Source organism: Crinia signifera, chromosome 9 (assembly GCF_055691185.1).
Source record: "Crinia signifera chromosome 9, ASM5569118v1, whole genome shotgun sequence".
NCBI classification, from domain to species: domain Eukaryota; kingdom Metazoa; phylum Chordata; class Amphibia; order Anura; family Myobatrachidae; genus Crinia; species Crinia signifera.
Genome location: NC_139225.1, coordinates 40679133 through 40751221, shown reverse-complemented (window position 1 = coordinate 40751221; position 72089 = coordinate 40679133). Strand labels below are relative to the sequence as shown.

Sequence of the window (72089 nt, the reverse complement as noted above, 5' to 3'; positions counted from 1 at the left end):
AGTAAAATAATGAGTAATCATTTTGACCAATGGAAACACAGATTTAGTGATAGACGTAAACTATATCCTATCGTTAACAGCCAGCGGCGGTATAGCCAGTCAACTCCTAGAAAGAAAGAGGCGTTGCTGTGACTGACAGCGGCATTCACCAGTGATCGGTTAGATCCTCTGAATGGGCAAGACCTTCCCTCTCCGCAAAAGTGCTTACGTACAGACGCGATAAAGAGGCAGATTCTGGAAGCCGTTACGCTGCGTAGGTTTCTTGCCGCCCCACTTACGCAATTTACGTATTGCGGCCTATTCCACATCGTCGGTGGGGCTAATGGCTACGCCAGCCAAGAAGAGGAAGACCAATTTCTCAGAGCAGGAGGTGGAGATCATCATGGACGAGATGGAGAAGCAGAAGCACATCTTAATTAACCACTACAATGCTGGGGTGCCACTGCTGATCAAAAGCAATGCCTGGTATGACATCCTGAAGCGTGTAAATGCCATTAGCACGTGCCACCGTGAGCTGGCAGAGGTGAAGAAAAAGTGGTCTGACCTAAAGACCGAGGTGCGCAGGAAGATGTCACAGGCACGCGCTACAGTCGAAGGCGAGGGCGATTTGGGCACATCACCCATCATGCTCACACCGCTACAACAGCGCATTTGCAATTTATTGGGCGAAAGTGCAATCCTCAGCCTGCCTGTCCAAGAATGCCCAGCGGAGATACCCACCCAAGTGTCCATCGGTTCCCCTGACACTGTGATGCTGTCACAAAGTGAGTGGGCCTAGTCCGTTAACATGCCAAGCTTGAGCGCCAACGGCTTTTAAATGCAATGAACAAATGCAACTGAATAATAATACATTCAAAATTTATATTAATAAATGAAGGACTGAAAAATAACAAATAATAAAGCCAAATAAGAATAGTTTTACCATTTCGAGATGGCAGAATAAAGTATTTTAGGGCAGATTCAAATGTTTAGCCGTTTAGTTTAAAATAGCGTAAGTACATTTTACACTGAATTTCTAGTAACAATATAGTGCATGAGTTTCACTTCTGGCCCTCGGCCCATCAGTCTGTGTGTGATCAAGAAACCGGCCACAGTCACCCAAACATCATTCCAAATTGTCAAATGTTTATTAATGGCAAATTAATTCCAGAACAAGAGCTTTATTTCTTTATGCAACTTTTATATATGCAAACCATGCATCTAAAACATTTTAGTCTCCACAGTGAAAATATAGTTTGGCCGGTGAACCCCATTTGACAAAGTTATAGGCAGAAAAGTTTCACAATAGTCTACCTTTCTATTTTCCTTTAAAATTAACTTGAATGGCTCTGTCTGATGGAAACCTTGTTCAAATGCTTAGAATATAAATTGCACAATTATTAATAAGGTTATACTTCAGGGTATCTTTCTTAGGGGGGAATTAAACCCGGGATTCCGACTGTTGGAACGTCCAGACAGTCGAAATCCGGGCCATTTTCCTTTGATCCGACTGTAAGTCGACCGTCGGAAATCAATGTTCCGGCTGTCAAGTGAAGGACTGCTAAGGAAGATACAAGCATACGGGACTGGAATGTATTTTTCTACATCCCATCTGTTCACACTGAAGATGAGATGTCAATTTATAAGCTAACTTTTTTCTTTCTTTCAGTCCCTGCAGAAACAACCTATCACGCCTTGGATGAAAACGTAGTGGAGTATTGCACAACCGAGGCTCCCACGATTGTAAAGTCTGAGGCCTCCGTCGAAATGAACTCTCCTGCTGAAGTCACAGGGAAACCTCAGGAACTGAAGAACCGAATTGCTCTAAACTCCGCTCGACTCCTGCAGGAACAGAAAGTGACTAACCTGCATGTAAAGGAGATTGCTCAGCACCTTGAGCAGCAGAATGACATCTTGCAGATGATCTGCCGGTCACAGGAGCTCCAGGCCAGCGCTCAGGAGCGTCAGGCACAAGCCATGGAGGGCACTCAGGCAGCACTGAGTGCCCTTATTCAGGTACTGCGGCCCATGATCAAAGATGTTCGCAAATTCCTACAAAACCAGATCGTTGACTCGACAGTGGCCAATGAGGCTGGTGACCCAGGAAGTCAGAATGGACAATCAAACAGTATCAACCAGTGATTGGAAATGACAATCAAATACCAAGTAGATTTATATCACAATAATGTGATCCAGGAATGGAACACCCTTTTTATAGAAATGATGATGAACGTAAGTTATCTAGCAACTGCTGAAGATAAATCTGGAAGTTTTTGTGTTTTTAAGGTTTTTGGAAAACAGGACTAAATGCATGTCAAACATGCCATTATTGGTCCACCGCTTGTTTCTTTATCATGTAAGGATTGAAGTATTGGTTTGTTGGTTGAACTGAGATACTTGTAGGGACTTGTAATAGGCAGATCTGGGACTCAATAACCAGAAGATGCGCACATTTCAAGTTTGTACATGGAGCGGAAAACATTAATTAGTTCTTGAACTTTATTCCTTAGATCTCACCACCACCCCCCCCCCCCCCCCCTCCTGTAAACCCAGCTTTGTGAAAGTGCTATTCATCAGTGGTTTAACACTGTGCTGTTTTTTATAATAAAATAATTCAGCTATTTTTTGTAGTACGTCTTTTTATTTATTAATGTTAATCCATGCCAATAGGCCTATGGGACCGATTCAGACTTGCCCCGAGTAAAAGTCTATAAGTTTTATGTTCCATCAGGTCCGATGAGCGGTACCGTGTGCATCGGACCTGCTGGCCATCCGACCACCTGACCTGAGACCTCCTGGTGGTGGGCCTGGCGGTGAGCAGGGTTGCATGCAATCCATCAAAACAAATGGTGATGGATCGAATGCGTCCCTTTGGCTCACGGGGTATCTGCTGGCCATACACTGCAGCAGTGTATGGCCACCTTTACTTGCTGCCGAATTGGGGGTGGACACTGACACCATGTGATGTCATCGGATCGCATCTTATGGTGCCCATGTGCTTTTTTCCCAGCACCCGATGGGCTGGCGTGCGGAGGTAGTCACCGGCGGGTGGCAGAATTTGATAAAATATTTCAAAACACTGAGGGGCTGAGTGAATTCTCTTTCAGACCATTAGAGGGCCGCCCAGTCTTTTGAATTTTTTTTCTTTTTTTAAATTATGCCACCCCAGCTGACTAGTGCCGCAGATCAGCATACTCCCCATAGAATCCTTTATGTCCATCCATTTTATCGCTCTCAAAGGCCTACAAAATAGTACACAAAATAAATGTTAATGTTTCATGGTTTTTACTAAAAAAAAATGTATAGCTGCCCGGTTACAATCAGGTATGTTTTTTTCCTCTGACCTCCAAATGACGTGTCAAGAGCTATACTCCAGAGATCCAATAATTTCACAATTTCGACAGTTGAAATACTGATAATCAGAGAAAGGACACTGGCCAAAAAATCACTGGATCTGGAAAACCATTAATTGTGATTGCTGATGTATGGGGCCCATTACTCTGCGCCGTGATAGCCCTGCAGAGATCCGAGCCTCTGCTGGTGTCAGCAGCCCTCCCTCACAATGGCCTACGGTTTTTCGTGGCATTCATAGAAAACACTGGGGTGTCATCCACAAACGTTGGCCGGCTGTCAATCACACAGCAGTTGGCCTGCGTTCAGAGGCTGCCGCTGGCTGTGGCCACACAGAGGGCGTAAGCACACACACTGCAAACTTCGTAAAATGGGCCTGACTCTGGTTGACTCGGTAAGCTGTGAAGATCGCAGCTTACAAAGTCCCAGAGTGTCGTGTGTGTGTGTCCCCATCAGCATGAAAACACATCTCCTTGCTTGTGCCTGCAGCAGGAGAAATAATGCGATGGTAGGGGACCATCGAATGATTTCTTCTGGGCTCGCATATATAAGTCAGTGGAGACTGACTTATATTTGCGTGCTCCAGGACGAAGACACCAGTGACGTCAGCTGCCCTACCCCAGCACAATGCGTCCTGCCCGCATTTTCATGGGAACGCCCACCATTTGCATGGGAACACCCATTTCCCAGCACCACCACCACCCTGCCCAAACGTTGCCTGTCCTGGACGGCAAAGGCGTCCTCACAGAAGCCCTGCACATGGGGGGGATCAATCTAGGATCAGAAGCAATATGTAATTAATTCGTGAGCGGCTTGCAAATGGATATGCAGCTATTCACTGGCCTACAATATTTTCACAAGCGGTGCTAAGCATTTTGCGATCTTGCACAGAGCGAGATTTCACTCTGGAGGCGCAGTGTATACCTGATCGTTGGGCACCAAAAATTAGCAACCACGTGATCAGGTCTGAGAAACAGGCCCTATGTGTGTGTGAGCAGCACTGCTACTGTGGTCACCATGTGTGAGTGCCATTACTACTGGAGGCATACTGTATATAAGTGCTGCTGCAACTGGGGGCATTCTGTATTTAAATAGCACTACTACTGGGGCATACTGTATATTAGTGGGTCCGTGGCCATACTTGCCTACTTGGGTTCGGTGGTATCCGGAGGGTTGCCCACCTTTCTGGGGGCCCGGGAAGGGGACCCAATTTTTAGGAGCCTCCCGTCCATTCCGCGAGGATAGGCCACCCTGACTGTGGCCCCTTCCCCCCTTCACAATGTCTGATGTTTTGTTGATGTCTTTCTATTTATTCCCCCTCCCTCATCCTCCTTCCCTCCACACCCATAGCCTTGTATACTGTATACTGCTTCCTTGTGGCCATGCCCCCGCTGTGCAATGCTGGTATTTCAGGCATTGCATAGTGGGGGGGCTACAATGATGCAATTCGCTTCCCAAGCAACCCCCCGCCGAGGGAGACGGCCCACATTTCGGGAGGCTTGCCCCCATTTCCAGGAGGGTAGGCAACCCTGGCGTATTGTGGCTCCACTAGGAAGCTTGTTTGCACGCCTGCACACCAAATATTTTCCACGTTTTTTCAGAAAGAACCCCAATTTTCGTATATAGGTAGGAGGGGGTGCTGTTCCCAGCAGTCAGGTTTACAATGTTAGGGACAAAAAGAGAAAAAGGACTGCTTTCGGGGGAACGCACTAAAAGAATCGAGTCATAAAATATAGCTTTTAATTAGTTATGATTAATAATCCCATAATAGACTTATTTGGGAATACAGCGAAAAATTAGAGGTTAAAATATATTAGGACATACAAACATGTACACACTATGTGCTCAAAAAGTAGGAAATGTAGTGTTTTTTAAAAAATACACTTGAATCCTGCCTGAAAAATGCCTGTCAAGTTAGTAGCCAGTGATGTAGTGTTATGCACAAAGAGATACCCTTATATGTGGGTTTTGCTGCTATTAGTATGTAAGGTTTTCCTTTTACTACCACTTATGTGAGTACCCCATTAGTACTTCATCATATTCCCTGAAGTAGGGTCACAGAAATAATGATTAAACTGTTCCTGTCTGACACCTTTATTGGTGGACAGTCCCTTGGTGCCACCTACTGGTGGTTAACCATAACAGTTTTCAATATAATAGTTTGCTGTGATTGTCTTATTGCTTATCTTTTGGTGCCACCTACTGGTGGTTAACCAAAATTAGTTGGGCTTTGTCTCAGACTTGATTTTTACAGTGGTCTGCTGATTTAATTGGGGCTCACAAGGAAAACATAAAAAGGAAAAAGAAGTTTTATTGTTTCTCATATTGACATACTTTTGGAGCAAATAACCAAAATGTAAGTGGTTGGATGGTATAGGATTTCACAATGTCTTGGGGTTTCTCAGATTGTGTTTGGAGCGCTCAGGTAGCCATTTCATGCTAAAGAATGGGATTTGAATTATCCCCTATTAATCAATTCTATAGCCACAAACAACCTATGTGAGGTTGTTTCTACCTGCTTCACCTTGGGTGTTACCTTCAACACCTAGGTGGTCTTGTAGCGCCCTATTAAGCTAACATCACAATTATCAACACTTTAGGCTAACAGGCATATCAGACAGTAGGTACTAGCCAACGCAAGCGTTTCGCTGGTTTTTCAGCTTTTTCAAGGCCAACCCGATAGTCCCAGCTGATCAATATTTATTTATATCCTCCCACCAATGCAGAGCCCGCGTTGGTGTCACATGCGTATGTGATCCAATCGCAGCTCTGTCTCTACATCTGTTTGTAATTACGTAGGTGCTGTCATTGCTCCCCCGTCAGGCCACGTGATCGGGTACCCGCGTCACCTGGTCGGCGTCCTGTACCAGGTGACCCGCGTCCCGCATCACGTGATCCGGGCGTTCAGTGAGGCTCCGTGATCCTCCTTCGTCTCCCTGATATTGCGTCATGTACATACGATCACATGGTCTCCCATGTGACCGCCTTTCGGCCAATCATAGTGGTCCTGGTTCCGTACCCGGAAGTGGATTTGTGAATTTCTTCATAGCCCCAGCCCCGGAATCAGCATGATATATAATGTATGATATAAATATGAATATCATATCTTGAATATTTATTTATCATGTTACATGTTGGTACCTTAGGTTTGGGCTGTTCCCTTGGTCTCTTGGTGGGTTTCACGTGATTTCTTTTCGTGGCATATGGCCGTTTTCAGACTATGTCATATCGTCTATTCATTGCTCTTCAATTGAATTCTATTTAATTGTCTGACTAATGTAATCATGGTGAATAATAATAAAGAAATAAAATGAAATGAAGTGTAATGTGATAATGATAATTAATGATAGATGAGTGCTACTCTGTGCACAGTTACTGGAATTTTGGGGGTGTACCTGCGCACTGAGTGTTCCCTGGTCGGACTAGCTGCAAAACACTTGTGTATAGTCTGACTCAAACTATACTAAAAGTAGTAATCATAAAAAATCGTGGAAATTAGTGCTGCGCTTTGCCCTAGATAAATGATAACTGACACAGTGGTGTATATTGAAAAGGAAGGAAATATTTACTTGGTGATTTTTAGTATCAAACAAAAAATATATAATAATAATGATGAAAAATAAACAGTTAAAATCATTCAATTTGCGGTGAAATGGTGGTGATTAGAACTAACGTCTGCAGCACTGGTCTAATGAACAAATGCTAATCCTGGGCAGAACTAAGCAGATGTCCCACAAAAAAAAAAAAAAACTTGCGCACTGGGCTTGCTGCCCGTTATGCCAAGGTGAGTGTGGGTATGCAGACAGTTTGTTCAGTCTTTATGCAATTGGAACAGTCACAAATTAAAGTTGTTGGGCTGCACAAGTTGCAGGCAAAAAGTCTCTGTCTGAGTGCGGCGTCCCGCTGCTCAGGCACAATAATGGCTTCGGGTACCCCTTTAAACACTTGCCACGAAGTTGTACGGTATAGGTTTTCGGAGGTAGTGTACTGTGGTGCAGCCTAGGGTGTGCCAGTGTGCGATGTGTCTGTGCTACGTGTTACCGCCGCACGCGTGTGGAGCCCACAGCGTGTAGCGGTCCCGGTGTAGCCGACGTGTGCACTTGAGCGGGTGGCAGGATTACCTCGCTTCAGCCGATGGTGTCGGTATCCGCGTGGTATCCCGCCGTCCGACTGGGAGCCCTCCTGCCTCGCGAGCAGTTCCTATCTCCTACTTACCCTTACTTCCTCAGGTGCCGCGTCCTTGGTTACAGCGTTGCTGCAGAGTCTTCCTTGGATTGCGTCACGGGGTGTGCCGGGCGTGTGTTCGTAGGGGGACCTGATGTAGGTAATGTCAAGCCGTCAGGCCACGTGATCGGGTACCCGCGTCACCTGGTCGGCGTCCTGTACCAGGTGACCCGCGTCCCGCATCACGTGATCCGGGCGTTCAGTGAGGCTCCGTGATCCTCCTTCGTCTCCCTGATATTGCGTCATGTACATACGATCACATGGTCTCCCATGTGACCGCCTTTCGGCCAATCATAGTGGTCCTGGTTCCGTACCCGGAAGTGGATTTGTGAATTTCTTCATAGCCCCAGCCCCGGAATCAGCATGATATATAATGTATGATATAAATATGAATATCATATCTTGAATATTTATTTATCATGTTACATGTTGGTACCTTAGGTTTGGGCTGTTCCCTTGGTCTCTTGGTGGGTTTCACGTGATTTCTTTTCGTGGCATATGGCCGTTTTCAGACTATGTCATATCGTCTATTCATTGCTCTTCAATTGAATTATATTTAATTGTCTGACTAATGTAATCATGGTGAATAATAATAAAGAAATAAAATGAAATGAAGTGTAATGTGATAATGATAATTAATGATAGATGAGTGCTACTCTGTGCACAGTGTCTAATGTGTATACACTGTATGTGTATATATATACAGTCAAGAATAACAGTGAATTATAATATATTTAAATAGAAAGGAGAGGGGGGGGGAGGGAAATATTGGTGATGAAAAAACACTGCAAAGTGATGAAAACTATATTTGTAAGAAAAATTGCATTTGTGGTGTGTGCCGGAGGGGGAAATTGGAGGAAAAGACAAAAGAAAGTATGTTTGGATATAAATGCCAGGGTAGTGGTATCATATTGAATACCAATTTAGTGTTGGGTGTGAATTCTCTACTGGTGGTAAAATGTGAAGATACGTGGGTAAGGCATATTATTGGTCCCATTAAGTTATTGGTTCAGTCATGGTGTCAGAATTGACCTTTGTGATCATAAATGCTCCTTATTGGGCCTATTATAGAGTAATGTTGGTATCCTATGGGTGGCATAGATTCCTTATATTAAGGGCCATGAATAGACAGAGTTCTCTTATTCAGAAAGTGTGAATAGGCAAAACAGGGATCCCACAGAGGAGCAGGGGGGAGGGAAGAAATTGGGCATACATGGGCATCCAGAAAAATGAGAGAAAAAGGAAGTAGAAAGAAGAATAGAATATTTAGGTTTTTTATTTGATTTTCGTCGTCATGTTGTTATCTTTCATCATCTTCTTTTTTTATATATTTACAGGGTTTTTCAGGAGTCGGAGCCCATTGCTTGATGGTAAGTATGTTTTCTTTCTTATGGGCGATTGTTTGCATGATTTGTTAGCTAGTTGACGGGTATAGTAGAGAAAATATGGAAACGATTTTTTTGATCATACAGGATCCATATGACAGATGTAGGGCAGGGAGAGAAAATTTAAACATATTGGTGCCAGTATATTCTGTTATGTCTCAAATTGTCGCATCAGAGAAAGGGTGCATAACTGTTTGCCTCATTTAGTCCCTTCGGAAAAAGGCTGTCCAGAAGAAAGATCATTTTGGTCTCGAAGCGTAGGAGCTGTTTGTCTAAATCTCCGCCCCGTATGCCTAGCTGGATGTGTCTCATTCCAAAGGCCTTGAGACCCTTGGGATCTCCATTATGTTCTCGTAAGAAATGCCTGGCAACTGAGGTGAGGTTTTTGAATTTTTGAGAATCTGTACGAGCATTCCTTATGCTCCCTACGTGCTCCAAGATACGAGTTTTTAACGGCCTAGATGTTTTTCCCACATATATCTTTCCACATGGGCACTCCAGATGGTATACGGTGCCAACAGTGGTACAAGTTATTAGACTTTGAATTTTCCACGTTTTCAGATTTTTGTCAGTGAAGTCTTCTTTGGGAATCATGTATTTGCAGGCTTTGCAATGACCACAACTCTTGGAGCCTTTTTTGTTAAATCTGGGTTCGCATATCTTAGGTAGATGGCTCTGAACCAGATGATCTTTTATATTGCGTGACCTCCTCCAGCATGTTTGTATTCTGGGTGGTAGGATAGCATTGAGGTCTTTATCTACCTTCAAGATGTCCCAGTGTTTCTGGAGAATATTATTAATTTCTTTCCAGTACACGTTGAAGGTACCGACAAAACGGATAGAGTCAGTGTTGTCCTTTTTCCTCGGTTTCAGGAGGGTTTCACGGGGAAGGGCTTCAACTTGTCTTGTTGCCTTCTTCACCAGTCTGTTACTGTACCCTCTCCTTTTGAAACGATCCTGCAACTCTCTTTCACGTATTTGAAAGGTTTCTGGGTCCGAGACATTGCGTTTTATTCTCATCAATTCTCCTTTGGGGATGGCTCTGATGGTGGCGGGCAGATGAGAGCTCTCTGAATGAAGGATGCTATTTGTCGCAGTTTTTTTGCGATAGAGATCAGTTGAGATGGTACCTTCTTCGTTGATCCGGACTTTCAAATCTAAGAAGCTGATCTCTCTCTGACTCATTTCAGAGGTAAGTTTTAGGTTCAATTGGTTATTATTGAGGATGGCTAGGAATTTTTTCAGATGCCCCAAATCACCCTCCCACAGGAAGAGGACATCATCGATGTACCTGAAGTACATAAGAATGTTTTCGGTATATTCCTCCATAGCCTCATGGAACACCACTTCCTTCTCCCACCACCCCAGGTAGAGGTTAGCGTATGTGGGCGCACACGACGTCCCCATCGCTGTCCCTCTAACCTGGAGGTAGTGGGACTCCTGGCATACAAAGAAGTTGCGAGTGAGTATGAATTCTAGCAGCTCAAGAACGAATTCGTTAAAATCAGAGCGGGTTCCCATGTTTACAAAGTATCGAGCTGCCTGTACACCCAGCTCATGATTGATGCTGGTGTACAGGCTCTCTACATCACAGGACACCAGCCATACTCCAGGATTGACCGAGATGTTCTGCAGTCTATTTAACACGTCCGTAGTGTCTTTGACATAGGACGGTAATGCAGTTACGTGTTCTCTCAGATGTTGATCTACGTAAACGCTTGCCTTTTCTGTCAGGCTCCCCATTCCTGACAGAATTGGTCTTCCTGGAGGTTTCTTTTCATTTTTATGTATCTTAGGGAGCAGATACAGGGTGGGGGTCTTAGGTTTTTCCATTTTGAGGAATTCGAAGTCGTTTTTCGAGATAATGTTGTTGGTATAGGCTGTTTGCACGATCTTGTTGTATTGTGAGGTAAAGATATTACTCGGATTGAATATTAACCTTTTATAGCAGGTGGTATCATTTATATGTTTGTCCAATTCTTCCAGATACATAGATCTTGGCCATAGGACTATATTGCCACCTTTATCTGATGCTTTTACAATCACATCATTCCATTTGGCTATCTCGGACAAAGCAGATCTTTCTTGTTTGCTAATGTTATCTCTTAAACCTCTTTTCCTCTTCATGAGGTCATCTAGATCCTGGGATACCAATTCTTGGTAGATCTGTGCAGCTGGACAGATTTGACTGTCTGGAAAGAAAGTAGATTTCTTTTTTATCTTTTTGTTATTAGGGATTGGGTTAAGGGGTGTCTCCGGTTCGATTTCATTTTCAAGGTCCTCCAACATTTGTATGGCTAATTGATCTTGTTCATTAAGGGAAGCCTGTCCCATTTCATCATTGTTACCAAATGAAGACTTTCTGCCAAAAAAATTCTTTAACAGAATTTTTCTCATAAAGAGTTGGAGGTCCTTCTCACATTCGAACCGGTCAAAGTCAGATGCTGGGGAGAACGAGAGGCCCTTGCTTAGAATTTTTTCCTGATCTTCAGTAAGTATTCTGTCCGTCAGGTTGATGATATGCAAGGAATCCACCTCATCTCCTCCTATTGCTTCTGTTGTTATGTTTAATTTTGATACCTCCTCCTCTCCCTTGGATCCCCTTTCCAGTCCAAAGTGTCTCTTTTTCGTCTTCGACTTCCTCTTCCCCCTCCTGATCTTTCTCCCTGTTCTTGTCTGGCCTGATTTTGTCCTAAAAAAATCCTCCTGTGATCCCACTGGGAGGATTGATTATCTGACATGTCCCCATCTGACGTTTCTATTTCAGAGCTGCTGAGGTTCGGTGTGTTAGTATTGTTTCTGGGCTGGCGAGGTTTGGTGTTCCACCTAAAAACTTGATTTAGGGAGTAATCTGTCTTGTCCCTTTGAAACTTTCTCCGTTTCCTTTCAATTATTTCCTGTTCAAAGGTCTCAATCTCCTTACGGTATTTCTCATATCTCTTCAAAAATGCTTCATTACTTTCAAAATTTTTGAGCCTTTCTCCCAGTTGGGTGATTTCCTGAGTCATTTGAGATAATACAATATCATCATGTTTCATTAGAATTCGTATCAGGTCTCTTGAGCAATTGGACAGCACTGTCTCCCATTCTTTTTTCAATTCCCCGTTCGCCAATTCAAAGGCGGGGAACACTTTGGGTCTAAGGCCCCTAGGGATGAGATTGTTTTTTAAATAGCTATCGAAAGTGCTTCTATTCCAAGAGGTCTTACTCTGCCTCATAAGGGCTGTTTTTAGAGTAAACAGATCATCGGACCATCCTCCCAAAGAGGTGTCCGTTATGTCTTCATTTTTCAATTTATCTCTTCTTTCTGCCAAGTCTCTGGTGAGACTGAATTGAGACATTGTGGTATAGTTTGATCAATTAAGCGTAAGTGGTAGTAAAAGGAAAACCTTACATACTAATAGCAGAAAAACCCACATATAAGGGTATCTCTTTGTGCATAACACTACATCACTGGCTACTAACTTGACAGGCACTTTTCAGGCAGGATTCAAGTGTATTTTTTAAAAAAACACTACATTTCCTACTTTTTGAGCACATAGGCCCTTATTCTGATCGGTGCGGCCCGATCATAAATATGCGGTGATGTCCGTCTTGGCGAATCCCCGCCTTCCATACGGATCGCCACCTCCGTCCGTACGCGGATATGTGGCGATCCGCATGAAATTGGACGGGGATACGCCTCCTCCGTCTTGGGAGCTGCCCCTGCATTCGATGGTCGCCGAACATCGAATGCAGGGCCGCACGCTCCACCAGGTCCCGCAACACAAGACCACACGGACACTTGTCCGTGTGAAAACATGTATGGGGGCGGGCAGCTGACATCCGGCGATGTCAGATGCCCGCCCCGTACCCACGCGTCACGGCCTCATTACCATGCATACGCCCCGCGTTTGCATGGGAACGCCCATGAAACGGGGGGCGTATGCATAGGGTAATGAGGATAAGTAGCCCCTCATGCCCCTCTACGCCCCCTGTGCGGCGTATAAAGAATCCGTGCGGGGAAATCGCCTGCACATGCGCAGAGTGACCTCTGCACATGCGCAGACGATCAACATCGGCGGTCCGTCCGCATGCGGGAATATCCGCACCGATCAGAATAAGGGCCATAGTGTGTACATGTTTGTATGTCCTAATATATTTTAACCTCTAATTTTTCGCTGTATTCCCAAATAAGTCTATTATGGGATTATTAATCATAACTAATTAAAAGCTATATTTTATGACTCGATTCTTTTAGTGCGTTCCCCCGAAAGCAGTCCTTTTTCTCTTTTTGTCCCTAACAGGGTAGGCAACCCTGCAGAGAGGTTGGTCAGACCACTAGGGATCTTCTTTATGAACTTTATCTACCCCTGGTGCAGCCCAATCATAAAATTATCTGGAAACCTCAGTTTATGCATCATGTACTTTTTAGCCTAATACAGATTTTATAAGTATAGTGGACTGTATTTAATGTGCTATTTCAGACTATTCTGCTGTGCTGCACAAGGGGGCGACAAAATTTCAATTAACTGATAATAGGACAAAGCTTACAGCACATTGGCCCTTATTCTGATTGAGTCAGATGGCTCCGAATGCGGACGGACAGCCGATGGTTGGTGTTTGCGCATGTGCAGAGGCGTATCTGCATGTGCGCATGTGCAGAGGCGTAACGCCTCACACGTCCGAACACTGCGTGAGATCCGTGCAGAAAATGCTCGTACGGAACCGTCCGAACAGGGGTGGAGAAAGAGGGTCGAGAAGGGCTGATTTTGCTCATTACCATATGCATACGCCCCGCGTTTCATGGGCGTTCCCATGAAATCGCTGGGCGTACGTATGGTAATCCGGCCGTAACGCACGTGTAGGGGGCGGACAGCTGACATAGCCGGATGTCAGCTACCTGCCCATATCCCTGCTTTTGCACCGAGAAATGCCGAGTAGTCTGGAGCACTCGGTGCTGCCTGACCACTCAGTCCAGCATTCGATGTTCGGCGACCATCGAATGATGGGGGCAGTTCTCACAGATGGAGGAGGTGCTCACATGAAAAATCCACTTGCGGTGCGTACGGTCGGCGTCTTACCGCATTCGGACGGTGTGAGTGATCCGTACAGAAGGCGGGGCTAAGAACACTCGGTTCCTGTCCGAAAATACGCATCCGTCCGATTCAACTAGAATAATGGCCATTGAGACAGATGATCAGTAAAGGTCACAGGGTGTGGTATAGGGTTCCGACAGTCGGGATCCCGACAGTCATTCGCCCGACGTCGGGATCACTGGCCGGACACAGACAGCATAGCGAGCGCAACAAAGCCCCTTTCGGGCTCGCTGCGTCTCGCCATGCTGCGAGCACGGTGGCTCGCTGTGCTCACCACCTATTCTGTTCTTCCTCTATGGGGTCGTGGACCCCACGAGGGAGAATAGCCGGTGGCCGTCGGAAACCCGTCTGTCGGAGCCCAAGGTCACACACACACACTCCAAAAGTGTAAGGGCACACTGCAGATGCTTATTTCCTGCGTGGTGTTCCTCCTTTTACCTGAGTGTGCCTAGATTTTCAGATGCATCTATATGGGTCAAGATGGCTGCATTTGTATGGCGCCATAGCAGAGACTAAAGTATTTCAGGGCACGGATGGATGGTGTAATAGTTAGCATTACTACCTCACAGCACTGAAATCATGGGTTCAATTCCCACCATGGCCCTAACTGTGCGGAGTTTGTATATTCTCCCTGTGCTTACGTGGGTTTCATCCGGGTACTCCAATTTCCCCTCACAATCCAAAAATATACTGGTAAGTTAATTGTCTTCCAACAAAATTAACCCTAGACTGAATGTGTGTGCATGTACATGTGGTAGGGAACAGCTACCACTGGGGCAGGGACTGATGGGAATGTTCAAATATTCTCTGTAAAGCACTGCGGAATATGTGTGCGCAATATAAATAACTGTTAATAAATAAATGCATTTCAGGGGGAAAAGGAAAATATGAAACAAATCAAGACCTTATAAAGGTGCCAATACACGGTACAATTATTGTATGCAAATTGGACTAGATTGCATCTCATTGCATTGCAAAACGTATGCGATGTCATTTAGTCCAAATTGCATACAATAATTGTACTGTGTATGGGCACCTTAACAGATCTCACCTTGTCACTATTTAACATAAAACAGGAAAAAAAGAAGCCATGTGTGAAAAAGTAAATACACCCTTAGTACCTGCATCTCGAAAAAGAAGGTCATTTATGCCAGGTAAAAGCAAATTTAGGTATTTTCTATATGGATACTTAATGTAGACAGGGCTGGTTCTAGTAATTTTGGGGTCCGGGACTGACCTTCAGTAGAATATATAGTTTACTCTCCAAACCAAGGGCTGATTCTTGTTCACTCGCAAAAGCAAACTCCTTCTTTAATGGACAAAACCATGTGTCAGTAGCGCACGCAGGGGGGGGGGGGGGGGGTTGAGTACCCAGAAACAGCCCCCCCCCAGGAGTCTAATGACCCTAGGCTGAAAGCTGAGGGTCCCCTCTTTTCCATGGGTACAAGAATTTTAAAAATCGGCCCTTGGGAACCGGAGATATCTGACTTCAAAGCAGTGGTCCCCATCCAAGCCTGTTAATTGCTCTTCCCAGTCAGATATTTCAGGTTCTGTCTGACTTAGAGTTTTTCTGAGGGTATATTCCAAAAGCTGGGACTCTCCCCCTTTGACACTAGTAGCTTGTCTCTACTCTTCACAAAACCAGAGATATCAGCCTTCCAGCGGCTGGTTACTGCTCCAGCTCCACACACCTGGTATGTAGTTTTATATTCTCATTGGCGGATTGCTCTGCCTCCTGAACTCTGATCTCCTAGTCCCCAGTACCATTTGGTAGGTGGGATTAACTAGTTTTTAATTCCAATTAAAATCTAAGAAATATTTTTCCGGGAACTGGAGATATCTGCAGTCAAGCAAGCTGTCCTCCCACCAGAAAATTATGAATAATAAGCTCACTCCACATATTAAACATCCTCTACCACCCTGGAAGTTATGTATCAGGGCCCCTTCATTCAGCCCAATGCCCCCTTCTCCCACCATCTGTGCAGTAAGGGGGTAATTAGTGGAAATTACTGATCCAGGCCCTACATGCTGAGAGGTTGATATAATACCCCCTACCACCCGGGGGACATCAAAGCTTCCCCCACCCCTACCGCTGGAGGATCGGTAGGGGCCCCAATACATTGCTATGCCCAGGGGTCTACACTGCTGTTGCTGCCCCTGTATGCGTATATATATATATATATATATATATATATATATATATATTATTATTATTTATATACATTTGGTCTATCTATAATACTTTAACTGACCCTGCATATACTGGGTCACCTAAGTGTCCGTCTCCGGAAACCCCCTTCTGAAAATCCTGCGTTTGCCCCTGTGTGTGCTGCAGGTGGGGCAGATGTAACATGTATAGAGAGTTAGATTTGTATGAGTTATTTTGTTTCTGTGCAGAGTAAATACTGGATGCTTTATTTTTACACTGCAATAAATTTTGAAGTACAAACCCCACCCAAATCTAATTCTCTCTGCACAAGTTACATCTGCCCCCCTGCAGTGCAGCAGGGTTTTGTCCATTAAAGATCCAAATCACGTGTGGCATTTATCATTTAGAGGCCCATTTAATACCGCAGCAGGAATCTCCAGTATTGGGTAGCATTGCATCAGGTCCCGCAGCTACTTACAGCCTCGCCGGGGGAGCAGTTTGATCAGCGGGGTCAGTGCTAACAGCCTCCCCGGGCACCCGGATCGCAGGGACGGGCAGATCCCTGCTTCATATGTCGGCCAGAGGGATGGCTGGGAACAGAAGAGAGGGCAGTCCCCGGGTGCGTGTGAACGGAATGATGATTAAGGATGTTATTGTGGTTGAAGAAACCGCCCCCCACCCCCCTCACTGTGATCCCCCGCAAAGCTGCAAATAGATGTTTTGCATAAACATCCATTCGCAGCCTTGGGTGCAGTTGAGAAATCATTTGATGGTCTGTGACCATCAAACGATTTCTCCAGCACTCGCAGATCTGAGACACCTCCGTGATGTCTCACATCTGCAGGCGCCCTGTGCGGGAAGTGGGCGGACAGATGACATCAGCTGCCCGCCACCCCCCACCTATTACCATGGGAACACCCTGCATTTTCGTGGGAACACCCATGAAATGCTGGGCGTTCCCATGGGTTAATCCCCTGGCCCTCCGCCCCACGCCCAAACTATTGTGTGCGAGCAACCAGTGAATAATCTATTTGCCTTGGCCGCTCATGCGCATAAATGACTATTGAAGCAGAAATGCAGTGCAGAGGGCCACCTTTACAGCTTTACCCAAAACAAAAACAAATTAAATTTTTTTTTCTTAAATACACATTAAAAACACTTTTTTGGGGGTACATTATTTATTGAAATGTGTTTTTGTTTTTTTTACAAGCGCTCAAGCATCACAGGGATTCTCAACAATTGACATATTTAACTATAAGGCTACATCTATAAAAACTATTTTTCAGTGAAAATAAAATTCAGAAATCAGTGCAAGAACAAAAAGGTAGAAAAAAAATAATAACAAACTAATAAAAAAAAGTCCATATAATTAAGCATGACATAGTACTATGTAAATGAATACAACATTGAGTCGGTCAGTAAATAGAGCAGAGTTTAAGAAGAACCCACAGTATGTTACGCAATAAGTACTCTTTCCAGAAGTATTCTCTGGTCCGGACACATCCTAGAGCTTCAGTGCTTTATAAGGAGATAATTCACCAAGGATCACTATCGCACATTTCAGCGTGTACCTTATAATATAGTTTATGCTTAACTAGTTACAGGCTGTCCAAATGACAAAACAACATGACATTAAAGCCATTGCCGATGGTTGTGAGCCACCAACGAAGCAACACTTGAATCGCTGCATTGGGCTCTTGTGGCCTACGATGCACTCTCAACACAACACTCACTCTTTGTGTCCACAAAGAGTTGAGGAGCAGCTTTAGCCTTTTATTATATAGGATGATGTGATAAATATAAACGGTCAGAATTGAATGGCTAATTGTTTGGGTTTTTTTCAGTGTTAGATCAGCCTATTTATGTCAGAGTTCTGTATTGCATCACGAAGTGTGCAAATTGCCTCATAAAGCGGCCATTTTGTGAGCCACATCATTAATGGTGTGCAGGAAGACCACCAGTTTACTCGGGTACATTTTCCTATATCTTAATTCAGGGGTAGCCAACTCCAGTCCTCGAGAGCTACCAACAGTTAACATTTTCCTGCTCACCTCACAGAATCACAAGTGAAGTAATTAGCTCCACCTGTGGATCTTTTAAAATGTGTCAGTCACTAATGAGTGCACCTGTGAGCAATGTTCCCTCTAATTTTACGAAGGCTATGTGCGGAAAAAAGATTTTGGCTGTGCAACTTTGGAAGGAAATTTTTATTTTTGTGCGTCACATATATAACTGGAAAACGACGTTCAGCATTTGTGTTACCTTTTCTTCAAAATTATATTACACATTCAAAACACAGCACATGATGTAGTTAATGGGTGAAACATACATTAATTTAGTCCGCAACAGCAAAAAGTTGACCACTGCTGCTTTGTGCGCACTGTTGTAATGTCTGTGCGCATGCTCTGCGAGTTGTGTGCGCGCGCACACGCGCACAGCTTAGAGGGAACACTGCCTGTGAGGTGAGCTGGAAAACGTTAACTGTTGGTAGCTCCCGAGGACTGGAGTTGGCTACCACTGTCTTAATTGGACCCACAAAATGACTGCTTCCTCATTGTATGCAAGTGACACGTGAGCTTGAGGGTATATGGTCATTAGGTTGACCATATTAAGGTCAACATGCATTGGGTCGACCAATGAAGATCGACAGGCCTTAGGTCGACACCTGAAATAGGTCAACAGGGTCTGTGAAGGGTCTTCACAAGCATTAGATCAACAATGGGAAGGTTGACATAACTGTAAAAAAAAATTTTTTTAGATGACATGTGCCAGCAGGCGATACTTCACCTTCCACTATGGCGTGGTGGGAGAATATGGCGAGCGCAGCCGGCCACGAAAGGGGATGCGGTACACTTAAACGGTGTCCCTGTTGACTGTGTCGACATTTGTGACAAAAAAAGTGAAAACCTCATGTTGACTTCCTTTTGACTGTCGACCTAATGCTTGTGTCCACCTTCAGACCCTTTCGACATTATCCAGGTGAACCTATTTCAGGTACGTATGTAATGCCTGTCTACCTTCGGTGATCGCCCCAATACATGTCAACCTAAAGTTGGTTGACCCAATGACCCATACCCAGCTTGGAAGAGTAGGATAGCACCGGTTATACATGAAGATATTTGCTACTTGGCACGAAAAGGTGAGATATACAAGGTCGAAACCACAAGGTCAGTGTTCAATAGAGTCAGGGGGATATGTACCAAATCATGGACATAAATAAAGTACCAAATCAGCTTCACGTTTTTTTTAAACACAGCCTATAAAATGACAGAAGCTGATTGGTTGGAATTTTCTCTCTCCCCAAGCTTTGCTAAATCTCCCTATAAGAATTAATAACAAAAATAAGTAGAAGATGCATGGCACTACTGTAAAGATAAAAGTGCACATTAAATTATTATTGCTTTGATATTTTACAGAGATTGTAGTTAGATGTGCAAATTAATTCCTCAGTGCCTTGTTGATGCCACTAGCTTTCAGCAAAGGAGAGTTTTGCTACAGTTCACAAAAGTTCACTGTGTAGAGACGTGTCTGGTCCACTTTAAACCAGTACCTCAGGCATGAAATCCCTAACTTGTCAGCATATGACTGGTAACTGCTTATCGAGTGAATCACTCATGGCTTTCCCTAATATAAAAATGCATTTCATATTTCTAAAGCATTGTAGGTGTTGGACTGTATCTGCCTAATTAGGGATGGCCATCGGTGAGGTCGGCATCGATGGCGATACCGCATACAGCCATCGATAGTCACAAACTATGTGATGGATAACCATCAATAGCTGAAATTATCGATAGTCATCCTTTATCTTTGACTGAATGGCCCATAGGCCAAGCAGAACATGGGGGCGGGCCTTTAGGGTTGTCAGGGGCGGAGCTATGCTCAGTGTCCCGGCACCTTGGAAGAAAAAAACAAAAACATTTGTTCTGTTGTGTTATAGATGTAGGGGAACCATCTGGTTCTCCCACATCGATGGAAAAAGTATTCAACATCAGCCATAAACCATCAATGGTCGATAGCCACCCTTCTGCCTAATCAGGCTGCCTGTGAGGAACTTTGACAGTACCATCCACAGGTTCTACCCTTTACTGAGCTGTGCTTTTGCACAACCATGCATGCAGTGAAGGCACACACCAGGGTATTATAGAGAATCCCAGCACATTTTTGTAACCAATGCCTTTGTAATTGTGCTACCTAGTCCACCAATGAGACGATACCTTGTGACCAATTTTCCTATCATTACGTTGGGCTGTTTCCAGTTTTCATTGGTTCTACAAGTATTACTCACTATAGAGTGAGACATATATACCAAACACAAAGGGAACGTGGTATGATCTCTTACACGGTAGGAGTATAAAAGTATAAAGGTCATTAAACAAAATAGATTTTTTTTTTTAAGTCATACAGTGCATATATCATCTGAAACGTTATAATATAAAATGCATAAGCATGTACAAAAATGTTTGTGTTATTTCTTTTTGCTAGCATGTTAGAACAATCGCATTGGTGCAGGTCACATCATTTACATATGCCCATTAGTAGTTCTAATTTAAAAAAAAAAAACTTGAGAAGGATTTCCCTCCCGCTGTACACTGTACAGGAATAATAATTAGCATACAAAGCTTCGCTTTACACTACTGACATCACGGCTAGACGGTCTAATGCAAAAACAAAAGAACCAGAATACATGCAATTAAGCCGGATTGTTTTTCTGTTGCTATAATCATTTGTTGTGGTACAGTAAGATAGTGGTAGAATGAGGCTCGGAAGACAGATATAATCATAGTAACTAGATAAAAGCCTGTCAAAATTAAGGCTTCTGCAATGCACTTTACCTTGAGCTGTGACCGTTTATAGCCTAAAAAATCTCCACCCCACCACCAGTCCCCATCTGCTCCCACCTCCAGTCACTGTCTTCACAGCTCCCACTTTCCATAGCCAGCAAGTTTGAAACAGATCAGTGTCCCTGCGGAAATTTCTTTCACTTTCTGTTATGACATCTTTTTAGCACACAAAGAAGTAATTTTGTCTTATGAGTGGCCTCTAGTGGTCACTGGCAGTATTTCACCTCATAGAGGTGAGGAGTAGTTATATATAAACATACACACGCTAGTATGCCCGATCGAAGCCAAAGCTAGTTGTCTCGGGGAGAGAAAGAGATGTAGTTTCACTCGCTGTCAACAGATGGCAGTGTTTCAGAGACACACAGACACTAGACATATACAATATATAGATGATAGATGCTGTAAATAAGAATTGCCTACTGAACAATATTGCTTAAGATATTTAGGAGTATTTGAACGTGCAGACTCCTAAAGGAAAACAGTAGACAATTTGTGTTAGTCACTCCCCAAGGTGCAGCCTCACAAGTTTTGTAACCTGCGACTATTACATTGCTTATAAATCTCGGCCACAGTGAAGCAACTGTTGCAGAACATAAAAGTAAATGTTCTGGCATGACATCATGTTGGCAGTAATGTAATATATATTATAACCTCTAAAGGTGTGTGCGCACTGGGCGTCATTCTTAATGGTTTTGCTGATTCGCTTCGGAACGACAAAATCAGAATATCTTCCAGTGTGTATGAATTGTATCGCTGAAGATGAACACCCTGCATGTTGTCAGGGGCACCCTCCATATGCAAGACGACGATATTATTAACAAGAGCAGTAGGGCCCCTGCCCCCCCCCCCTTCCCAGGACCAGGCGGGGTGCCCTCATCGGCAAGTGTGTATGCATTTGTGGGCACCCCACCGGGTCCCGTGGCATACAATGTCGCTGGGTACACACAACATTAAGTGTGTACACAGTTTAACTAATGTCAAAAGTACAAAGGGACTTATAAAGAACAGTTGTAAAACTGCTGAAATGTGTTTGTTCCTTTCTAAACATACGGTACAGTGGATATTTGACCCCCTCAGTTTACTTCAGGCAGTAAATATACATTAATTAAAGATGGTGCGCAGGAAACTCTTACAAAAGGCACTGTAAGCTGTAGCTGTTATGAAATCATTTGCTTAATTTTTTTATGTGCTGTTCAAAAAGCATCAAGTTTCTGGTTAGTGACAGAGTTACAGCAACTTTCATGCAGTTACTTGAGCACCAGTCTAGGAACACCCCCCCCTCACAAAAAAAACAATGTACCCATTATCTTATATGCCTTCCACAACGCACCTCAGATTTGGGTAATTTCCGGGTTGCAGACATGTCAAACCGGCTCGAGGTGTGGTGTGAAAGCACCAAATCTTAAAATGTGGGTCGACCAAGCTGGCAATTCGACCCGGGTTATAGGAAGGGTTAATCCTGGGTTGCCCTCTATATAATGGATGACCCGAGTTAAATGTGAAAGTGCCGGACGGAGTTGGACCCGGAATCGAGATGTGAAAGGGGTGTTAATGGCAGTCTGAAAGGATGCTGGTTTATCATTGTCAACAAGCACACCACAAATATCTATATCAATTATTGCACTTTTATATGTTAGTACCAATTAATAATACCCAGTGTTAAAAAAAGCAATGTTTCACACATTAAAAAAGCCTTACAAAAGTATATTATTAACTACTGTAGGTGCTTGAAGATTAGTTTTTCTGGGCTGTGCGGCCCCATATATATATGTGTGTACACCAAAGTGTACTACTTCTGTATGAAAAATCCTTAAACCGACAGACTGATCATTCTACACACAATGCTGCTTTCATTGATACACAAAGCATGTTCTTCCCAGAAGAGCATTTAACTTAATTCAAAGTTCTATCAAGTCTCTAGAATGTATGCATATTACCGTTTCGTGTTCTTTTACTTGCGAAAGTGCCACGTATCAGAATTAGGCTTACATTACAGTGAATCTTTCATTTACAAAACAGCGGTGGCAGCCATTTTGTGGGCTGAATATATCAGGGGACTGCAATACTGAGGAATACAGCACTGAGGTAACTATTTTCTAGCCAGGAGCTGAATATTGGTGCAGCCCACACAATGGCTGCCTCCACAGTGCCACAGAAATTTTAAACTGGCAGCCATTTTTACAGATCAACCGGCCGCTGGAAATTATTCCTGTGAAAAAAAAAAGGAATGATTAACTCAAGCATCAGTGTTTCCTTCACCATTTTCTTGTGGCTGAAGCTGCTCTCGTTCTGCTTCCTCTTGTGGTGGTCGTACTCGTTTAAAGAAGCCAAGCTTGTACATTATGAGAACCATTAGCGCCAAAAGCAGTAAACCTGACAACACTGCAAGTACTATCACCCACACCGGGACTGGAGCGCTGGATGACTGATTAACCCATAAAATGTTCGTTGTGACCTCTGTAAAACTGTTTATATCAGGAAGATTCATATTTTTGTATGGAAATTGTAGAACGCTGAATGAGGCAGATGACTTTAGGGAAAAGGAATGGTTTTGGTTCTCGCTGTTCATAAAAGTTGGTGTCCATAGTCTTGATCTAATATATAAAATGGCACTTTTTCCTTTTTCTACCCGCTCTACATGACATTCAATCTTAAGACACTGGGCTATCCCACAGCCGAGGGTCTGCAAGTCACCTTCTACTTCCAAAAGATCCCGTCGATTGCGTTCATTTCGGGTGTCATTTTTATTGTCATCTGCCTGCGAAGTAGATTTCAGATTGAGAGGGTTGATTAGAACATCAGAAGTACAGTCCATAGGTCCATCAATTTCATATTTAACAATGTACAGCAACGTGTTGCTTTTGTACTTGTACGGCCATTGTATAGTAAGAATGGCTTTACTGAAAGCGCTGGGTCCATTGTTTCGTAGTTCAAAGATATGTTGAACTAGTGGCCCAACGTCGTCTTCCGTCACTGGATTTTCCATGGGCTCGAAGTTTGCAATTGGCAGGAAAACTTCATTGGGTGTAGAGACCCCTCTTATTTCTACAGCTGCTAACACTGCAAGGGCAATTTGCAGCGATTTTTTCTCACTGGAATTGTCATACTGATTTGAGCTTTGTATTTGCAAGTCAAAGCTTACGGTATTGTCCATTTCACTCATCTGGTGAACACTGAAGAGTAAGGCTGCTTGCAGCTTGGTTCCAGCTTTCATGGGATTTCCAAGATCGCATACAACAAGTCGCGTCTGATTCTCCGTTTTAAACGCACAAGACAACCTTGAGAAGGTGTCGTTGTTTCGGACGACACCAATGAAGTCAGCCTGGGGTGGCATGTAGACAAAAAGTTCTGCCTCGTAGGCACCCTCACCTTGATTTTGAGCATCAACAAACAGGGTCAACGGACTGTCATCTCCAATATAAATCTGCTTTTGCTCGCTTTCCACTTCCAACATTAGCTTTGGTTTGCATATATTGTCTTCACCACAATCTAGCAAAATGTGGGCCTGTTTGGTTAGGTTTGCCGGGGAGAACTGGTTCAGGATAGGCATTAGTCCAGATGGATCAGCTGCGGCTTCATAATTCATCTGATAATCCATGAAAACAGTTATAGGAGTCAGCTTGTCCCGAAACTCGCTCTCATCCCTTAAATATGCCGTTAATTCTTCACAGCGCATGCTCCCGCCAGTGTCTATAATCATGTCTTTGGAGTAGGTGGGCTGCTTTGTGAACAGGAACAGCGCACGTCGTACAGCTCCCTTCTGCTTAAGTTTATCCAGTAATAGTTCTACCTTAAATGAGAGGCGGTTGGGAATATTTCCTTTACTGCTGGCTTTGAGACAGAATTTTACATCAAAGCAGGAGGCTTGGACGCCATTGGAAATGGTACATGTTTTACTCTCAGGATTTAGGATTGATGGGGTCACATCCAAAATAGCATTCACAGTGACAACAGGTCTAGACCTGTATAATATGGCTCTATCTGCCCCAAAAGCTCCAACGACTAAATCTGGATAACCATTATTATCAACATCGGTAGCTCCTTTTAAAGAGTAGCCGAAACTTGGTGGCATGCTCTTGGAAGCCCACTGTCCTTCAAGTATCTGGGAAGGCGTGGTGCTTACTCCAGAGCTTCTACCATTGTAAATGTACACCAGGCCTTTTTTACCTTCTCCTGCATAAGGTGCACCAATGGCTATGTCATTAAAGCCATCCTGGTCCACATCCCCAAGGGCTGCAATAGAACTTCCAAATCTTGCAAATGGCTCAGAACCAGTCAGTTTTGACAGGAGCTGGAGTCCTCCTTTGTTTTGTTGAATGTAAACAGACACTTGGCCAACTTCCTGAAGCTTCCCATCCGATCCCCGATCCATAAATAGTGGAGCTCCAATTAATAAGTCCACCAGGCCATCCGCATTTATATCAGTGGTTGCTACAGCATATCCAAAGTAAGCTGCCATCTGTTCTCCGGTGAAGTTGTACATGAAAGTCATGCTTAGGCCATTATAAATGGAGACCATGCCCAAAGTCTTTACAGCCCTCGGAACACCGGACACAAAATCTTCCACACCGTCTCCATCAAAATCCCCAACGGACACAGAGTACCCCAAGTAGCTGTCATCATACTGTGGGCTAGCTGCGCGGGTGGCCAGTTGATTGGCATAGGTGACGCTGTATTTTTTGGGGTTGTACATCTTCAAAATGTCTTCCACAGTGTCTGAAATAATTTGGCCCTGCCAGTAGAAGCTGCCAGGACCTCCAAGCAGAACTCTGTCCTTACTGGTGAAATCAACACTAAATCCACCCTGGCAAAAGCCTTGTTCTTGGGCATCAGTTTTGGAATTAGATCTGCAAGGGGCATATTCCACAATGTCATCTCCATCCTTCAGGTAACATGTGCCAACTGGCTCCCTTTCGGGCTTCACCTCTGTCCTCCAATGATAGAGTGGGGCACAGGCCAGGATCTTGTTGCCTCTGGCTCTCAGGGATGCCCCAAACCACTGATTGGATTTGAACTCAATGGGGTCGTTAGGAGCAAAATCTCGATTACCGGTGGAGTCAAAGGTAACAGACTGGCACTGGTCACTGCTCCAGTCGCACTTCTGCACATCTCCGCCTTGGGTGATGCCAGGCTGGCTGGTGTTGGCTTTAGGGGCACCAATGAGCAAGAAGTTAGAGTTGCCATCAGGGGTGAAGAAGTCCACTGCAAAGCCGTAGTAGCTGCCATCAGCGCCAGCGTAGACTCTGGGCTTCTCTGCATCCAGATTAAATCCCCGGGACAAGCCTAGCAGCAGCGCAGTGACCACTAGGAGAGAGTCAGCGGCCATGGTGCCCAGGTAGTGCCTGCTCACCAGTGTTGTCAACTCTGTAATAAGAAAAAAACAAGCAACGGATGAGTGAAAAACAAGACCAAAACATGCACAGCAAACCTGCTTTTCCTTCTGGCTCTACAATGTCCAATCTAGTGCTCCACTCAGAGCTTAGGCAGAACCTCTCTCTCACTTCCTGAATGTATTAACTCCTTCAGGCCCAGAACCCGGTCTAATGCAGTCGTTAGATTTTCATCATAAAGCAGGACATTCTCTAAACTAACAAACATACTTCAATTCACACTGAGGGCCTGATTCAGACTCACAGCTGCAGCTTTGCAAATTTTGCAAAACTGCAACTGCCTGTGCTAGGTTGAGGAGGTGGTCGCGCAGCACTGGGTAAGACCACCCCGCTCTCTGAGTCACTCCCTGCAATGTGCCCACAAAAATTTGCAAATCGCTCGCACATTACCTGCTGCCACCTTAGCTGCGAAGCCAGGTCATGTTCCAGAGCACAGCGGCTGCGTGTTATGTCACTCAACCACTGTAGCCCCCCTGAGTGGTCCAGACCACTTCCACAAAACACTGCATCCTGAACCCCCAAAACGTTGCCCCTGGCCAGCGCTGAAGCTGTGATCCTTTCCTCTAGTTCGCACTATTATAAACTGCTCCAATACATACTCAGTAAACCCACCTCCCCATTCAGACCCACCCTCACAGGTTCCCACTTTATACACGTTACCTGTGTTGAGTCTTCTTTCCTGCAGTGGTGACTTCTCTCGGGCAGATCCGCCGCCACTGGAACATAAACAGACAAATAAGTAAACAATACAAATAACAAGCAACCATCAAAGATAACCCACACAAGCCCGAATGCACTGGTCATAAGGGGACTTGGCACAACTGCTGCTCACCCTCCGTCTGCTTTCTGTTGTGCGGTCAGGTAGCGGCTGTGCCCATCAGAGCTCAGTGCATGGAAAGCGCAAAACAAGCGTCTCCTGTACTAGGACATTCCTTCTCCGATCCTATTCCAGACTGGATGCCGATGGAGGCAGTATCCGAGGCCGAGCAGGGAGAGAGGGAGTCATAATAGGGGGCGGGGAAAGCCCCAGCCTGCTGCTGCTCGCACTATGACTCTCTGTCGCGTCTGCTTCCCGTCGGGGTGCTGTGTCAGCCCAGCTCAGCGCACTCCAGTGGCAGGGCTGCAAGGGTTACAAGGCTGGAAGCGACAAGGCCGGTCGCACAGGAAGCCGGCAACGAAAGAGGCTAAGCTCAAACTATTATAGAACGTTGTGTATCCTATAGTTCGGAGTCTTCGGACCAGGGATATGTTTCCCCATGTGATGAACAATGTAGCCCCCCCCCTTCACTCATAATTAATAATCGTGTATATATATATATATATAGTGGGCGGCACAGATCCTCTGGAAAGAGGCACATAGGTACTACAGTAGCTCATAGCAGGGCAGGAGAAGGGTTAATAATAGGGAGTGCTGGGAGCTGGCTGCGTGTCTGAACTAGCAACACATGCCTGTGTCCTGCATTCCCTGCTCTGCATAGTGTAAGCAGAGTCCATATATGGGAGCCGGTTCCTAAACCTCCCCTGGTACTGGGCACAGCCAGTGCTGCAAGAACTCCTGAACCTTTTGTATATATGACATAATCAGGAACCGGGTTCCTTCACCTGCCTTGAGCCAAAACTTTGCAGAATGTTTTTTTATTTGAAAGTTCTTTTTTAGTACATATATATATACTGTATATAAATTAGGCAGTTCCTCCAAGGTGTCCTGATTTTTTTCTGTTTTTTTTTTTTTTTTTTAATAGCTCTGCTGAAATCTATTTTTCCCCAAAAAAGTTGTGGGCACAGCACAAATCCCTGTGCTGGCCTGTTGCTTGCAGGCTTTCGTGGAATGGAAACGCTTGCTGCAGATATCAGCACTGCGCACAGATCCTAAACTATATTTAATGTGCTCTTGTTTATCTGTACCACAATGGGCCTGATTCTGGTTCATTTGCTAAGCAGCGGTCTTTCGCTGCTTAGCGAGCAGGCTAATGCCATCTGCCGGGCAAATGAACGGCCACCCCCGCTAATCCCCCGAAAGTATGCGTCATCCATTCCCATGTGAGTGGGACGGGACAAAAATGGTCGCCAACCATCAAATTATTTTTTTCCCTGTTCGCAAATACATGTCAGTCTACACTGACTTTTATTTGGCTCAGAAATGTCCGAGAATGGGGTGGGCGCTGTCGTTCTGTGACGTCAGCCGCCCGCCCTATGCAGGCTTTGCCATGCCTGCGTTTGCATGCCTGTGTTTGCCCACCATTTTTGGGTGCACCCACCATTTTTTGTGGGCACACATGTGCGTAATCGCGCATTTGCAGTCCCCAAACCATCGGAACAGACCGAATATACTTATATGCAAATAAATGTAAATCACCCCCAATGGCAGTATAAATGTGCCCCGATAATGTATGGTGCATAATCTGCACTAATGGTGCAAATTGAAAGTGTAGATTATCTTAATGTACGTTGGGCAATCTGCATTGTTATGCTGTGGTACTAAAGTGCGGTGGGTATTCTGGTAATGCGCGGTGGGTAATCTGCACTACTAATATGCACTCTTTTCCTATGGACACAGTGCTCTCCTCCCTCAGTTGCCATTTATCAGGACTGCTGTTATCTATGTGTGACCATCCTGTTGCAGTTGCTTATGGGGCCTTATTCTGGTTCACTTGCAAAAGCAAACTCCTTCTTTAATGGAGAAAACCATGTGTACTGTGGGGCAGATGTAACATGTAAAGAGAGAGTTAGATCTGGGGGAGTTATTTTGTTTATGTACAGTGTAAATACTGGCTGCTTTATTTTACACTGCAATATGGATATCAGTTTGAAGTACAAACTCCACCCAAATATAATTCTCTCTGCACAAGTTACATCAGCCCCACATGCAGTGCACATGGTTTTGTCCATTAAAAAGAGAATTTGATTTAGCAAGTGAACCAGAATCAGGCCCATAGTTTGTTAACCAACATGGTGCTCCTGGGAGATAAGCGTGGGGGTACATGCTCACAGATGTGTGTAACTAATGGATCATAGAATACTGGTTCTCAAACTCGGTTGGGGCTAGGCAAATGAGCTTTTTAACATTAACAAAAGCACAGAATTTCCAGCCCAGGTGGCAACTTTCCAACAGGTGTTTTAAGATAGCGTGTCAGAGGTTAATCCTGTGTGTAAGAGGTTAATACAGTCTTGCTAGGTGTCAGGGAGACCCCACTGTCCCAGGTGTCTGGGGTGAGGAAGCCTGTGTGTCACATGACAGGTAATGGGTTAGGAATGTATTGTTGTTGCCCCTCCCTTTCCTGAGTTTTTCTCTAATTCATTGTGAAAACTTTTTTCCTTGTTAAAGTCTGTCAGGACGGTTTATCTTAGTATAGTAGTTCTGCTTTCTGTAATCTAGCTTCTCCTTGCTTATACTAATTAGACACCAGCATTTTTCTTATTACCTTATTTTTTATTTTATTTAATTGAATTGTAAATTAAATTGAGGGAAATTGTCAACAAGGTAATGTGTTCCTATGCTCCCCGCCACCAACACATCGCACCCAGTCACTTTGCACTATTGTAAGTCGCACGACAGATACACACACCTCCCTTGTGAATAGTAATGATACATCTCTGGTATGTGTTAAAACAGGTGTGGATTAGTTGTTCACCAGCAAGTTGTTAGACAGTCATTAGGTTGACATGTAGGAAGGTCGACATGAGTGTAGGTCGACAGGGGTAAGGTCAACAGGGTCATTAGGTCGACATGGGTAAGGTCGACAGTAAAAAAGTCAACATGTTTTTTTTCCTTCAATTATTATTTTTACCTGTATGTCGTCCGCTCGCCATGCTTCGGAATTATTCTCCCACGACACCCTAGTGGATGGTAGAGCATGAAATACCGCGTGTCGGCACATGTCAGCTCAAAAAAACAGTTTAAAAAAAACCATGTCGACCGAACCCATGTCGACCTAATGACCATGTTGACCTTACTGCATGTCGACCTAAAGTCATGTCAACTTATCTGCATGTCGACCTATTTCTTGTCGACCAACCTGGTGGTGACCCAATGACCGTATCCCGTTAAAGCCACACACCGGCAAAGGTAATAAACAGCAAAGCTCTATATAGGTATTTGGGGGCTGATTCAGAACTGATCATTGTGCGCATTCACAGTGCGGCCAATTATCGATATACTGCGCATGCGTATGGCCCATGGTACGCATGCGCGGAGCCTGCTAGTGAAGAAATCTTGGTACTTTTTCCTTCGCTAGCCATTCCCAAGGTTGATTGACAGGAAGTAGGCGTCTGGGAGAGCTAAGAAAACCACAGGCGTGGCAGAAAAAAATGGTAGGCGTGCCTAGGGAAATGCAAGCATGCTGTAGCGTTTTAGGGGAGAGTGTATGACGTCAGGTCCAGGCTGGATATGCCTGTTTTCATCGCAGCCTCCGAGTAATGTAGGGTACACACCAGGACGACCCGCTCACGATGCACATCGTGAGCGGGTCGTCAGTGTCTCGTCCGACCCGCTCACGGTGACGCGGGGGGGCACGACCCGCTCACGATGTGCACCGTGAGCGGGTCCGATCCGATGGCGACCCGCACCCGGCTGTATGGTCGTCATTCAGATCCTACCTGCAGCAGGTAGGATCTCAATAACGACCGACCGACCCGCGGGACCGCGCATCGGATCGGTCCACAGCAGGTCAGAAAAGGGCCCAATCAGCACACAATCTACATCCAATTGATCGGAATTGGATCTAGATTGTGGGGATCGGGCCCTAGTCGTCCTGGTGTGTACCCAGCATTAGACTATGGCTACTCCTAGCTTGTGATAACTGGTGCCAGGTGTAAAAATCATTCGATGGTGAGCCTGTAACAGAGTATTTTGGACATTTTCGCTCAGTTGGGAATTGATTGCTAGGCATACACTTCCATTCTCACAGCCAGCACATTATTTTGCAAGCTGGAATGTTGCACTAGTGGGGCAGCATCTACCTGATCACAGCTAATTCATTCAGCAGCCATCAGTTCTGAATTACCCACTTAATGTAATCAATAGTGCCAAGAAGGTTGAGTGGGTACTCTGTACTCGGGCCTGTTGGAGGGGGTCTGACAGGAGCCTGGGTCCCGCTGCCCTTCTGCACTTCTACTTTGCAAAGAGCCGCACTTCAAAGGAGAGAGAAAGCTGACATGTGGCATGAGCATTCAGTCCCCTCTCTCCCTGCGTGGGGAACGAACGCACCCGCTGGCAGGATTGGACAACCCATGCGATAAGAGATTACCGGAGTTGTGCTAATGAGACGTGTTGTAAGTATGTGACACAGGGCATTGGGCATTGATAACACTTTCCTAGGTAATGATGATCCCTACAGACCACCATAATATAACATTGCTGTGCCTAACCGCCTTACGCCACAGTAATGTCCCTTCCCATTTCCTACAGAGGTGAAAATGGCCCTGACTGGAATCAAACCAGTGCTGTATGGCATTAATGCTAACCACTGTGCCAGCAAGCTGCTGTTTGTAGCCAAGATTAAATTAACACACCCAGAGGTCAAAAGAACTCCAGTAACATGATTCTCCACCTACAGGACCAGAAGCTGTATGTTACTGTGTATAACAAAATGCTGAGCGAGGTGACAATTCTCAATACACGCAATAAATAACTACTCAGAAATATGGAGGTGAAATGAAATCAAGATATAAATGGAAGTAGAAGGAGAATTCATCCCAGAAATCAACAAGGCACAGCTCTACATACTGTACATACATACATACAATGGCCCTGATTCTGGTCTCATCCATTCCGCGTTTGCGCAGGGGAACGATGTTCAGCGACTGCGCATGTGCATCAACATTTTCACACATGTGCAGCCCCTTGGTGTGAGCAGCCATGGCGAATTGATTGTTCGCTGGCCACTCACACACAGCACTGGGCATTCCCACGGAGTTTTAGCAGTGACAGGGGGGCAGACAGCTGATGTCAGTGGATATCAGCTGCCCTCCTGCTTCCCGTACATGGACTCACAGATCTAAGACACCAGAGAGGTGTCTAAGATCTGCGAGCGCTGTAGAAATCATTCGATGGTCGGTCAAATGATTTCGTGTGTCCCCCCCCCCCCCCCCCTGGCGTGCGAGGGAGGGTGGCCATTTGTGCGGGCGCTGTTTAGAGGACCCGCAAAGCTGCGAATGTCATGGCTTTGTGGGTCAACCAGAATCACCCCCAATGTACTTACTTAAGGCCCATACACACTAGCCGATTTTCAGCTGAAAATTGCTAATTTTGGCTGTTTTGAGCGATTTTCAGCTGAAAATCGCCTAGTGTGTAGGGACCACAGATGACAGATTAACGATGATGCGCGCTCCCGCATCATCGTTAACGAGGTCCCCCGTCGGCTGGTTTTACCAGCATGTCTAGCGATGATGGCTGGTTTCTCAGCCATCATCGCTGAGTGTGTACGCATGGCCGCCGGGCTGAAAGATGATACACTTTCAGCCCGAGTGACCGTCCCGCCCTGTTCCCCTGCCCGAGTCCCGCCCCGCAGTGTGCGCTATGCACTTTAGCCTGGCTGGGCTTCCCTTGCTCCCTCCCTGCTCCGTATTGACACTGAACAGAGCAGGGAGAAGAGGCTGCACGCTCCGTCCGCCCCGCCCCCCTGCTTCCTCGCCCCGCAATCTCCCCGTCCCTGTGCTCTCTCCTTTCCCTCCCCCTGCTCCGCTTTGTGACACTGACTGCGTCGCATGGAGCAGGGAGAAGAGTCTGCAGCACACACGAGCAATGTAATTGTCCACCCCGTCTGTTAACCCCGCCCTCTCGCCCGCCTGCTGGCCCGCCCCCCTACTACTCAGTCAAAGTGATTAGCCACTGCCACCAATGTAACTGGTGACTGTAGTGCCCACAATATATATACATTGCTGGTACAGGCCAGCAATGTATATAGTTGCACCACTGCCACCAATGTATATTTATTAAAGTACCACTGCCCACCAATGTTTTATAATAGGCAGTAACATATATATTGCTGTGTCCACAGCAATGTATATGTTACCCCAGACATTGCCCACCAATCTATACTTTGTAATGGCAGTAATGTATAGATTGCTGGCGCAGGCCAGCAATGTATATGTTACCGCCTACACTGTCCAGTGCCCACCAATGTATATTATGCTATGGCAGTAATGTATACATTGCTGGTGCAGGTCAGCAATGTATACGTTACCGCCGACACTGCCCACCAATGTATATTTTGTAATGGCGGTACCGTATACATTGCTGGTGCAGGCCAGCAAGTTATAAGTCGCCACTGCCCACCAATGTATATATAAAAACCGGTAAAGTATGTACATTGCTGGCACAGTCCAGCAAGGTATATACATTACCAGCTTTTTCCTATAAAATGTATACATTTCTTGCCTGTGTGATTAAAGGCCCATACAAACTGGGCGTCTTTGAGCTGAAAATCGCTCAAAACACCCAGTTTGAGCGGCTTTCAGCTCAAAGCCGCCCAGTGTGTATGGTCCCGCATCATCACCGGGAAAGCCGCTCATCTGCTGGTAATACCAGCAGATGAGCAGCGTTGAGGACGGCTTTGCATAGCTCTGCGCTATGCAACGCCATCCTCTCCCCTCCGTCGGCGCCGGGCAGGGGGAAAGTCGCTCAGTGTGTATGCACTGAGCGGCTTTCCCCGCAGCGATGAACGCAATCAACGCTGTACATACATGCTGGGCATAGTCGCCCAGTGTGTATGGACCTTAAGGGGAAAATCATTAGATGAAAACACAGCCGTGCAGATATGTGGGATTTCACCCTGGGTGGGGCAGAGTTTACCTGATTGCTGGGCTCTGAATATATGCAGCCCAGCGATCAGTTCTGAATCAGGCCCCAAAGGCAGACATGCACTGAATAAAACCCTGCGCCCACCCTTGGTATTCAAACCCAGCCCATTATGTAAATCGCCTTTTATATGAAAGATTTTCAGCAAAGTCTTTCGCCTCCTGAAAATCTCTCGCTCTTTGGGAAAATAGCTCAGTGTGTACGCACTACTTTGGTGACAGGTATATCTATCAAAGATTTTGGCAAAGTCTTTTGAAATGAAAATCTCTAAGTGTGTATGGGCCATTACACAGAGATACTAACATATACACACATACTCAACACACACATGCACATTGTATTTACATACATACATATGCAATGTACACACACACACACTGCACATACACACATAAACTATATATATATATATACACACACACACTGTGCTTGCATACATTTACACTGTACATAACGTGGCTGAAGTTGGCTTCTTATTCGGCCAGCTTCTTATTCGAGCTCCAGCTTCTTATTCGAGCTCCAGCTTCTTATTCAGAAAAATCACTTTTACAAGGGTTAATGAATGATGGACCACAAATTTCACTGCAGAAATCAACACAGGGGGGTTGCCTACATATGACCCACTTGCAATTTCTTTTGACCAACAATGATTTGGGCAGAAAATGGGCACAAAAATGGGCATGGGTCCCAGATATCATTTTGAATAAGTAGCTGGTGTCCTGCAAGGGTTAAACAGCGTTGGTCAAAAAATATTACACTGGAAACCCGCACAGGGGGGGTCACTTACATATGACCCACTTGCCATTTCTTTTGACCAACAAGGATTTGGGCAGAAATAGGGCAGTAAAGTGGGCATAGGTCCCAGATGTCATCATTTTGAATAAGTAGCTGGTGTCCTGCAAGGGTTAAACAGCGTTGGTCAAAAAATGTTACACTTGGAATCCACACAGGGGGGTCAGATACATATGACCCACTTGCCATTTCTTTTGACCAACAAGGATTTGGGCAGAAATAGGGCAGTAAAGTGGGCATGGGTCCCAGAATCATCATTTTGAATAAGTAGCTGGTGTCCTGCAAGGGTTAAACAGCGTTGGTCAAAAAATATTACACTGGAAACCCGCACAGGGGGGTCACTTACATATGACCCACTTGCCATTTCTTTTGACCAACAAGGATTTGGGCAGTAAAGTGGGCATGGGTCCCAGAATCATCATTTTGAATAAGTAGCTGGTGTCCTGCAAGGGTTAAACAGTGTTGGTCAAAACATATTACACTTGAAACCCACACAGGGGGGTTGCCTACATATGACCCACTTGCAACTTCTTTTGACCAACAAGGATTTGGGCAGAAAATGGGCACAAAAATGGGCATGGGTCCCAGATATCATTTTGAATAAGTAGCTGGTGTCCTGCAAGGGTTAAACAGCGTTGGTCAAAAAATCTTACACTGGAAACCCGCACAGGGGGGTCACTTACATATGACCCACTTGCCATTTCTTTTGACCAACAAGGATTTGGGCAGTAATAGGGCAGTAAAGTGGGCATGGGTCCCAGAATCATCATTTTGAATAAGTAGCTGGTGTCCTGCAAGGGTTAAAGAGCGTTGGTCAAAAAATATTACACTGGAAACCCGCACAGGGGGGTCACTTACATATGACCCACTTGCCATTTCTTTTGACCAACAAGGATTTGGGCAGAAATAGGGCAGTAAAGTGGGCATGGGTCCCAGAATCATCATTTTGAATAAGTAGCTGGTGTCCTGCAAGGGTTAAACAGCGTTGGTCAAAAAATATTACACTGGAAACCCGCACAGGGGGGTCACTTACATATGACCCACTTGCCATTTCTTTTGACCAACAAGGATTTGGGCAGAAATAGGGCACTAAAGTGGGCATGGGTCCCAGAATCATCATTTTGAATAAGTAGCTGGTGTCCTGCAAGGGTTAAACAGTGTTGGTCAAAACATATTACACTTGAAACCCACACAGGGGGGTTGCCTACATATGACCCACTTGCAACTTCTTTTGACCAACAAGGATTTGGGCAGAAAATGGGCACAAAAATGGGCATGGGTCCCAGATATCATTTTGAATAAGTAGCTGGTGTCCTGCAAGGGTTAAACAGCGTTGGTCAAAAAATATTACACTGGAAACCCGCACAGGGGGGTCACTTACATATGACCCACTTGCCATTTCTTTTGACCAACAAGGATTTGGGCAGAAATAGGGCACTAAAGTGGGCATGGGTCCCAGAATCATCATTTTGAATAAGTAGCTGGTGTCCTGCAAGGGTTAAACAGCGTTGGTCAAAAAATGTTACACTTGGAATCCACACAGGGGGGTCACTTACATATGAACCACTTGCCATTTCTTTTGACCAACAAGGATTTGGGCAGTAATAGGGCAGTAAAGTGGGCATGGGTCCCAGAATCATCATTTTGAATAAGTAGCTGGTGTCCTGCAAGGGTTAAATAGCGTTGGTCAAAAAATCTTACACTGGAAACCCGCACAGGGGGGTCACTTACATATGACCCACTTGCCATTTCTTTTGACCAACAAGGATTTGGACAGAAATAGGGCAGTAAAGTGGGCATGGGTCCCAGATGTCATCATTTTGAATAAGTAGCTGGTGTCCTGCAAGGGTTAAACAGCGTTGGTCAAAAAATGTTACACTTGGAATCCACACAGGGGGGTCAGATACATATGACCCACTTGCCATTTCTTTTGACCAACAAGGATTTGGGCAGAAATAGGGCAGTAAAGTGGGCATAGGTCCCAGATGTCATCATTTTGAATAAGTAGCTGGTGTCCTGCAAGGGTTAAACAGCGTTGGTCAAAAAATGTTACACTGGAAACCTGCACAGAGGGGTCACTTATATATGACCCAATTGCCATTTCTTTTGACCAACAAGGATTTGGACAGAAATAGGGCAGTAAAGTGGGCATAGGTCCCAGATGTCATCATTTTGAATAAGTAGCTGGTGTTCTGCAAGGGTTAAACAGCGTTGGTCAAAAAATGTTACACTTGAAACCAACAGAGGGGGGTTGCCTACATATGACCCACTTGCAATTTCTTTTGACCAACAATTATTTGGGCAGAAAATGGGCACTAAAGTGGGCATAGGTCCCAGATGTCATCATTTTGAATAAGTAAGTGGTGTCCTGCAAGGGTTAAACAGCGTTGGTCAAAAAATGTTACACTTGGAATCCATACAGGGGGGTCACTTACATATGACCCACTTGCAATTTCTTTTGACCAACGAGGATTTGGGTAGTAATAGGGCAGTAAAGTGGGTATGGGTCACAGATTACATCATTTTGAATAAGTAGCTGGTGTACTGCAAGGGTTAAACAGCGTTGCTCAAAAGAAATGGCAAGTGGGTCATATGTAAGTGACCCCCCTGTGCGGGTTTCCAGTGTAATATTTGTTGACCAACGCTGTTTAACCCTTGCAGAACACCAGCTACTTATTCAAAATGATATCTGGGACCCATGCCCATTTTTGTGCCCATTTTCTGCCCAAATCATTGTTGGTTAAAAGAAATTGCAAGTGGGTCATATGTAGGCAACCCCCCTGTGTGGGTTTCAAGTGTAATTTGTTTTGACCAACACTGTTTAACCCTTGCAGGACACCAGCTACTTATTCAAAATAATGACATGTGTGACCCATGCCCACTTTACTGCCCTATTACTGCCCAAATCCTTGTTGGTCAAAAGAAATGGCAAGTGGGTCATATGTAAGTGACCACCCTGTGCGGGTTTCCAGTTTAACATTTTTTGACCAACGCTGTTTAACCCTTGCAGGACACCAGCTACTTATTCAAAATGATGACATCTGGGACCTATGCCCACTTTAGTGCCCTATTTCTGCCCAAATCCTTGTTGGTCAAAAGAAATGGCAAGTGGGTCATATGTAAGTGACGCCCCTGTGCGGGTTTCCAGTGTAATATTTGTTGACCAACGCTGTTTAACCCTTGTAGAACACCAGCTACTTATTTAAAATGATGATTCTGGGACCCATGCCCATTTTTGTGCCCATTTTCTGCCCAAATCACTGTTGGTCAAAATATATTGCAAGTGGGTCATATGTAGGCAACCCCCCTGTGTGGGTTTCAAGTGTAAAATGTTTTGACCAACACTGTTTAACCCTTGCAGGACACCAGCTACTTATTCAAAATAATGACATCTGTGACCCATGCCCACTTTACTGCCCTATTACTGCCCAAATCCTTGTTGGTCAAAAGAAATGGCAAGTGGGTCATATGTAAGTGAGCCCCCTGTGCGGGTTTCCAGTGTAACATTTTTTGACCAACGCTGTTTAACCCTTGCAGGACACCAGCTACTTATTCAAAATGATGACATCTGGGACCTATGCCCACTTTACTGCCCTATTACTGCCCAAATCCTTGTTGGTCAAAAGAAATGGCAAGTGGGTCATATGTAAGTGACCCCCCTGTGCGGGTTTCCAGTGTAATTTTTGTTGACCAACGCTGTTTAACCCTTGCAGAACACCAGCTACTTATTCAAAATGATGATTCTGGGACCCATGCCCACTTTAGTGCCCTATTTCTGCCCAAATCCTTGTTGGTCAAAAGAAATGGCAAGTGGGTCATATGTAAGTGACCCCCCTGTGTGGGTTTCCAGTGTAATTTTTTTTGACCAACGCTGTTTAACCCTTGCAGGACACCAGCTACTTATTCAAAATGACGATTCTGGGACCCATGCCCACTTTACTGCCCTATTTCTGCCCAAATCATTGTTGCTCAAAAGAAATGGCAAGTGGGTCATATGTAAGTGACCCCCCTGTGCGAGTTTCCAGTGTAAGATTTTTGACCAACGCTGTTTAACCCTTGCAGGACACCAACTACTTATTCAAAATGATGATTCTGGGACCCATGCCCACTTTACTGCCCTATTTCTGCCCAAATCCTTGTTGGTCAAAAGAAATGGCAAGTGGGTCATATGTAAGTGACCGCCCTGTGTGGGTTTCCAGTGTAATATTTTTTGACCAACGCTGTTTAACCCTTGCAGGACACCAGCTACTTATTCAAAATGATGATTCTGGGACCCATGCCCACTTTACTGCCCTATTTCTGCCCAAATCCTTGTTGGTCAAAAGAAATGGCAAGTGGGTCATATGTAAGTGACCCCCCTGTGTGGGTTTCCAGTGTAAAATTTTTTGACCAACGCTGTTTAACCCTTGCAGGACACCAGCTACTTATTCAAAATAATGATTCTGGGACCCATGCCCACTTTACTGCCCTATTTCTGCCCAAATCCTTGTTGGTCAAAAGAAATGGCAAGTGGGTCATATGTAAGTGACCCCCCTGTGTGGGTTTCCAGTGTAATATTTTTTGACCAACGCTGTTTAACCCTTGCAGGACACCAGCTACTTATTCAAAATGATGATTCTGGGACCCATGCCCACTTTACTGCCCTATTTCTGCCCAAATCCTTGTTGGTCAAAAGAAATGGCAAGTGGGTCATATGTAAGTGACCCCCCTGTGCGGGTTTCCAGTGTAATATTTTTTGACCAACGCTGTTTAACCCTTGCAGGACACCAGCTACTTATTCAAAATGATGAAATCTGGGACCCATGCCCACTTTACTGCCCTATTTCTGCCCAAATCCTTGTTGGTCAAAAGAAATGGCAAGTGGGTCATATGTAAGTGACCCCCCTGTGTGGATTCCAAGTGTAACATTTTTTGACCAACGCTGTTTAACCCTTGCAGGACACCAGCTACTTATTCAAAATGATGATTCTGGGACCCATGCCCACTTTACTGCCCTATTTCTGCCCAAATCCTTGTTGGTCAAAAGAAATGGTAAGTGGGTCATATGTAAGTGACCCCCCTGTGTGGGTTTCCAGTGTAATATTTTTTGACCAACTCTGTTTAACCCTTGCAGGACACCAGCTACTTATTCAAAATGATATCTGGGACCCATGCCCATTTTTGTACCCATTTTCTGCCAAAATCATTGTTGGTCAAAAGAAATGGCAAGTGGGTCATATGTAAGTGACCCCCCTGTGTGAATTCCAAGTGTGTTATGTTTTGACCAACACTGTTTAACCCTTGCAGGGCACCAGCTACTTATTCAAAATAATGACATCTGTGACCCATGCCCACTTTACTGCCCTATTTCTGCCCAAATCCTTGTTGGTCAAAAGAAATGGCAAGTGGGTCATATGTAAGTGACCCCCCTGTGTGGGTTTCCAGTGTAATATGTTTTGACCAACGCTGTTTAACCCTTGCAGGACACCAGCTACTTATTCAAAATGATGATTCTGGGACCCATGCCCACTTTACTGCCCTATTTCTGCCCAAATCCTTGTTGGTCAAAAGAAATGTCAAGTGGGTCATATGTAAGTGACCCCCCTGTGCGGGTTTCCAGTGTAAGATTTTTTGACCAACGCTGTTTAACCCTTGCAGGACACCAGCTACTTATTCAAAATGATGATTCTGGGACCCATGCCCACTTTACTGCCCTATTTCTGCCCAAATCCTTGTTGGTCAAAAGAAATGGCAAGTGGTTCATATGTACGTGACCCCCCTGTGTGGGTTTCAAGTGTAATATGTTTTGACCAACGCTGTTTAACCCTTGCAGGACACCAGCTACTTATTCAAAATGATGATTCTGGGACCCATGCCCACTTTACTGCCCTATTTCTGCCCAAATCCTTGTTGGTCAAAAGAAATGGCAAGTGGGTCATATGTAAGTGACCCCCCTGTGTGGGTTTCCAGTGTAATATTTTTTGACCAACGCTGTTTAACCCTTGCAGGACACCAGCTACTTATTCAAAATATCTGGGACCCATGCCCATTTTTGTGCCCATTTTCTGCCCAAATCCTTGTTGGTCAAAAGAAATGGCAAGTGGGTCATATGTAAGTGACCCCCCTGTGTGGATTCCAAGTGTAATATGTTTTGACCAACGCTGTTTAACCCTTGCAGGACACCAGCTACTTATTCAAAATAATGACATCTGTGACCCATGCCCACTTTACTGCCCTATTACTGCCCAAATCCTTGTTGGTCAAAAGAAATGGCAAGTGGGTCATATGTAAGTGACCCCCCTGTGTGGGTTTCCAGTGTAATATTTTTTGACCAACGCTGTTTAGCCCTTGCAGGACACCAGCTACTTATTCAAAATGATATCTGGGACCCATGCCCATTTTTGTGCCCATTTTCTGCCCAAATCCTTGTTGGTCAAAAGAAATGGCAAGTGGGTCATATGTAAGTGACCCCCCTGTGTGGATTCCAAGTGTAATATGTTTTGACCAACACTGTTTAACCCTTGCAGGACACCAGCTACTTATTCAAAATAATGACATCTGTGACCCATGCCCACTTTACTGCCCTATTACTGCCCAAATCCTTGTTGGTCAAAAGAAATGGCAAGTGGGTCATATGTAAGTGACCCCCCTGTGTGGGTTTCCAGTGTAATATTTTTTGACCAACGCTGTTTAACCCTTGCAGGACACCAGCTACTTATTCAAAATAATGATTCTGGGACCTATGCCCACTTTACTGCCCTATTTCTGCCCAAATCCTTGTTGGTCAAAAGAAATGGCAAGTGGGTCATATGTAAGTGACCCCCCTGTGCGGGTTTCCAGTGTAATATTTTTTGACCAACGCTGTTTAACCCTTGCAGGACACCAGCCACTTATTCAAAATGATGAAATCTGGGACCCATGCCCACTTTACTGCCCTATTTCTGCCCAAATCCTTGTTGGTCAAAAGAAATGGCAAGTGGGTCATATGTAAGTGACCCCCCTGTGTGGATTCCAAGTGTAACATTTTTTGACCAACGCTGTTTAACCCTTGCAGGACACCAGCTACTTATTCAAAATGATGAAATCTGGGACCCATGCCCACTTTACTGCCCTATTTCTGCCCAAATCCTTGTTGGTCAAAAGAAATGGCAAGTGGGTCATATGTAAGTGACCCCCCTGTGTGGATTCCAAGTGTAACATTTTTTGACCAACGCTGTTTAACCCTTGCAGGACACCAGCTACTTATTCAAAATGATGATTCTGGGACCCATGCCCACTTTACTGCCCTATTTATGCCCAAATCATTGTTGGTCAAAAGAAATGGCAAGTGGGTCATATGTAAGTGACCCCCCTGTGTGGGTTTCCAGTGTAATATTTTTTGACCAATGCTGTTTAACCCTTGCAGGACACCAGCTACTTATTCAAAATGATATCTGGGACCCATGCCCATTTTTGTGCCCATTTTCTGCCCAAATCATTGTTGGTCAAAAGAAATTGCAAGTGGGTCATATGTAGGCAACCCCCCTGTGTTGATTTCTGCAGTCACATTTTTGGTCCATGATTCATTAACCCTTGTAAAAGTGATTGTTCTGAATAAGAAGCTGGAGCTCGAATAAGAAGCTGGAGCTCGAATAAGAAGCTGGAGCTCGAATAAGAAGCTGGCCGAATAAGAAGCCAACTTCAGCCTCGTCTGTACATACTGAATATACACATACATACACACTGTATATACAATAAATCCACCCGCATCATAATAGAATAGAGAGGCAGGCAGCATACACAGCACTCTCTCCTACCTACCAGCCTCTTCCACAGGAGCCCCAGCCAGTACAGACACTGGGCCCAGCACAGGGACAAACATCACCTTACCCCAGACTTCAGTGAGAGGGCACAACAATCCCACATTCCAGCACAGGACAACCATCACTTTCCCTGGGAACACAACACAGGGACACACATCACTCTGTCTGGGAATACAGCATTGAGCACAGGCAGGGGGGACACACATCACTCTCAGGAGAACAGCACTGAGCACAGGGACATGCATCACTATCCCTGGGAATGCAGCACTGAGCACAGGGACACACATCGCTCTCCCTGGGAATACAGCACTGAGCACATCTACACAATATCAATTTATAAATATATGTAAACAGTTACACATTAGTACAAAACACAAACATGACATATCTAACAAAAATATATATTTTTTACATATCTTAAAACAATACAATTTTGAGAAAAAAATGCACTTTAAAATATAAAATGCATGCTGGAGGCTCGTGGACCCGAGCTGCAACAAGCGGCATCTTGCATCAAAAGGCAATATTTTCTATCTAAAAAATATGGTACTTGTTTCCTAGCACGGCCACACCGATTTGTATCGGGGTGATCGTGTCGGAAAAATCGCGTCGGTCGCATCGCATGCGACCAAATCGCATGCGATGCGACTGATGCGATCGACCCGATTTTTACATTGAATCAAATGTGAATAGGGCCCCTGGGACCCTATTTTACATTGGATTCAATGTAAAGTAGTCCCCAGACCCACAATTTTACCCCCTCAACGCCACCCCACGATTGACGCCAACCCGAAGCGTGGTGAGCGGCGGCGGTACGCGTCCTCCGACCTTTTCATACCCCTACTATCCACGTCGGCGTGGATTTGAGAATATAAAGTGTGGCGAGCGCAGCGAGCCACCGAGCCCGAAGCGTGGCGAGCGGATGCGTATAACTTCACAGGTATACGCGTCCGCTCGCCACGCTTCGGGCGCGGTGGCTCGCTGCGCTCGCCACACTTTATATTCCATGTTAATGCCTGCGACCGACGCGATGCTCCCGATTTTGCCTTTACCGGCAAAATGGACCTGATTTCAAAGGAAATCGGGTCCATCGCGTCCATCGTGTACCTTAACTTTAAGGTACACGATGGACAAGATTGTGGCCGTTCTAGGAAACAAGTACCAAAAATATATACATAATGAGGATATACATTCAATTTTCCTATAATATAATCAAAAACACTATATCATAAAATACAACATTGTCTATACCAGTGGTAGCCAACCCTAGCCCTCAAGAGCTACCAACAGTTCACATTTTCCAGACAACCTAGCTGCTGCACTCATTACTCACTGACACATTTTAAAAGATCCACAGATGGAGCTAATTAGCTCACTTGTGATTCTGTGAGGAGACCTGCAAAACATGCACTGTTGGTAGCTCTCGAGGACTAGGGTTGGCTACCCCAGGTCTATACACTATTGCCTCTCTAATCTCGTTTCTATCTCTAGCAGACACAGACAAAGGGAAAAAGAACAGAAAAAAATATATATAAATAATCAAGCATTTTATATCATGATATTTTCTCACAATGATCTTAAAAGTGCATATGACGTGAACATAATATAAAGAATGTAGGGCCGCGACAGCGCTCCACATCAAAAACGCCCCACCTCGGTACCCCATAAGAAAAGACACAGAGGTCCGCAGACCCAACAACTGTGTCTCACCAGTGTATCGTCAAGTGTGCGTCTATCAGTGGAGAAAAGACACAATATCGCAGCCCTCATTCATACCCGCTGGTGCGAGGGTACCAACTGTATATATCCAGTAGGTTTCACGCCTACTCAATTTATTTAGGATGTCTCCACCTCGCTCGGTCAGTGATATTTGTTCTAATGCTTTAAATGAAAAATGCTTGAGATCTCCGTTATTACATGTTAAAAAGTGTCTGGACACACTGGGGGGAATTTACTAAAGGAAATTTTTAAAAAAATAGGTGTATTTGTATCCAGAAATACACTTATTTTTGACATTTATTATCCCGAAAATACGGCAGTTTGTATTTGTATAGATAGCACATCAATACGAATACGAATTGCCGTATTTTCGGGATAGTAAATGTCAAAAATAAGTGTATTTCTGGATACAAATACACTTTTTTTTTTTACAAATTTCCTTTAGTAAAATCCCCCCACTGTGTGTATTGACTTTATTACGTATATTACATGTGTGCTCTAAAATCCGTATTTTTAATTGTCGCTTAGTTTTACCAATATATCGTTTCCCGCTGCTGCAGGATAACATATAAATCACAAATGTACTTAGGCATGTCATTTTACTTTTTACATTCCAGGATTTAGTCCCCTCACTATTAAAATACTTAAACTTATCCCGATCAACATATTGGCACGTCTTGCATTTCGAGCAGGGAAAGAACCCCTTTGTTTTATTTAACCAATTTGTGCTTGTAACCGTTTTTAAGTGACTGGGAGCTAAATTAGTTTTAAGAGTAGCTGCTCTCTTGAATACTACTTGCGGTCGATTTGGGGTAATGGTTCTCAGAAGAGGAACCAATAAAAGGACATCCCAATGTTTAATAAGTATCTTTTTTATTTTATCACTATCCACATTGTATTTAGTGACAAAAGGAATAAACATGGTATCAGTTTTTTTTGTCTTTTGTTTGGTACACTAATAGATCCTGTCTATTTTTATCACTTGCCTTTTTACATTTATATATCAGATGTTGTGGGTAATTTTTCTCTTTAAACCGGGTACTGTAGATGTCTGTTTGTTCCTCACATTTTTCTACTGTAGAGCAGTTCCTTTTTAGTCTTATGAACTGCGAATAAGGAATATTTGACACCTATTTACTAAGATGACAGCTGGAAAAGTTGATGTAACTGTTGCTGTCGACACATTTAATGTATGTATATGTGTCGATACATTTTGTAGATTCCCAGTTTGAGGTATCTAAAACTAAATCCAAAAATTCGATTTTTACAGCATCATACTTAGATTAGGAACAAGGGGGGTTATTCTAGTCCATTCTTTCTGACAAAATCCTTCTTAGATGGACAAAACCATGTGCACTGCGGGTGGGGCAGATGTAACTTGTGTAGAGAGAATTAGAATTAGTTGCAGGGGGTGATATCCCCTTTTGGTTTTCATTATCCAACAGATACTGACCATTTCTGCCTTGTCTTTGTTTTTTTGTATTGGTGGAGAAACGTCTGCCGATTGGCGTCTGAGAAAGACAGATTATCACTTGCATTCAGACAGCGCAAGTGTATTCACCACTTTGTATATTTGGATCGTATGTTTTGGGACTGTTAATCCCTGGTGTCTACAGTGCTGCAGTTCTGGGGCGCGGAGTACTTAAACTAAATTTTTGTGTTTACAGTACATATAATATATATATATATATATATATATATATATATATACGGTATACAAGAAAAGATGTCACTCCGGGTCTTGATTGACAAAAGTGTAAAAACTTTACTGGCAAATGTCTACGCCGTTTCGGGACTAGCCCGTCTTCAGGACATGCACGTGCATGTCCTGAAGACGGGCTAGTCCCGAAACGGCGTAGACATTTGCCAGTAAAGTTTTTACACTTTTGTCAATCAAGACCCGGAGTGACATCTTTTCTTGTATACCGTGCATGTGGAGACGAGTGATCGTTTTTTCTTGGATGGGCACCTGGGCCAAGTGTACTGAATGTTACAGGGAGTGCCGGACCAAGCGCAACTATATATATATATATATATATATATATATATATATACACACAGAGCTTTTTTGAAGGTCCATACACAGGAGAATGTGTAAGATATTGTTTAGAAGGGCCCTTCGGATCCATATCTCTTACATTCTCCTCTAGTGTGTACTACACTCCCGCGTATTGTTAAATACCCCTCCGTCTGTTGAACATGCTACATAGCCAATGACTCGCATGTTCAGTGTGTCCCGGTGCCGTTTTACCAATATCATTCAGTGTGTACACTCAATATCGTTTGACCGGGAGTTCTGGGGGATACACTGACGATATAGCTTATAGAGCATATTGTCTGGTGTATATGGGGCTTTAGAGACATTCTAAAAAAGAAATCCTGAATTAAATCAAAGAGGGTGGGAGATACATTGGTACATAAATGTATTGCTTGATAAATGAATAATCACTTTCTATAACGGAAAAGTAGTATGGCATCATTTTTTTATTTTTATATTTTACAAAATTTTTATTGAGACATTGCATATACTGTATATTATTAAACATGCAGTTTTTTGTACATAGCATAACATTCAATAAACATATCATGACGGATTATAATTGTCCAGTGTGTTATGTTCAACCGTCATACAATTTGTGAAAATAACCTAGAGGGTCCATAAGTACGGCATCAGTTTAATTGTGCATTTATTGATGGATAACAAAGTTTACCTCCAACCTTTCTATATTATATTACTGTGGGAAGGTGCCAAGCCACACCTGATACAGTGCATCCAGAAAGTATTTACAGCGCTTCACTTTTCCACATTTTGTTATGTGATAGCCTTATTTCAAAATGGAAATTAATTATTTTTTTACCCATCAAAATTGTTCACACAAAATAATAATACAAAAATATCATGTACAGAATTATTTGCAGCCTTTGCTCAATACTTTGTTGATACCCCTTTGGCAGAAATTACAGCCTCAAGTCTTTTTTGAATATGATGCCACAAGCTTGATACACCTATCTTTGGGCAGTTTTGTTCATTTCTCTTTGCAGCACATCCCAAGCTCCATCAGGATGGATGGGAAGCGTCGGTGTACAGCCCTTTTCAGATCTTTCCAGAGATGTTCAATCGGATTCAAGTCTGGGCTCTGGCTAGGCCACTCAAGGACATTAACAGAGTTGCCCTGAAGCCACTCCTTTGATATCTCGTCTGAGGTCAAGAGCGCTCTGAAGCAGGTTTTCATCCAGGATGTCTCTGTACATTGCTGCATTCATCTGTCCCTCTATACTGACTATTCTTCCAGTTCGTGACACTGAAAAACATCCCTACAGCATGATACTGCCACCACTATGCTTCACTGTAGGGATGGTATTGGCCTGGTGATGAGTAGTGCCTGGTTTCCTCCAAACATGACACCTGGAATTCACAACAAAGAGTTAAATCTTCATCTCATCAGACCAGAGAATTTTGGTTCTCATGGTGCATTTTGGCAATCTCAGATGGGTTACCATGTGGTTTTTACTAAGGGGTGGCTTCCGCCACTCTACCATACCTTGATAAAGCCGTGATACCGGAGAAACGCATTGGTTGAGAAGAGGGAACCTACTGTGCAGTCACATTCACTATACTGCCACTACCTGTGTCAGATACCGGACCAGCCTCACTACTGCATGTGCCACATATCGAGCACTCGACATTGCAATCCCCCCCCCCCCTCCCCCAAAGGACTATTTGTTCTCCAACCCGAACGGAGGTCCCAGATCAGCCAGCGAGTGCTATCCCACAAAGTGGAACCCTACCGCAGGCCATCAGTATTCACTTTACCATCATATATTCGCTGGACTGCATAATGTTGGTTTTAACACCATTCCAATTCCAGGAGGCACCATAGGAACTGACCAATTATACACAGGACTCAAAATGCGGTATCGTATAGACTGGTTTCATCAAACAGTTCCCATTCATCACACTGTTGATTTTTTCATATATTTTGTTATATGTTATGTTTGAATGTCTATATGTGATTTATTAAATATTTATATATATTTTTATACGTAATTGGCACCTCATCACTTAACCTCATTTATTATTTTACTGTATAGCGCAGTGTACCTTTCTTTCTTTTTGTACTCTACCATACCGGCCAGCTTTAGGAAGAGTCCTGGTGGTTCCAAACTTCTTCCATTTCTGTACCCTTCCCCAGATTTGTGCCTGGAGACAATCTTTTCTTGGAGGTTTTACAGACAATTCCTTTGACTTCACACAATAGTACCACCAGTGGCGTAACTATGAAAAAATCTCCCCTCCGCCACAACTCTTTTGCACGCCCCTCCCCCCCAACCCCCTTACCGTTCCACGTAGTGCCGCTGCGTCTGCCCCGGGACCTTCCGCCGGCGAATCAGTCTGCGCTGCGGCTCTCCGTCTCCCTGCTCTCCCGGCTCCTGCTGTCATAAAAAACATGTCACTCAGAATATGGCTGTCCCCGTACAGCAGACCATTTTTAAGGATGCTAGAGGAGGCCTCCGCCTCCTCTAGCATCCTCAAAAACGGTCTGCATTCAGGGGGCAGCCATTTTCTGTGTTTCACATTCTTTATTGCAGACGGAGCCGGGAGAGCAGGGAGACGGAGAGCCGGCGAAAGGTCCCATGGCAGACGCAGCGGGACTGGTAACAATAGCCCCGCAGCCCCCCCGGCGCCCTCACCTTCCAAGCGACTCCCCGCCACCGCGGGGGCTGCGGGGCGATAGCTATGCCACTGAGTACCACTTTACCTTATATACATTACTCCTCACATTATTCACATTATATCCTTAGAAAAAAATCCTGAGAAAATATTGTATTTTAAGCACCTCCATGGCCACACTGCAACCCAGCACAAAGCAGTGTGTGCTGGGCAGAGGAGAAGAGCTGCAGCTGCTGCTGTCACTTAAGGGGAGGGGGCCCGGGGCCCCCACTGGGCCCTTCCATCAGACTTTGGCCTGGGTAATTTGTACCCACTACCCCTTTCTCTCGGAACCCCTGATAATACCACACAGTAATGCCCCTTACACACATTATTAATGTCCTCATAACCATAATGCCCCTTACACATTATGCCAACCTTAATTAATGCCCTTCATACACATAATGACACACATAATGCCCCTTACACATATGTTGCACATTATTAATGCCCTTATACACATGACACACATAATGCCTGTTACACATATGTCGCACATTATTAATGCATTTATACATGACACACATAATGCCCCTTACACATATGCCGAACACTATTGCACAACCAACCCACCCGCAGACAGCACTCGCACAGCCGCTAACACTGTGACCTCTGCCTCTGCTTGGATACAGATTTTTCTCATACATCTTGACTCAATAGGCCATGCAGCTCCTGGCCAGTTCTGCTAATGTTGGGTGCATTTTTTGCTGAAAATTTGTCTTATTTGCATTGTTATGACCAGGACACACAAGGAGCTTCCGATGATTAACATTATATGTGGCATGCTTATATTCTGTGTGCGACTGTGGCTGTACCTGCATACGGAATGCTATGTTACAGTGATTTCCATGAATACACTATTTCATATGCAGATACAGCCTCACTCACACACAGAATATAGGCAAACTGCATATCATTTTAATCAGCAGAAGCTGCTGATGCCCCATGGCATTCCAAATGCCCAAGGCAATTGCCTAGTTTGCCTATGCCTAAGGCTGGCTCTGCATCCAGCCCAGCCACCCAGAAGTGCTGCTAACAGTCTCCTCTCTGGGGCTCTCCTGGTGAGGAGACTTTAAAAGTAGGCAAGTAATGTTAAAAGCCTATTTATACAGTAAAACAAACATAACTGCCTTGTGCTCTCTCTAACTAAGAAGTGCTGTTTGCTGTATGGACACATTGGGGGTACACAAATAGTAGTGAAAGTCATCGGGTGGGAAAATGTTAGTTTTTCCCAATTTTTTCCAATGTTTCCCCAATACTATTTTATAGACTATCCAATTTAGATGACCTGTAAAAAATACATTTATCACGAAAACACACAAGTTCAGGGAAAACTATGTTTTTGCTCAAAAATGGGGTGCTTTTGCGCATTTGGTTTCACCTGCTACTGGTTTATTAAGGCAACCAGCAGGTAATTGTCTACCCCCCTTTATTTGGTAGCTGTATAATGAGACATTTCTCAAATGTGAGCAGAGTTCTGTAGTCCTGTGCAGGGATGCGAGCAGATGCATCATTTTATTTTGTACTTTTATTTTTATTTGTATTATTGCGTAATAAATGTATAAAATGTGGAATTATATTGTGTATGTAATTTGTGGAATTATACTGTGTATGTTTGATCAAGCGCCACATAGAAATATTCTCCTTTCTTTGTACATTTTGGAGGCTGGCATTCCTCCACTACTGTGGCAACTGATTAGCACACTAGACCACCAGTTGCTCTAGCGCCCTATGACATATCCTTTAGATTTTGACATATCCTTTAGATTTATCTGTTTGCATGCAGCTGCACAGAGGAGAAATCATTCAATGTTAACCCCCGGAATGCCCACTGCCTTTCAATCACTGAGTGTACAGTCAGCAAAGGGTAGTCCGTACCCTAGGGGACCGAATGCACGGGCACAGTGTACCATGTAAATGCACAGTTCATCAGTGTTTGTATGGGCTGCTAATTTGAAGCCCTCCAAACAAGTCTGAATCGGGTCCTCAGTTTCAAGCAAAGAAACGTGAGATATCAGGAAAGAAGATGGAAGACAAACCATCTTTGCACCACTATTCCTGGGAGCTGGAGCACATACCCCAATAAACCAACCCTAATATCCTATCCCTAATACCTTAACATTGAACACAAACCCCCAGCTAACCCTGATACCCTAACCGCTAAACCAACACCAGTACCAGAAACCCATCCCATTAAGTAACATTGATATCCTAGCCTAGTGGTAGCCAACTATGGTCCTTGAGAGCTACCAACAGTTCACATTTTCCAGACAACCTAGCTGCTGCAAAGGTGCACTCATTACTAGCTGAAACATTTTCATGTGGAGCTAATTACTTCACTTGTGATTCTGTGAGGAGATCTGGAAAACATTAACTGTTGGTAGCTCTCGAGGACTGGAGTTGGCTACCCCTACCTAGCCCAAACCACTAAACGAACCCTAAAACCATTAATACCCTAACCCTGAAGTGCAGACTAAATGGGACATTGGTTCTCATCATCGGACTGGCCATCTGGCACTTCTGGCAAATGCCGGAGGGGCCGATGGCCAGATGGGCCAATTTCTTCTTGCAAGGTGGAGGTTCTGCCTCCTGATTGGCACACAGATAGAGCCACTGGACTTGTGGCGGGACCGGCAGCTCTCCCTGTGCACCGCTGAGGTCAAGGAGAGAGGGGGGCATCACATGCCGCTATTCCCCTCTCTTCTGCAAGCCAGGAAAATCAAAGGTCGCGGCCGTGCACAAATGCCAGGGCCGATTTGTAGCTGCTGTGAAGTGAACATAAGAAATTATATAGTCTGCTAGATGCAGGCATCGACAGAATTCTAATGAGTTTGCCGGATGATTTAACCCTTTGCAGTCCAATTTTTTTTTTTTTTTATTCAGTCTGGTTTAAATGTTTAAACTAATTGTATTTTTTTTTTTTTTTAAATGGTCTACATCAGTGGTTCCCAACCCTGGTCCTCAAGTACCCCCAAAAGTGCACATTTTCCAGGTCTCCACATAGAATCGTAGGCAAAATGATTAGCTCCACCTGTGGATCTTTTAAAATGTGTCTGAATAATGAGTGCAACTCCCAGGTGACCTGGAAAATGTGCACTGTTGGGGGTACTTGAGGACCAGGGTTGAGAACCACTGGTCTACATTGAATGTTGAACAATTTTAATTGTCTAAAGCAGCCCATACACGCTGCTATGAGGGCGTGCTTTCCGTGCTGTACTAGCACAGATAACATTGCATTGCCTGTGCATGCGTTGTGCATGCAATGTGATGCAAGCACATACTTTTTGTACTGTGCGATGAGGTGCCGCGGGAGCGCGCACCTCAAAGCACACATCGGGACAGCACGCATAGCAGCGTGTATGGGCAGCATTATTTTAAAGTGGCTCATCACTGTATCTGCTACTAGTGCCAGGGCTCTTGCGTCTGACTAGATGTTGGACCTGAAAGGGTTTACAGTAAAAACATTTACTGGAGAAAAACATCCATGGGTACAAATAAGAAATATAATTTGTCTGTAAAATACCAGAACCTACCAAATCAGCAATGGATATCTATACCAGGTTGAACTAGATGGACGCAAGTCTTTTTTCAGCCTTACCTACTATGTAACTATGTAACTATGTAAGGTGGCAATCATTTAAAAGCTAAAAACAGCTTTGTTTTACCTTTTAATTTATTGCCACTTTAAAGCATCAGACATACTGTCCAGAATTGTACTGATTATTGCATCCTGTGGGCTGTCACATTTCTCCCATAGAGTTGGTCACTTTCTTTAGACATATTGGGTCACGAGGCGTTCGCACAGGCAGGGGAGGGAAGGGGCCAGCAGAGTCCAGGTACAGGGGAACGCCCAGTGTTTTAAGGGCGTCCTCATGAAAATGCATGGTGTTCCCCCAAGGTATGCAGGCTGATCAGTGCCTGTTTGGAAAGGACAGCTGACGTCAGCGCCACCCCCTTTTCAACCATCTCCGTAAAAGTCAGTCTAGATTGACTTTTATTTGCGAAAGGGGAAAAAAATCCTTCCATGGTCGGAGTCCATTGAATGATTTTTCACTTGTGCAGTCACATGCGAGGGGATCTGTAAGCGTACACATCCCTTTGTATGCAAATACAGGGATTCACACAGAGGGGGGACAGACAGGCATTCGGACGGGTGGCGTTTACCTGTTCACTAGGCTGCAAACATATTTAGCCTAGAGCAGTGGTTCCCAACCCTGGTCTTCAAGTACCCCCAACAGTGCACGTTTTCCAGGTCACCCGGCAGCTGCACTCATTATTCAGTCACATTTTAAAAGATCCACAGGTGGAGCTAATTATTTTGCCTGTGATTCTGGGTGGAGACCTGGAAAACATGCACTGTTGGGGGTACTTGAGGACCAGGGTTGGGAACCACTGGCCTAGAGAACAGGCCTGTATCAGGACCATTGAGAACTACAAGCTGCCATTCTGTTGCAGCTGTCAAACCTGTCGAACTAACGACCTGTCGAACTAATGACCTTTCGACCTATAACCATGTCGAACTTTTCCCATGTCGACCTACTGGTGTCGACCTAATGACTGTCGACCATCATGCTGTAGACCAAATGATCCCAACCCGCCCAGACACGGTGTGAATATCGGATGCGTCTTGAACTTTATAGTTCAAAACCCATCACATGTAGTTCACATCGCACCATGTTTCTTTTGGCTCCTGCGTAGTTCACATTGAATTTGACAAGATAGGTGTGAAAATTGCCAGGCAAACATTTTTAACCCCTTCCTGACGCAGCCAGTTTTTGCCTTCCTGACAGAGCCCTTTTTTTCAAATCTGACATGTATCACTTAAGTGGGGATAACTTTTTTTTGCTTTTACTTATCCCAGTGATTTTGAGATTGTTTTCTCGTGACACATTGTACTTCAAATTAGTGGTAAATTTGGGTCGATACAGTCTGTGTTTTTTTGTGAAAAATACCAAAATGTCGTAAAAAAATGGAAAATTTAGCAATTTTCAAAATGTTAAATTTTCTGCTTGTGAGACAAATAATCATACCACTCAAAATAGTTAATAACTAACATAGACCATATGTCTACTTTATGTTTCCATCATTATTTCAACTTCCTTTTACATTTTTTGGACACTAGGAGGCTTAAAATATGAATAGCAAATTCTCAAATTTTCAAGAAAATTTCAAACACTGATTTTTTTAGGTACCAGTTCAGTTCTGATGTGACTTTGAGGGACTTGTATGTGAGACACCCCCATAAATGATGCAATTTCAAAAACTGCACCCCTCACAGTATTCAAAACAGCATTTTGGAAGTTTGTTAACCCTTTAGGTGTTTCACAGGAATTAAAACAAAGTGTAGGTGAAATTTCAAAATTTCATTTTTTTTGCAGATTTGCAATTTTAATACATTTTTCTAAGGAACACAGTAGATTTTACTAGAGAAATGTGACTAAAAATTGATTCCCCCAATTCTTTTGTTTTCATAAATATCCTATATGTGGCCCTAGTGTGCACGTTGACCAAACCACAGGCTTCATAATAGAAGGAGCACCTACTTGATTTTGGAGCCTCCTTTTTATGAGATTATTTTTTAGGCACCATGTAGGTTTCTAGGCACTATAAGATGCTAAAAGTTAGGAACCCCCCCACAAGTGACCCCATTTTGCAAACTACACCCCTCAGGGAATTCATCTAGGGGTATAGTGTACATTTCAAACCCCCAGGGGTTTCACCAATTGTGGTACAACTGGGCAGTGAAAATGAAAAATTAATTTTTTTACACAAAAATGCAGTTCTGGCTCAAAATTTTTCATTTTCCCAAGGAATGAAGGAGACAAAGCACCCCAAAATCTGTGCCCCAATTTCTCATGAGTACGGCAATGCCTCACATGTGACCAAAAAATACCATTTGGGTGCATGGCAGGACTCAGAAGGGAAGGAGTGATATTTGGATTTTGCAGCTCAGATTCTGGTGGAATGTTGGTGGGTGCTATGTCGCATTAGCAAGACCCCCGAAGCACCAATACAGTGGAACCCCCCCACAAGTGATCCCATTTTGCAAACTACACCCCTCAGGGAATTCATCTAGGGGTATAGTGTACATTTCAAACCCCCAGGGGTTTCACCAATTTTGATACAACTGGGCTGTGCAAATGAAAAATTACATTTTTTACACAAAAATGCAGTTCTGGCTCAAAATTTTTCATTTTCACAAGGAATGAAGGAGACAAAGCACCCCAAAATCTGTGCCCCAATTTCTCCCGAGTACGGCAATGCCTCACATGTGACCAAAAAATACCATTTGGGTGCATGGCAGGACTCAGAAGGGAAGGAGTGATATTTGGATTTTGCAGCACAGATTCTGGTGGAATGTTGGTGGGTGCTATGTCGCATTAGCAAGACCCCCAAAGCACCAATACAGTGGAACCCCCCCACAAGTGACCCCATTTTGCAAACTACACCCCTCAGGGAATTCATCTAGGGGTATAGTGTACATTTCAAACCCCCAGGGGTTTCACCAATTGTGGTACAACTGGGCAGTGAAAATGAAAAATTAAATTTTTTACACAAAAATGCAGTTCTGGCTCAAAATTTTTCATTTTCACAAGGAATGAAGGAGACAAAGCACCCCAAAATCTGTGCCCCAATTTCTCCCGAGTACGGCAATGCCTCATGTGTGACCAAAAAATGGCAGGACTCAGAAGGGAAGGAGTGATATTTGGATTTTGCAGTACAGATTCTGGTGGAATGTTGGTGGGTGCTATGTCGCATTAGCAAGACCCCCAAAGCACCAATACAGTGGAACCCCCCACAAATGACCCCATTTTGCAAACTACACCCCTCAGGGAATTCATCTAGGGGTATAGTGTACATTTCCAACCCCCTGGGGTTTCACCAATTATGATACAACTCGGCAGTGAAAATGAAAAATTAAATTTTTTTACACAAAAATGCAGTTCTGGCTCAAAATTTTTCATTTTCATAAGGTATGAAGGAGAAAAAGCACCCGAAAATCTGTGCCCCAATTTCTCCCGAGTATGGCAATGCCTCATATGTGACCAAAAAATACCAGTTGGGTGCATGGCAGGACTCAGAAGGGAAGGAGTGATTTTTGGATTTTGCAGCTCAGATTCTGGTGGAATGTTGGTGGGTGCTATGTCGCATTAGCAAGACCCCCGAAGCACCAATACAGTGGAACCCCCCCCCCACAAGTGATCCCATTTTGCAAACTACACCCCTCAGGGAATTCATCTAGGGGTATAGTGTACATTTCAAACCCCCAGGGGTTTCACCAATTGTGGTACAACTGGGCAGTGAAAATGAAAAATTAAATTTTTTACACAAAAATGCAGTTCTGGCTCACAATTTTTCATTTTCCCAAGGAATGAAGGAGACAAAGCACCCCAAAATCTGTGCCCCAATTTCTCCCGAGTACGGCAATGCCTCACATGTGACCAAAAAATACCATTTGGGTGCATAGCAGGACTCAGAAGGGAAGGAGTGATATTTGGATTTTGCAGCTCAGATTCTGGTGGAATGTTGGTGGGTGCTATGTCGCATTAGCAAGACCCCCGAAGCACCAATACAGTGGAACCCCCCCACAAGTGATCCCATTTTGCAAACTACACCCCTCAGGGAATTCATCTAGGGGTATAGTGTACATTTCAAACCCCCAGGGGTTTCACCAATTTTGATACAACTGGGCTGTGCAAATGAAAAATTACATTTTTTACACAAAAATGCAGTTCTGGCTCAAAATTTTTCATTTTCACAAGGAATGAAGGAGAAAAAGCACCCGAAAATCTGTGCCCCAATTTCTCCCGAGTATGGCAATGCCTCATATGTGACCAAAAAATACCAGTTGGGTGCATGGCAGGACTCAGAAGGGAAGGAGTGATTTTTGGATTTTGCAGCTCAGATTCTGGTGGAATGTTGGTGGGTGCTATGTCGCATTAGCAAGACCCCCGAAGCACCAATACAGTGGAACCCCCCCCCCACAAGTGATCCCATTTTGCAAACTACACCCCTCAGGGAATTCATCTAGGGGTATAGTGTACATTTCAAACCCCCAGGGGTTTCACCAATTGTGGTACAACTGGGCAGTGAAAATGAAAAATAAAATTTTTTACACAAAAATGCAGTTCTGGCTCAAAATTTTTCATTTTCCCAAGGAATGAAGGAGACAAAGCACCCCAAAATCTGTGCCCCAATTTCTCCCGAGTACGGCAATGCCTCACATGTGACCAAAAAATACCATTTGGGTGCATGGCAGGACTCAGAAGGGAAGGAGTGATATTTGGATTTTGCAGCTCAGATTCTGGTGGAATGTTGGTGGGTGCTATGTCGCATTAGCAAGACCCCCGAAGCACCAATACAGTGGAACCCCCCCACAAGTGATCCCATTTTGCAAACTACACCCCTCAGGGAATTCATCTAGGGGTATAGTGTACATTTCAAACCCCCAGGGGTTTCACCAATTTTGATACAACTGGGCTGTGCAAATGAAAAATTACATTTTTTACACAAAAATGCAGTTCTGGCTCAAAATTTTTCATTTTCACAAGGAATGAAGGAGACAAAGCACCCCAAAATCTGTGCCCCAATTTCTCCCGAGTACGGCAATGCCTCACATGTGACCAAAAAATACCATTTGGGTGCATGGCAGGACTCAGAAGGGAAGGAGTGATATTTGGATTTTGCAGCACAGATTCTGGTGGAATGTTGGTGGGTGCTATGTCGCATTAGCAAGACCCCCAAAGCACCAATACAGTGGAACCCCCCCACAAGTGACCCCATTTTGCAAACTACACCCCTCAGGGAATTCATCTAGGGGTATAGTGTACATTTCAAACCCCCAGGGGTTTCACCAATTGTGGTACAACTGGGCAGTGAAAATGAAAAATTAAATTTTTTACACAAAAATGCAGTTCTGGCTCAAAATTTTTCATTTTCACAAGGAATGAAGGAGACAAAGCACCCCAAAATCTGTGCCCCAATTTCTCCCGAGTACGGCAATGCCTCATGTGTGACCAAAAAATGGCAGGACTCAGAAGGGAAGGAGTGATATTTGGATTTTGCAGTACAGATTCTGGTGGAATGTTGGTGGGTGCTATGTCGCATTAGCAAGACCCCCAAAGCACCAATACAGTGGAACCCCCCACAAATGACCCCATTTTGCAAACTACACCCCTCAGGGAATTCATCTAGGGGTATAGTGTACATTTCCAACCCCCTGGGGTTTCACCAATTATGATACAACTCGGCAGTGAAAATGAAAAATTAAATTTTTTTACACAAAAATGCAGTTCTGGCTCAAAATTTTTCATTTTCATAAGGTATGAAGGAGAAAAAGCACCCGAAAATCTGTGCCCCAATTTCTCCCGAGTATGGCAATGCCTCATATGTGACCAAAAAATACCAGTTGGGTGCATGGCAGGACTCAGAAGGGAAGGAGTGATTTTTGGATTTTGCAGCTCAGATTCTGGTGGAATGTTGGTGGGTGCTATGTCGCATTAGCAAGACCCCCGAAGCACCAATACAGTGGAACCCCCCCCCCACAAGTGATCCCATTTTGCAAACTACACCCCTCAGGGAATTCATCTAGGGGTATAGTGTACATTTCAAACCCCCAGGGGTTTCACCAATTTTGATACAACTGGGCTGTGCAAATGAAAAATTACATTTTTTACACAAAAATGCAGTTCTGGCTCAAAATTTTTCATTTTCACAAGGAATGAAGAAGACAAAGCACCCCAAAATCTGTGCCCCAATTTCTCCCGAGTACGGCAATGCCTCACATGTGACCAAAAAATACCATTTGGGTGCATGGCAGGACGCAGAAGGGAAGGAGTGATTTTTGGATTTTGCAGCTCAGATTCTGGTGGAATGTTGGTGGGTGCTATGTCGCATTAGCAAGACCCCCGAAGCACCAATACAGTGGAACTTCCCCACAAGTGACCCCATTTTGCAAACTACACCCCTCAGGGAATTCATCTAGGGGTATAGTGTACATTTCAAACCCCCAGGGGTTTCACCAATTATGATACAACTGGGCTGTGCAAATGAAAAATTACATTTTTTACACAAAAATGCAGTTCTGGCTCAAAATTTTTCATTTTCACAAGGAATGAAGGAGACAAAGCACCCCAAAATCTGTGCCCCAATTTCTCCCGAGTACGGCAATGCCTCACATGTGACCAAAAAATACCATTTGGGTGCATGGCAGGACTCAGAAGGGAAGGAGTGATTTTTGGATTTTGCAGCTCAGATTCTGGTGGAATGTTGGTGGGTGCTATGTCGCATTAGCAAGACCCCCGAAGCACCAATACAGTGGAACCCCCCCCACAAGTGACCCCATTTTGCAAACTACACCCCTCAGGGAATTCATGTAGGGGTATAGTGTACATTTCAAACCCCCAGGGGTTTCACCAATTTTGATACAACTGGGCTGTGCAAATGAAAAAATACATTTTTTACACAAAAATGCAGTTCTGGCTCAAAATTTTTCATTTTCACAAGGAATGAAGGAGACAAAGCACCCCAAAATCTGTGCCCCAATTTCTCCCGAGTACGGCAATGCCTCACATGTGACCAAAAAATACCATTTGGGTGCATGGCAGGACTCAGAAGGGAAGGAGTGATTTTTGGATTTTGCAGCTCAGATTCAGGTGGAATGTTGGTGGGTGCTATGTCGCATTAGCAAGACCCCCGAAGCACCAATACAGTGGAACCCCCCCACAAGTGACCCCATTTTGCAAACTACACCCCTCAGGGAATTCATCTAGGGGTATAGTGTACATTTCAAACCCCCAGGGGTTTCACCAATTATGGTACAACTGGGCAGTGAAAATGAAAAATTTAATTTTTTACACAAAAATGCAGTTCTGGCTCAAAATTTTTCATTTTCCCAAGGAATGAAGGAGACAAAGCACCCCAAAATCTGTGCCCCAATTTCTCCCGAGTACGGCAATGCCTCACATGTGACCAAAAAATACCATTTGGGTGCATGGCAGGACTCAGAAGGGAAGGAGTGATATTTGGATTTTGCAGCACAGATTCTGGTGGAATGTTGGTGGGTGCTATGTCGCATTAGCAAGACCCCCAAAGCACCAATACAGTGGAACCCCCCCACAAGTGACCCCATTTTGCAAACTACACCCCTCAGGGAATTCATCTAGGGGTATAGTGTACATTTCAAACCCCCAGGGGTTTCACCAATTGTGGTACAACTGGGCAGTGAAAATGAAAAATTAAATTTTTTACACAAAAATGCAGTTCTGGCTCAAAATTTTTCATTTTCACAAGGAATGAAGGAGACAAAGCACCCCAAAATCTGTGCCCCAATTTCTCCCGAGTACGGCAATGCCTCATGTGTGACCAAAAAATGGCAGGACTCAGAAGGGAAGGAGTGATATTTGGATTTTGCAGTACAGATTCTGGTGGAATGTTGGTGGGTGCTATGTCGCATTAGCAAGACCCCCAAAGCACCAATACAGTGGAACCCCCCACAAATGACCCCATTTTGCAAACTACACCCCTCAGGGAATTCATCTAGGGGTATAGTGTACATTTCAAACCCCCAGGGGTTTCACCAATTATGATACAACTCGGCAGTGAAAATGAAAAATTACATTTTTTTACACAAAAATGCAGTTCTGGCTCAAAATTTTTCATTTTCATAAGGTATGAAGGAGAAAAAGCACCCGAAAATCTGTGCCCCAATTTCTCCCGAGTATGGCAATGCCTCATATGTGACCAAAAAATACCAGTTGGGTGCATGGCAGGACTCAGAAGGGAAGGAGTGATTTTTGGATTTTGCAGCTCAGATTCTGGTGGAATGAATGGTGGGTGCTATGTGGCATTAGCAAGACCCCCGAAGCACGGTGAAATGATGAACCTAATAATCCATAGATGTGTGGTATATTTTAAAACACTCCTTTATACATAGGCCGGGTTTGTCGGGGCAAGTTTCACAGTGGAAAATAGTATCCTTTCTTATTCCCTTTTTATAGCAAACTTTGCACCTTTTTTGTGTCCTGCCCTTTCTTGCAGTGGAGGGGATTTCGTTAGGAAAATGCTGCCCTGGTACAATACGGGGGCCAGTACTAGAAGTACTGGGGCCCTCTGCCTGCTGGTTCCCAAATATTAGGCCCTTTATGACTTCCTCTTGAAAGTGCATAAATGTCCCCCTCTGGCCGGTAGAACGGAATAGCACGTAAGCGTTATACAGTGCCATCTGGTTGATATACACGGCCAGCTTCTTGTACCAGATTTTTGTTTTCCGCAGGGGACTGTACGGCTTCAGTACCTGATCTGAAAGATCCACTCCGCCCATGTACCTATTGTAATCTAGGATACAATTAGGTTTTGAGGTGTGGGTACTGGTACCTCGTACAGGGACGGAGGTGGTACTGTCTCCATGAATTGTTGTCAGTATAAGGACATCCCTCTTGTCCTTATATTTGACCAACAACATATTTTCGGTACATATTCCCCTGCTTTCACCCCTTCTTAGTACTTGGGCAATGTGCGTTTTTGGGAGGCCTCTTTGGTTCTGGAGCACAGTACCGCAAGCTGCTGTACCTCTTGAACCAAGGGCCTTAAACAGGGGGATGCTAGTGTAAAAGTTATCCACATAGAGGTGATAACCTTTATCCAGGAAGGGGTGCATTAAATCCCAGACAATTTTTCCACTAACACCTACGAGGGAGGGGGGGCATTCTGCCGGTTCAATTGTTGAATCCTTCCCTTCATATACCCTAAACCTGTGGGTGTACCCTGAGGTGCTTTCACACAGCTTATACATTTTTATACCATACCTTGCCCTCTTATTGGGAAGGTACTGGCGGAATTTAACCCTTCCTTTAAAATGTATAAGGGACTCGTCGATACAAATAAATTTTTCAGGGATGTACATCTCTGCAAATTTGGCACTGAAATGATCAATGACCGGCCTGACTTTGAATAGCCGGTCAAAGGTGGGATCATCTCTGGGTGGGCACTGTGCATTATCGGTGTAATGTAAAAATTTAAGGATTGTCTCAAAACGAGTCCGAGTCATGGCCATACGGTAAAATGGGGTGCTGTACAGAACATCTGTACTCCAATATTGCCTAATTTCTGGCTTTTTTACTATGCCCATATGTAACACCAGACCCCAAAACGTCATAATCTCTACTGCATCTACAGGGGTCCACCTAGCAAATGATGACGTGGGGTTTTGAGCAATAAACTGCTGGGCATATAAATTACTTTGGTCCACCATTAAATTTATAAAATCATCAGAGAAAAATAATTTGAAAAAGTCAATTTCTCTGAGACCTGTTGAATCAAATTGGATTCCTGGGATGGCCAAAAACTCAGGAACCTGGGGCTCAAAATTGTCTGGTGGTGGGGTCCATACGGGATCAATCATTTGGGGGGGGGTCTCAGCTGCTCTACGGGGGCATCTTTGAGGGGGTCCCTCATCACCAGAGGAGGAAGAGGAGCTTAAGACGAATCCTTCAAATTCCCCGCTTGCATCACTGGCTGTGTCAGAGTCAGAGGCAAGCATGGCATATGCCTCCTCCGCTGAATACATTCTTCTGGATGACTGGGATGACATTTGGGATGACATTTGGGCTGACATTTGGGATGCCATTTTTATTTTTGTGTTTCTGTAAGTGTAATGTTTCAACACGTGTATAGTGTAGGGGGGTACAAACTTTATTTCAACACGGGGGGTATGTAGTGTGTAGTGTGTATGTAGTGCAGAAAAAAAAATACTTTATACAGGAATTTGATCCCAATAAAAAAAAAAAAAAATTTGAAGGGGTTAAAAACAAAAAAAAAAAGGTCCTGCGCCAAAAATTGAGCACAGATGTTGGTCAGTAACTTCCGTCACTGAACAGCGCTCAAAGGCAACAGGACACCCACAAAAGCAACGTGGGTGTAAAAACAAAAAAAAAACAATTTAAAAAAACTGCAGAAAAAAATTACATCAACCCTGTGCCAAAAATGCTGTTCAGTGATTGTACGTCACTGATCAGCGGCCACAGGACACCCACAAAAGCAACGTGGGTGTAAAAACAATTTAAAAAAATATACCACAGCACTCTCCAAAAAAAAAAACAATTTAAAAAAACTGCAGAAAAAAAATTATATCAACCCTGTGCCAAAAATGCTGTTCAGTGATTGTACGTCACTGATCAGCGCTCAGCGGCCACAGGACACCCACAAAAGCAACGTGGGTGTAAAAACAAAACCCCACTGCACTCTCCAAAAAAAAAAACCTGCAGATCTGTGATGCAGTGATGCAACACTGCAGATCTGTGATGCAGTGATGCAGTGAGGGGCAGCAGGCACACAACTGTGGGTGCAACCTGACAGGGTATATATAAAAAAAAAAAACCCTGGACCCCCAAAAAGTTGCTGATTAATTAATTTAAACTGATCAGCACAAAAGGGGGGGGCAGCAGGGGGGGCAGCAGTCAGTTGCACACGCAGCACAACCTTTGGTGCAACTGACAGGTATATATATATAAAAAAAAAACCCTGGACCCCCAAAAAGTTGCTGATCTTAATTAATTTAAACTGATCAGCACAAAAGGGGGGGCAGCAGGGGGGGCAGCAGTCAGTTGCACACGCAGCACAACCTTTGGTGCAACTGACAGGTATATATATATTAAAAAAAAACTCTGCACCCCCAAAAAGTTGCTGATCAGCTCAGATATAGTGATCAGCACAAAAGGGGGTGCAGCTGACACAAAATATAGCACTCTCTATCACTCTCTATCACTCTCTCTCACTATCTCTCACTATCTATCACTATCTATCACTCTCTGTGACTCTATGACACTGCAGCAGCAGGACACAGGAAGTCACAAGATCCAGGAAGCATCCAGCTGCTGGCAGCACGCTACCAGCGGTGATCAGGTAAGTATCAGGCAAGGTTCAGGTATGTATAGCAGGACAGAGTGGCCGGTGACCGCTCTGCACGCAATTCCAGACCGGAATGGCGTCTGCAGCGCAGTCACCGTTAGTTTAAATGGCGCGCCTTGGCTGTGATTGGTCCATCGGTCCGACGGACCAATCACAGCCTTGGGGGCAGGTGGGGTGAGGTGTCGTCATCACCGATGACCCCCTCATGCCCCCTCACACCCGGCGGTGATTGACACCTGTGTTACCGAGCGTCTGATTCGCCGGTAACACAGGAAAACGCTGCGAATGGCTGTTCACATTGAACAGCCAATCACAGCGATCGCCGACGGGGGGGGCGGCATCGCCGCCCCCCCTGGGCATGCAGGGACATGTCTGCTGTCAGGGACAGCAGACATCGTCCCTCTGTCACTGCGTCTCTAGACGCAGTGGCACTTTGAAGTCATGACGTATATATACGTCATGTGTCGGGAAGTATTGCATTTTTCTCTTGTTAGGGCTTAATACAGCTGCCCCAATGTCGGTAAACTAGCGGGACCCACTGAACATAGGGGTCTTTGGCTATATAGTTAAATTGACCTGCATGTTCAGCTAACAGGAGGCCCTTTTAAGCAATATCTTTTGCAATATCCCGTATTGTATATGGGGCCTTATCGACATTTGCTTCTGCCTCTGCAGTAAAATGATGAACCTGCGGTAATTATGAACTTTTCCTATCACAGAGAACCCATCACCTGTCAACTCTTGATCTGCTTGAGCCATACTTGCCTACCTGACCCACTCCATGAGGGAGAAAATGCTCTGTTCCTGGATTTCCCTGGTAATGTATGATTGCCATCACCTGTGGCAAAACACTTATTTCTTATCAAATAACTAGCTCACCACATGTGCTGGCAATCATATATTACCATGGAGAGGGTTTTAGGCAGGCAAGTATGGCTTGAGCCAGAGGAACCCAAGCCGGTCTGGAGAAGGGGGAGAGCAGGATTCTTTGGGGAAACTAGCAAACAGAGACAGTAGCATTGACAGTATCAGTTCTTCATCCACAGGTGAAAAGATGTGTTTCCTTGGTGAGGTGGAAAAAAGTGGGTGAGTCACAGTACAACACTCAGCCAATGAACAGCAACATGGAGGACGGGAGTGGGAGTGAAGAAATGAATCTCGGAAGACTGGTCACAGCTCTTATCCACCAGGCCTCGGCTCAAATGCAGCATTTTTCTTCTTCTTTGAAAGAGAAATAATTTTTCCACATTAAATCCTGTTTATGATTCCTCTTCTGTTTTATTCTAAAGTGTTTTGGTGTACCCAGTGATCTTTCAAACTTGCTGGATATGGAGAGAGGGAGCTGTGAAGACAGAGATTGGAGGCAGGAACAGATAGGGACCAAAGGTGGGGTGGAGAGTTTGTGGGCTAAAACTGTCTTAAAGTGAAAGTACATTGCAGAAGCTGTAATTATGACAGGCTTTTAAGTTTAAAAATAAAAGCTCTGTCAGGTGTGCTGCTGCTGGTTTTGTTATTAAGCTGTTGCTAAGCAACCTGGACTGGGTTCTCTGTGCAGCAGTCCACCTGCACTGGATTTCTAATTAGCTAGTTACCCTTCATTATGGATTCTGACCAGCTGCTCGCTGCTGGCGATACTTTCTGTTTAGTTCCCACTGAGTGTTCATCATTAGTTGCTCACTGTGTAGTTCCTTGGTGCATTTTTCCAGCCTGAGTTCCTAGCCGTGTGTCTGCAATTCAGACTCCTATCTCCAGCATATAGATGGAGCCGCTCTCATTTAGCAGGGGTCTGGCGCTCGGATCGCCAACCGCCAGAAGGGGAGTGCCTTACCACCAGCGCTCACCAGTGGGGGCATTCTGGCAAGCCCTAGCACTGGCTGAGAGGCGATCCATCTGTACATCAGCCTGCATTCACTTTCGGAGTTCCCAGTTTGGAGTTTCCACACCTGCATTTGAAATCCAATACAGCAAGCTGCATCTTCTGTCACTGTATCCTGAATTCTGCGTGCCTCCTGCACATTGCAGATACAGCCTTTGTTTATATACAGTTGTTCTATGTATATTTTGCTTCTGGGTTATTTATTTTATGTTTGCTTGCTTATTAGTGGCAAGGCCGCCTGTTGTTCTTATTTGCAATGAAATCGCTAATGTACTTTTGTTTGCAACAGGATCGCTTCTGGTTCTCGCATATTAGCGGCAAGTTGCAACATGGTCGCTATTGTGCTTTGTTATTGCTCACTTTTCCTTAGTTTTTCAGGTAGTCTTCTAGTTTCTAGGAATGTCTTGGTGCTGCTGGTAACTGCCTGGAGACCCCAGACCAGGTCTGCACTGTATTGTCCGGCAAACAAGTCAGAGGGCAGTATTCAATGAGAAAAATTCTCCGTGTTTTATGGCGAGTTTGTGCTTTTCTCGCGTTGGACGGAAACTTTTGCTCTCAAAAAGCGAGCAACCCTATTCAACGTGCACTTCTCGCCGTCTTTCTGAGTGATTTTCGCCGTGTCTCTCCGTGTAGCAATTCTCCATCTTTTCATGGAGAAGTGGAATGTGAACTTTTACAATAAAAGGTTTTTTGTTTTAATTTTGGTGTAAAAAAAATCAGGAATTTTTGTGAAAGGGCATGCTATTTTTATTCATGTGCTTATAGCACATGAATATATATTTAATTTAAGAAAAAAATTTTTTTTTCACAGAGCAGCCAGCAGGGGGCCGGGAGTCGTGCCGCTCATTAGATATCCATATATTCACTGCACCCGATCATTACATATGCACGATCGGGTGCAGTGAATACCCGGCCCCCTGTTGGCTCTCCCGGGGGGCAGCCTGGCTCCTGGGGAGCCCACCTCCCCCCCACATACGTTCTGGGGCAGGCAGGGAGACTTCCATCTCCCTGCCTGCCACCGTACCTCGGGCTCCCTGCGGCGTCACCTCATACGCCGGATTGGCTGATACTCGCCGCGAGGGGCGGCGAGTATCAGTCACATTGAATAGTGTATAAAGTGCCGTCACGGAGAGTCTCCAAACATGGAGAATCTCCGCAAAAACACGGCGAGTGCATGGCGAGCGAAAAAAAAACACTCGCCATGCACAGAGAATAATCACATTGAATACTACCCAGAGAGGAAAAGCTGCAGTTCTGTTCCAGGTAGTGTTACAGACAGTGCATCAGGTATATTCGATATTTACCTAACTCTATGCAACAAAACAATAAGCTGTCTGTGTTAGCACTAAGTGTTGTGTCATAACCTGATTCATTGCGCATTACTCATGGGAAATCACCTAGAAAGACCAAGCAGTTGTGTACAGGAGTTTGAGGAAATATACTTCCCCATCACTTCCTGTAATTACTCCTGTCTTTTGCCATGTCCAAAATCAAAGGTATATTAATATGTATGTACACATGGTGAGACGGGCCCACCGGGATGCAGGGAAAATTCCTGGTGGGCACTAATGTTAAAGCCATCATTCATTATGCCAATGAGGTGGGTGGGGGTCATCACAGAGACAGGGCCGCCAAGAGAAATCCTGGGCCCCAGTACAAAAACTTCCCAGGGCCCCCACGGAGGGCGCTTCCCACACACTGGCTCCCCCAAGCTAACGCGGAGTCTGCGTACCGATTGTTGCGCCATTGCTTCCAAGGTGGATTCGTACTGAGTGGAAGTAATTGCATTGACAATATATATATATATATATATAGCAAAACGGAAGAAATGAGGCGGCACTTGGAGACTGGTACAAGTGGTATAAACGTGTATTTAAATAAACAAGAGCATCTACGTTTCGGGGAACGCACTCCCCGTCATCAGGATACAGAGTGAAGGGAACAGTGTTACTTGTATAGTGTACATCTTACCATACCTTCAGGACATCAGGTCCAATGCATCACCGCCCGCGGCCCCGTCGCGTCTGTGACCGGCGCTGGACTTCCGCTTCCGGCTCACCTGACGTCGGCGTGCCCGGCAGCGTTGCCTTAGGAACCCTATAACAACAAACAAGCGTAACTATACAATACTGTGCATAAAAACAAACGTGCAGTAGTAAGAACCTGCGTTAACAGAACGGAGGTATAAAGTGCTAAGTGCATGTAAACATCTTATTGCTGAAAAACGATTAAAAAGGCTAGTGCATATCTGGACAAACATGAATAAAAATAACAAACAATATACATATTTTAAAAGAAACCCGGACTTAATCCCTCAGCAGCAGCAGGATTTCTCTATGTGTAAGTCCCCCCCTGACTTAAGGGTATACTAATGGGACTAACCCCTTGCTGGATTACTAGCTCAGTGCAGATAGTACAAGTAATGTTAAATGCAGTGTACATATGAGGCTGATATTCCTGAACTAAAATTATAAGAAATTAATCAGCCCCAATGAATCATTTAGCCCTTTAGGGCGTAAGGTGTCTAAACGAAAAATCCATTTAGATTCTAATTGCAGCAGTTTCTTTGCTCTATCTCCCCCCCTAATTGATTGGGGGATGTGATCGATGATTCTGTGTTTTAATGTGGCCATGCCATGTTTGGCTTCGGCGAAATGCCTGGCCACTGGCTGATCTCCTGTACCTGTTTGTAGGGCCGTGCGTATTGCTAGGCGATGTTGTGCCATACGGATTTTAAAAGGGCATTCCGTTTTGCCCACATAATACATGCCGCACGGACAGATGATGACATAAATAATGAATTTGGAACTACATGTCAGGGGCCAATTGATGGTGAACTTTCTACCTGAATAGGGATGGCTAATGTAATTGCCCACTGACATGTAGTTGCAGGTTGTACAACCTAAACACTTGAAACACCCATTTTTACGAGATAAAAAATTCTTAGGTGGTACTGTTTTTGTTTCATTGGTGTTGACTTTTACCAGGTAGTCCCTGATGCTCCTCCCCCTTGTGTAGCTGGGTAAGATTTTTGTGTTGTGGAGTGAGCTAAGATCAGGGTCACTGGAAATGATAGGCCATAATTCTCTGGCTTTTTTTGCTGTGGTGGTGCTGTTGGGGTTATAGGCATTTACCCATGGGAACACCTTTTTTACCGTTTTCTTTTTGGCTTGGGTTGGGTGCAATAGCTCTTCCCTGGGTATTGCCTCTGCCCTTTGTCTAGCTGCCACCAAGGTACTCTCTGGGTACCCTCGTGCCTTGAATTTGGCCGTCATGGTTGTAAGCTGCTTGTCTCTCTCCTCTAAATTGCTGTTAGACCTACACACCCGCAGATATTGGGAGTATGGCAAACTCCTTGTGGTCGCCACCGGATGGAAGCTATTGTACCTCAACAGCGTGTTCCTATCCGTGGGTTTGGAGAACAGACATGTGGATATCATTCCCTCTGTCAATTTTATTTTAAGGTCTAAAAAACAAATTTCAACAGGGGAGTGGGACAAGGTGAGTTTAATGGGATGACTGGACTTGTTTTGGGTCTCTACCAGGGCTTCCAATTCCTTAATGGGATTGGACCAAATGATGAACAAATCATCTATGTAGCGATAGTACATTGTTATACCTATCGCTACATTGGGATCCTGGAAAAAAACGTCTTTCTCCGTTTGCCACATGTAGGCATTAGCCAGGGACGGAGCAACCGGGGACCCCATAGCACACCCATTAAGCTGTTTAAAAAACCTGCCATTGAACAGAAAATAATTGTGTTTAAGCGTAAACTCCAACAAAGTCAGAAAAAAAATAATATCAGGACCAGTATATAATACATTGCCAATCAACAGTTGTTTGACTGCCTCCAGGCCCGCAGAGTGGGGTATGCATGTATATAAACTGGCCACATCCAGTGTGGCCAGAGTTGCATCATTTGGCACCTGGGGCATGTTGGCAAACTCCTGTAACAGAGTTGTAGAGTCTTTCAAATGTGTTCTAGTCTTTTGAATGCATGGCTGCAAAAAAGAATCAAGATAGATCGCTAAAGGTTCGCACAGAGAACCCCTGGCCGAGATGATCGGACGACCCGGGGGCCTCTGTGCGTCCTTGTGGATCTTCGGTATACAGTAAAACACCGGTGTTACCGGGTGTTCTGTGTATAACATTCTATGAGTCTCAGCAGTGATGATCTGCTCATCTACCGCCTGTTGTAAGATATGGTTAAGCTCCTTTTGGAACCTGGCTGTAGGATCATGTTGTAACTGGCAATACGTAGTGTTATCATTCAACTGGCGATTACACTCACTTATATAGTCCTTAGTGTCCAATACCACCACCGCTCCTCCCTTGTCTGCATTGCGAATAGTGATATCTTCTCTTTTGGCCAATGCTTTAAGGGCAATGAATTCTGCTTGCGATAAATTGGGACGAGTTGGAGGGCCACAAGTTTTTCCTGCTCCCTCTAGCATTCTAGAAAACGTCTTAATTGATGGATTTATGGACACCGGATCAAATCTGGACTTCTTCTTCAGTTTGTTTACAGTGATAGGAATCGATGTTTGTCGTGCTTGTAGCGGGGATTTGTCGAAATGTTCTTTAATTTTCAATCCTCTATTTAACTTAAACATGTCCAGTTTCCACTGGAAGTGGTCAGTTCCATGAGTGGGAATGAACGACAGTCCTTTGTTCAGGACACTCAGTTCATCACTGGACAGTGGGGTTGATGATAAGTTAAAAGTTAGGTCCTCCGGCTCCTGGGGGGCCTGCCTCCCCTCTTGCCTTTTTGTTTGTCCACCTCTCCTCGTTGGCTTCTGCCGCGGCCGGAGGTGATGGCGCGCGTCGTAACCCCTAAAGGGGCCAACTGTGTGCGGGGGGTGGGCGTACTGCGGCGATTATCCTCTGATTCACTTGCTGAAGTACTTGAAAAATGTGATCTGCGTGAACCTGTATGAGGGCCGCTGCGTTGATAAGCTGTTTTTTGGCCGGGACCTTTGCTGTTGGTATTTAGCCAGTTATAGACAGTATGTTGAGCATAATCCTGCTGTACTCGAATTAGTTTGCTTTTTTTGAACTTGAGCAATTCAGTTTTGTAGAGATCCAGTTCTTTCTGCAGTTTGGTGTATGAGGCCGACGCTGCAGTAAATATTTCATGCGAATTGTGCTCCTCCGCAAACTTTTGGATTTTTTCTTTTGTTAATGCCTGTTCCCTTGTGGACTCCTTGATGACCAGGAGCATCAAATCCATGGAACATTTATTGAGAATTGATATCCAATTTTTGCAGAACTCCACATTATATCGACCAATCGTGGGCATGTTGTGTACTCGAAAGCCCCTGGGAATTTGTTTAGCTCTGTAATAGTCTGACAGAGTTCTACTATGGTAGAGAAAATCGAGTTCCCGTTTTTGGAGCTTGAACATTTCCTTATAAATGTCCTCATCTGAGGCTATATACTCTTGGTCGAATGCTGGATCTTTATGTAGGATATTATCTGCTTCTACATCCGAGAAGCTCAGCATAGCTGTGTTGTCACACTGCACTGAGAATGAAGCCAGCACGGGTTCCTCTGCTGCTGGGGTTGCCATGGTGACAATAAACCCACCGTGCTACCGCAAGTGATGAGTGAAGGAAGTGAAATAAAAAGTGATGATCCTTTCTGATGGTTGGGTGAAGAAATGGGACTAAACTCTCCGAGTGTGGGAGAATGGGTGCCTTGAGCAATACCCCAGAGCTAGTCCAGGCAATGTACAGACGGCTTTTAGGCTCCGGCACTCCTACTGTCCGCCCCCCTTGGGGGTAACGTGCTCCTGTGCCTTCCACTGGGCCGCAGCCCCACCATACAGCAAAACGGAAGAAATGAGGCGGCACTTGGAGACTGGTACAAGTGGTATAAACGTGTATTTAAATAAACAAGAGCATCTACGTTTCGGGGAACGCACTCCCCGTCATCAGGATACAGAGTGAAGGGAACAGTGTTACTTATATAGTGTACATCTTACCATACCTTCAGGACATCAGGTCCAATGCATCACCGCCCGCGGCCCCGTCGCGTCTGTGACCGGCGCTGGACTTCCGCTTCCGGCTCACCTGACGTCGGCGTGCCCGGCAGCGTTGCCTTAGG

General features: G+C 44.5%; 2 protein-coding genes across 3 annotated transcripts in view; one reads left to right on the top strand and one right to left on the bottom strand.

The window, feature by feature from the left end:
- Positions 1-2502, top strand: part of NAIF1 (nuclear apoptosis inducing factor 1) — a 2631-nt gene extending 129 nt beyond the window's left edge. Inside the window, exons 1-2 of the mRNA XM_083158982.1 lie at positions 1-764; positions 1649-2502. The exon at positions 1-764 is cut by the window's left edge and continues 129 nt beyond it. Coding sequence (XP_083015108.1) covers positions 323-764; positions 1649-2121 — 915 coding nt within the window. The 5' untranslated portion in view covers positions 1-322 and the 3' untranslated portion in view covers positions 2122-2502. The remainder of the gene's footprint in view (positions 765-1648) is intronic.
- Positions 2503-22612: 20110 nt separating this feature from the next.
- ITGAV (integrin subunit alpha V) lies at positions 22613-42859 on the bottom strand. 2 transcript variants are annotated; one of them, XM_083158975.1, is made up of 3 exons: positions 42767-42859; positions 27058-27113; positions 22613-26371 (listed from the first exon to the last, which is right to left on the bottom strand). In XM_083158975.1, exon 3 carries the CDS (start codon positions 26331-26333, stop codon positions 23244-23246), a length of 3090 nt encoding a protein of 1029 aa, XP_083015101.1. In that variant the 5' UTR covers positions 26334-26371; positions 27058-27113; positions 42767-42859; the 3' UTR covers positions 22613-23243. The 2 variants fall into 2 exon arrangements, with proteins under 2 accessions (XP_083015101.1, XP_083015100.1); XM_083158974.1 differs by lacking the exon at positions 42767-42859 and adding an exon at positions 27230-27537.
- Between the last annotated feature and the right edge of the window lie 29230 nt (positions 42860-72089).

What these genes read in the sequence shown, in the direction of transcription:
- ITGAV (XM_083158975.1), bottom strand. Translation starts at nt 26,333, where the DNA reads ATGGCCGCTGACTCTCTCCTAGTGGTCACTGCGCTGCTGCTAGGCTTG.